This window comes from Zea mays, chromosome 9 (assembly GCF_902167145.1).
Source record: "Zea mays cultivar B73 chromosome 9, Zm-B73-REFERENCE-NAM-5.0, whole genome shotgun sequence".
Classification (NCBI taxonomy): domain Eukaryota; kingdom Viridiplantae; phylum Streptophyta; class Magnoliopsida; order Poales; family Poaceae; genus Zea; species Zea mays.
In genome coordinates this window covers 153,500,896-153,571,375 of record NC_050104.1, presented here as the reverse complement: position 1 = coordinate 153,571,375, position 70,480 = coordinate 153,500,896, and the positions used below count along the sequence as shown (strand labels likewise).

Below are 70,480 nucleotides of genomic sequence, written 5' to 3'. Positions count from 1 at the left end.
AACATTTTGTATTTTGCAAAGCGCATCCTCTCCAAAAGGAGCAGGAAGTTTTTCAGTATTATAACAAAATCCCCTGGACTAAACCATCCAGGTATCTCAGCAGTTTCCCACTGGTTTTCCTTTTCGAAAACAGCCACTGGACTTCCCGTCCACCATAGCTCACGGCTCAACCGCCGAACCTTTTAAAAACCATTTTTCTCAAAAGCACCCTTTTTGAAAACAAAACATTAATTGTCATACCATACCAGACTCGTCCATTCCTGTGGACACGGACTATTCGAATAGGTTTTCAAACTCTGCGCAGAGGTGTACACTTTACCCACTAGTCCGGTTTCTGTGATCTCACCGTCATGAGACCCGAATGCCGAATCTCTTTCTTTCCTCGCACGTCCTAACCTTAACGGTTATACCGGAAGGAGTCAGGCCACCACCATGTCCAAACCGGACAAAACATTCTCCCTCCTTATCCTCCCGGTGCTCCCCAGCCTTCATAACCCTCGGGTTGGACCGTACGAGTTCAGATTGAGTGATTGTCCACACAGTCTCGAGTGGTTGTACTTATCATGAGTACAGGTAGTGAAAGATGACAAACCGGTCCTTATACGAGGGGACAATCCTTCTGCTCACGCCTAAACCAGCTGAGCCAACACCTTAGGCCCTCCCCTGAACCAGGGAGTCCTTGATTATCCCACTCACAAGGTGATAAGGGTGAAAACCCTTCATCATACACATTTGAAAAGCATTTTCTTTTGAAAACTCACACCTTTTCTCAAATCATTTGTAACAAGTATATCAAGTATTGATTGCGGCAAGCGGCTTGGGTGGCCATAATAACTTATCTCAAAATCATATCATGCATAAAATAACAGGCTGAGGGTTGTGGTTGAAAAACATAGGTAATTTATGCATCAAAGGGATCCAGTGAGCTTGCCGTGCTTATCCGGCGAAGGGGGAAGAAGAGCTCGCGGAACTGGCTTCTGGCTCCTGGCGTAGACTTGTAGATCTGGCCTACACGAGACAGTACGAACGCTCCGATAACTATGCAACATGAACAAGCAAACATACAAACAAGCAAGTATACCAACAAATATTTACTATAGTGGTCAGAATAGAGATATATGGATGGGTAGAGTCTTGAGTAGAATCTGTGTCTTGTGGTGTTGAGATACTACTAGTGGTGGAGCGGAGGTGCTTACCAGGAGGGTGGACTGGAGGCGAAGCGACACTATGCGTGTAGCCGGTAGAGCGGAGTAACCGAGTGGGTGGGCGTTTGCCTTGGCTGAGGGTGTTGAATGTGTGTGGAGAGGGAGAGGGTAGCTGGGTGTATTTATAGCTGGGTGTATGTGGTGTAGCAAAGTGAAGTTCACTGTTGGTGAGAATAGTGACGAATGAATCGTCTGACTTAGTCTGAACAGAGAGATTATAGGCAGAATATGGGATAAGTGTATTTTAGGAGTTTTCTGGATTATGAACCATGCTTATGGGATGACATGGTTGGATAGGGAATAATTCGATAAGAATTTAGAAACGAGAATTATTGGAATCTGAGTTTGGAAGCCTGGTTCGAAGGAATCTCAAGTTAAGCGTGCTCAACTTGGAGAAACCTAGGATGGGTGACCAGATGGGAAGTTCCCACTGGAAGGAAAATCACAGTCACCGGAGTTTGTATAACTGGGATATGGGTCTGGCTGGTCTTAGGTGGACTGGACAGCATGATGGATGAGTAGTTGAAATTTGGGGTGATCGGATGATCGATGAATAGTAACGGTGAATAGTAACGGTAAATAGTAACGGTAAAAAGTAACGGTAAAAAGTAACGGTAAATAGTAACGGTAAAAAGTAACGGTAAAAAGTAACGGTAAAAAGTAACGGTAAATAGTAACGGTAAAAAGTAACGGTAAAAAGTAACGGTAAATAATAACGGTAAAAAGTAACGGTAAATAGTAACGGTAAATAGTAACGGTAAAAAGTAACGGTAAAAAGTAACGGTAAATAGTAACGGTAAATAGTAACGGTAAATAGTAACGGTAAAAAGTAACGGTAAATAGTAACGGTAAAAAGTAACGGTAAATAGTAACGGTAAATAGTAACGGTAAAAGTAACGGTAAATAGTAACAGTAAATAGTGATGGTGAATAGTTCGTATGAACGAACGATGAACGATGGATATGAACTATGAACGAACGATGAACGATCGAATGATCGAACGAACGAACGATCGGAATTTCGGCAGCATAACGGCAGGAAAAAGATTATTTGGACGAACGAACGGACGAACGATCGAACGATCGGACGAACGGACGAACGAACCATGAAAGATCGGACGAACGATCAAACGATCGGAATTTCGGCAGCATAACGGCAGGAAAAAGATTATTTGGACGAACGAACGGACGAACGATCGAACGATCGGACGAACGGACGAACGAACCATGAACGATCGGACGAACGAACGAACAAACTAAGAACAGGGGGACGAACGATCGAAGAACGACCGAACGATCCTTGTGCTAGTGTGTGCTTGTGTGGAACATGGAGTGGGTGTGTGTGGGGGGGAGAGAGTTGCCATGAAATGGCTTGGGGTGGGATGAGAGGAGACCCTTGCCCCTCTATTTATAGCCATGGTGGGGGGATTAGGGGGAGGGATGAGGGGATTAGTGGGAGGATGAGAGGATTAGTGGGAGATTAGCATGGATTTGTCTTATATGAGTGTAATTAGCTTGTAGAGCTCACCGTATGACACCGGAGGCATACGTATACGTATGAGCATGAGAAAAGTTATGGAGAAAATATTTGTAGGGACTTGAAAAATGATTCTAAAGGTATTTCTCAGGAAGAAAAATACTTGGACATATATCGGTGGAATATTTGGGCAGTATTTCTGAAAGAGTTTGAGGGTGATCACTGGGGAAATATTTTGAGGAGGATTTTAGAGAGAATATAGACCACTATATTTTATTTGTTGATATCAACTCGCAAACAAACATTTTGAAATGAAATTTGAAATTCATTTTGAATTTAGAGCAAGTTTGAGAAAATTTCAGGATTTGAATTTTTGGGATGCTACAGTGGTCGAGGTCGAGTCCGAGCCCCGGGTCGGGCGAGGCGGAGACCGTCGGCTGAGGCCAAGGCTGAGTCCGAGCCCTGGGGTCGGGCGAGGCGGAGTTCGTCGTCTTCCGGGGCCGAGGCCGAGTCCGAGCCCTGGGGTCGGGCGAGGCGGAGCTTCCTATGGCGCCCGAGGCCGGACTTGGCTGATGTCAGCCTCACTCTGTCGAGTGGCACAGCAGTCGAAGCGGCGCAGGCGACGCTGTCCTCTCGTCAGGCCGGTCAGTGGAGCGGCGAAGTGACTGCGGTCACTTCGGCTCTGTCGACTGGAGGGCGCGCGTCAGGATAAGGTGTTAGGCCATCCTTCCATTAAATGCTTCTGCGGTGCGGTCGGTCGGTGTGGTGATCTGGCCAATGTTGCTTTTTGGCGAAGACTGGGCCTCGGGCGAGCCGAAGGTGTGTCCGTTGCTTGAGGGGGCCCTCGGGCGAGACGTGAATCCTCCGGGGTCGGCTGCCCTTGCCCGAGGCTGGGCTCGGGCGAGGCGAGATCGTGTCCCTTGAGTGGACCGAGCCTTGACTTAATCGCACCCATCAGGCCTTTGCAGCTTTGTGCTGATGGGGGTTACCAGCTGAGATTAGGAGTCTTGGGGGTACCCCTAATTATGGTCCCCGACAGTAGCCCCCGAGCCTCAAAGGGAGTGTTAATACTCGCTTGGAGGCTTTTGTCGCACTTTTTTGCAAGGGGACCGACCTTTCTCGGTTGCGTTTCGTTTCGGTGAGTGCGCGCGAGCGCACCCGCCGGGTGTAGCCCCCGAGGCCTCGGAGGAGTGGTTTGACTCCTTCGAGGTCTTAATGTGTTTCGTGATGCTTCGGTCGGTCTGGTTGTTCCCTCATGCGAACTGGCCGTAGCCCGGGTGCTCAGTCGAGTTCCAAGTTCTCGGGCTGGTATGTTGACGCTGTCAACGGTTTGGCCGGAGCCGGGTTTGCGAGAGCAGCCCCCGAGCCTCCGCACAGAGCGAGAGGACGGTCAAGGACAGACTCAACTTTTTTACATACGCCCCTGCGTCGCCTTTCCGCAAGGAGGGGGGAAGCGCCATGTTGCCCTCGGAGGGCGCCGAACATGGTGTCTCCAGTGAGTTGCTAACGGGTAATCCGAGTGGACGCCCGTGCCCCATTTGTTAGGGGTCGGCTAGTGGTCCGGAGGCGCGCTCCAAAAGTACCTGCGGGTGATTTGCCGGACCCGATCCCCTTTTGACGGGGTCCGAGGGCTCGATGCCTCCCTCTGGTGGGATTCCGTTACAAAATCGTTCCCGTTGGTCTCGGAAATGTCCTAGGGTACCTCGGGAGCGTAGCCCGAGCCTTGGTTATGTATCGAACGTACCCAGGGTCATCCCTCGCTCTGCGTCTGAGGCGGCTGTCGAACCCTTCGGGGGCCAGCCTACGAACCCCTGACTAGTAATGGGCGCGGAGCCCGAGTTGCCTGAGGCGGCCGTTGAACCCTTTCGAGGGGCCGACCTTCGAACCTCTGACCAGTAGTGGGCGCGGAGCCCGAGTGCTCTGAGGCGGCCGTTGAACCCTTCCGAGGGGCCAGCCTTCGAACCTCTGATCAGTACGGGCGCTCGGGGCCCATTCCCTTCGCGGAGAAGGATCCCTTTCGTGTCCCTGTTGTAAGAGAGAGAGAAAGAGGAAGAGGAAAAGGATACGAAATCGAACGACGTGGCACACCTTTTTTGACGCGGTCATTATGGCGGAAGCGAAGCGTCGCCTGCTTCGCTTGCCAAAGGTGCCGCATGTCCTGCCGCAGAGTTAATGCGATGGGACGAGTGGTTCGCGGGGCGGCCGTTGCGCGTGCGCGAGCCGTTCGAGGAACGGAACACGGGCGCGCCGTCTTCACGCCGTGGGAGAGGGTTCTCTCGCTGTCCCAGGAGGGGACGTGAGCTTGGCTGACGACTTGACCGCTGCTTCCGCCCGCCTGCCATCGCCATTACTGCCGGCCCATTTCTGGCCATATCGACCGTCACGCCTTCTCCCGCGGCTGACTGACTCGTGACCGATGTGCCTGGTTGACACTGTTGGGTCATGCGCAGGGTTGCCTCGAGTCGCGGTACTGGTTCCGCAGCCGAGGAGGCACGGTAGTGGCGCGAGTGGCGGTGCAGTTTCTTGCACGTAGCAACCGGCGCGCCGGTTACATGACGTGTGGGCCTGGGACCCCATGATGGACACATCGAAGTCGAAAGGGTGCGCCCCTTGGTGCGGTTGCATGCCACCTGCATGGCGGTCCGCCCTTTCACCCGCTGGTGTGGGCGAAAGTGGAGGAATGCTCGTAACCGCTGGGCAGTTGCGCGCACCGCGCGCGGCGGTTTGGCTTCTTCTGCCCTGGGCCAGCTTGCATGACGCGTGGGACCTAGCCCCCGTGTCATAGGGGGAGGACCTTGGAGCGTGTTGGAGAAGACTCAGTCCGCGATGGCTGAGGACGCAAGTGGGGAGAGTTGCCTTTAAAAGGAGGGTGACCCCCTTGAAAGGCAACCATGTCTTCGCGCTCCCTTATGCATCGCGTCCTTCCACCTTCTGAGCCCCCGTATGGGGAACACTCGCAGTTCTTCCGCCTTGTCATTGGAGGAACGCAACTTCGCGGAAGTTGGTACCTTTCAGCCATCGTTTGGCTTCAAGGATTTTCATCAGGCAGCCCGGCCGCATCCCCTCACTGGTGGTCACCCAAGACGATGACCACCAGTTCGATGGTGGGGAGAAGCGAGCCGGGCTGCGATCTTGGTCCCGCCCTCAGCTTCAAGGATCTTCATCATCCTGGCTGGGGCGGAGAGCGAGGTGAGCCGGGGCTCTACCTCCCGCACGGGTCGGCGGGCCACCTCTTCTTCCAGCTTCTGGTGGTGGAAACCATCCTCCAGCTTTGCGGAGGAGGCGTCCTCCAGCCATGCCGGGGAAGGCGAACTGTTGCTGCCCAGCTAGGATGCAACATTCGTCCTCTGTCCTCGCTTTTATGGCGAGGACGGGAGCGGGGACCTGCCGGTGCGCTTTGGAGCGGCCTGCGCTTGCTGGCGCGGCGTTGGTGGACAGGCGGACGCCGCCGTCGGTGCTGATGTGGTGGCAGCTGGAGAGAGATTCTCCGCCGTCAAGGCCGTCAGCGCCGCCTACGGACCGACCTCCGACTCTTTGGCTTTAATGTCTGGTTCGCGTCCCTTGAGTGGGGACGCGAACGAGAGCCTTCCGGTGTCTGCGTCTGTCCTAGGACCATGGCTGCTGCTGCAGAGGTTGCTGGCGAGTCGCCCGGAGCTTGTCGCCCCGCAGGCTCCCCGGTGTGGAGGTTGTTCATACCCGCGGAGGCGGAACCGGAGTTCCGTTTGTAATGGCACCTTGAGTGCTGGTGTCTGTTCATTGTGGCTGTCGGGGCTTGAACATGTATGTATTTTTGGCACGGAGTCGTGTTTTTTCCTCATTTCGAGCACTAGGACTCGCCTGTCGGCTAACTGAACCACTCAACCAAGTGCGAGATGCCTCGTGCGAAGGTGACGAGTGAGGTATCCGTATCCCGGAGGCGTAGGAGTGCCTCGGCTCGGTCGGCCTTGCCGCCCGAGGCTTCTCTTGCTTAGTTAAAGGAACCCTCGGCCGCTCTTCGATGAGCCGAAGCCGGAGGCAGCAGTGTCAGCACGGACAGAGGCAGAGTTGGCTCGAAAAGAAGACTTCGTCGGCCGAAGCCTGGCCGGGCCGTCCACTTGTGAGACCAGCGCCGGAGTAGAGTTGCCGAGGCAATGAGCCGGGCTGGTGTCCTCGGAGGACGGCTGGCTGAGGCTTCGGGGCGGCCGGTCGAGCCGTCTGCTCGGGCCGGATTCCTGGAGGAGACCCTGGCGACGATGGCCCGGGCACAGTGCTGACGTCGTCCTTCGGAGTGGAGATCCTCCGACCGCGTTGCCGTCCGAGGCTCGGTCGGACTTCGCCGAAGGTGGGGTTGACACCGAGGGTGCTGCTGCTCCCCTTCCGTCGACGTCTAAGCCTGCAGGATTGGTTCATCTTGTAGTGTGCGTATGTTTTCTGCGATCGCCGAGGCCCAAACATATTGTCGTCGTGTTGTAAAGTTGCATTTCTTTTCCTCTTGCTTCGAGTATCTAGACTTATTTGTCAGTAACAGAATTGTTTGTCCGAGCGAGAGTTACTTTTCACGGAAGGTGATGAGTGAGGTATCCGTATCCCGGAGGCGTAGGAGTCCCTCGGCTCGGTCGGCCTTGCTGCTTACGTGTACTCTTACTCGTCCGTATGATTCTGCTATCGATATAGTCGAGAAGGCCCGAAAAAACGTTTCGGCAGAAAAGTTTTCGAGCGTGAAGACTTGTTCGATCCGTGGAATCGCTTATCCGAGCGTGAGTTACTTATCGCAGAAGGTGATGAGTGAGGTATCCGTATCCCGGAGACGTAGGAGTCCCTCGGCTCGGTCAGCCTTGGCTGCTTACGTGTACTCCGTCGTTTTCAGGATCCCACTTTCGAAGTAGTCGAAAAGCACGAAAGACGTTCTGGCAGAAAAGATCTTTTCCGAGGAAAATTTTGATGAAGAGGGGGTTCCCCCCTTCTAGCCCTCGAGGGAGGGTCGGGCTTTGCCGAGGCAAGGCTGACCCTTCCTTGATGGTTAGACTTCATACGTGAACGAGGTGTATGAACAACTTGAAAGCATCTTAAGGGTAGAAGCGACGTAGCTGTCGGATGTTCCAAGCGTTGCTGTAGACCTCGCCTTGACTGTTTGCCAGCTTGTATGTCCTGGACTTCAGAACCTTGGCGATGACGAACGGCCCTTCCCAGGGAGGCGTGAGCTTGTGCCGCCCTCGGGCGTCTTGTTGCAGCCGAAGCACCAAGTCGCCCACCGCGGTCGGCGAGTAGAAACCTTATCGGAAGGCGTTTCCAACAAGGGCTCGGGGCGCTGCGTGATGACCGCAAGCCCCCGAGTGTATTTCTTGTAAGATCTCCTGGCCTTCGGCGATGGATATGCATCGCTGGAGGATGCCTGAGGGGCTGCGGTGGTAGAGCTCCTTCCCGTCCCCCAGCAAGACAAACGACTTGGCGCCACGCCAATCGCCGAGCTTCGACTCGGTCGAGGGGCAACTCTCCTCGGTGGAGATATTGCAGGTACGGGGTCTGCCAGTTTCGGTAAGGCGTGACCCCGCTCTGCTCTTCCTTGACGCGCAGTGCCTCACCCTCGGGGGCCGAGGGTGCCTCGGGCCGAGCCGAGGGTGCCTCGGGCTTGGGCGTGTCGTCGGTCTTGATTGAGGGCTGATGTAGGTCTCGGGAGAAGACGTCCGGGGGAACCGTTGTCCGCCCTGAGGCTATCTTAGCCAGCTCGTCCGCAGTCTCGTTGTACCGTCGGGCGATGTGGTTGAGCTCGAGCCCGTAGAACTTGTCTTCCAGGCGCCGAACCTCATCGCAGTAGGCTTCCATCTTCGCGTCACGGCAGTGGGAGTTCTTCATGACTTGGTCAATGACGAGCTGTGAGTCACCGCGAGCGTCGAGGCGTCGGACCCCTAGCTCGATGGCGATGCGCAACCCGTTGACCAGAGCCTCATACTAGGCCACATTGTTGGACGTCGGGAAGTGGAGGCGTAGCACGTAGCGTAGGTGCTTCCCGAGGGGCGAGATGAAGAGCAGGCCTACGCCTGCCCCTGTCTTCATCAGCAACCCGTCAAAAAACATGGTCCAGAGTTCCAGTTGGATCGGAGCTGTTGGGAGCTGGGTGTCGACCCATTCAGCCACAAAGTCCGCCAAGACTTGGGACTTGATGGCCTTCCGAGGGGCGAACGAGATTGTCTCGCCCATGATTTCCACCGCCCACTTTGCAATTCTACCCGAGGCCTCTCGGCACTGGATGATCTCCCCCAGGGAGAAGGATGACACCATAGTCACCGGATGAGACTCGAAGTAGTGTCACAACTTCCGCCTCGTCAGGATCACCGCGTACAGCAGCTTCTGAATTTGTGGGTAGCGGATCTTGGTCTCGGACAGTACCTCACTGATGAAGTAGACCGGCCTCTGGACGGGCAATGCATGCCCCTCTTCTCGTCTCTCAACCATGATCGCGGCGCTGACCACCTGAGTGGTAGCGGCGACGTAGATGATAGTCGCCTAGAGGGGGGGTGAATAGGGCGAAACTGAAATTTACAAATATAAACACAACTTCAAGCCGGGTTAGCGTTAGAAATAAAAACGAGTCCGCGAGAGAGGGTGCAAAACAAATCTCAAGCAAATAAGGAGTGTGACACAAGGATTTGTTTTACCGAGGTTCGGTTCTCGCAAACCTACTCCCCGTTGAGGTGGTCACAAAGACCGGGTCTCTTTCAACCCTTTCCCTCTCTCAAACGGTCCCTCCGACCGAGTGAGCTTCTCTTCTCAAATAAAAACCGGGAACAAAACATCCCCACAAGGGCCACCACACAATTGGTGCCTCTTGCCTTGATTACAATGGAGTTTTGATCACAAGAACAAGTGAGAAAGAAAAGAAGCAATCCAAGCGCAAGAGCTCAAAAGAACACGACAAATCTCTCTCGCTAATCACTAAAGCCTTGTGTGGAATTGGAGAGGATTTGATCTCTTTGGTGTGTCTAGAATTGAATGCCTAGCTCTTGTAAGTGGTTGAGAAGTGGAAAACTTGGATGCAATGAATGGTGGGTGGTTGGGGGTATTTATAGCCCCAACCACCAAACTAGCCGTTTGGTGGGGCTGACTGTCGTATGGTGCACCGGACAGTCCGGTGCACACCGGACATGTCCGGTGCGCCAGCCACGTCACCAAAGCCGTTGGGTTCTAACCGTTGGAGCTCTGTCTTCTGGGTCCGCCTGGATGTCCGGTGGCGCACCGGACATGTACTGTAGAGTGTCCGGTGTGCCAGTATGGGCGCGCCTGCCTTCTGCGCGCGCTGGCGCGCATTTAATGCGCTGCAGATAGCCGTTGGCACCGAAGTATCCGTTGCTTCGATGGCACACCGGACAGTCCGGTGCACATCGGACATGTCCGGTGAATTATAGCGGACTAGCCGTTGCGAATTCCCGAAGCTGGCGAGTTCCTGAGGCCGCTCTTCCTTGGAGCACCGGACACTGTCCGGTGTACACCGGACAGTCCGGTGAATTATAGCGGAGCGCCTCTGAATTTTCCCGAAGGTGACGAGTTTGACTTGGAGTCCTCTGGTGCACCGGACACTGTCCGGTGGCACACCGGACAGTCCGGTGCGCCAGACCAGAGATGCCTTCGGTTGCCCTTTGCTCTTTGGTTGAACCCAATACTTGGTCTTTTATTGGCTAAGTGTGAACCTTTGGCACCTGTATAACTTATACACTAGAGCAAACTAGTTAGTTCAATTATTTGTGTTGGGCAATTCAACCACCAAAATTATTTAGGAACTAGGTGTAAGCCTAATTCCCTTTCAATCTCCCCCTTTTTGGTGATTGATGCCAACACAAACCAAAGCAAATATGGAAGTACATAATTGAACTAGCTTGCGTAATATAAGTGCAAAGGTTGCTTGGAATTGAGCCAATATAAATACTTACAAGATATGCATGGATTGTTTCTTTGTTTTTAACATTTTGGACCACGTTTGCACCACATGTTTTGTTTTTGCAAATTCTTTTGTAAATCCTTTTCAAGGTTCTTTTGCAAATAGTCAAAGGTAAATGAATAAGATTTTGCAAAGCATTTTCAAGATTTGAAATTTTCTCCCCCTGTTTCAAATGCTTTTCCTTTGGCTAAACAAAACTCTCCCTTAATGAAATCCTCCTCTTAGTGTTCAAGAGGGTTTTAAGATATCAATTTTGAAAATACTATTTTCTCCCCCTTTTGAACATAATGAGATACCAATTTGAAAATCATTAGTTTTAAAATTAGGTGGTGGTGCGGTCCTTTTGCTTTGGGCTCTTACTTTCTCCCCCTTTGGCATGAATCGCCAAAAACAGAATCATTAGAGCCCTTTTGTAATGCTCTCTCCCCCTTTGGTCATAAGTAAATGAGTGAAGATTATACCAAAGACGAAGTCCTTTTGCTTTTGAACTCTCCCCCAAAAGATGGAGAGATGCGCAGAGTAACGGCGAAGGATGAGTTGCGGAGTGGAAGCCTTTGTCTTCGCCGAAGACTCCAATTCCCTTTCAATATACCTATGACTTGGTTTGAAATAGACTTGAAAACACATTAGTCATAGCATAGGAAAGAGACATGATTAAAGGTATATGAATGAGCTATGTGTGCAAATCAACAAAAGAAGTTCCTAGAATCAAGAATATTTAGCTCATGCCTAAGTTTGTTAAAAGTTTGTTCATCTAGTGGCTTGGTAAAGATATCGACTAATTGATCTTTAGTATTAATGTAAGAAATCTCGATATCTCCCTTTTGTTGGTGATCCCTTAAAAAGTGATACCGAATGGCTATGTGTTTAGTGCGGCTATGTTCGACGGGATTATCCGCCATTTTGATTGCACTCTCATTATCACATAGCAAAGGAACTTTGGTTAATTTGTAACTGTAGTCCCGCAGGGTTTGCCTCATCCAAAGCAATTGCGCGCAACAATGGCCTGCAGCAATATACTCGGCTTCGGCGGTAGAAAGAGCCACCAAATTTTGCTTCTTTGAAGCCCAAGACACCAAGGATCTTCCCTAGAACTGGCAAGTCCCCGATGTGCTCTTTCTATTGATTTTACAACCTGCCCAATCGGCATCCGAATAACCAATCAAATCAAAAGTGGATCCCCTAGGATACCAAACCCCAAACTTAGGAGTATAAACTAAACATCTCAAGATTCGTTTTACGGCCGTAAGGTGAGCTTCCTTAGGGTCGGCTTGGAATCTTGCACACATGCATACGGAAAGCATAATATCCGGTCGAGATGCACATAAATATAGCAACGAACCTATCATCAACCGGTATACCTTTTGATCGACGGATTTACCTCCCTCATCTAGGTCGAGATGCCCATTGGTTCCCATGGGTGTCTTGATGGGTTTGGCATCCTTCATTCCAAACTTGCTTAGAATGTCTTGAGTGTACTTTGTTTGGCTTAGGAAGGTGCCTTCTTGGAGTTGCTTCACTTGAAATCCTAAGAAATACTTCAACTCCCCCATCATAGACATCTCGAACTTTTGTGTCATGATCCTACTAAATTCTTCACAAGTAGACTCGTTAGTAGACCCAAATATAATATCATCAACATAAATTTGGCATACAAACAAGTCATTTTCAAGAGTTTTAGTGAATAGAGTAGGATCGGGCTTTCCAACTTTGAAGCCATTAGTGATAAGGAAATCCCTAAGGCATTCATACCATGCTCTTGGGGCTTGCTTGAGCCCATAAAGAGCCTTAGAGAGCTTATAGACATGGTTAGTATACTCACTGTCTTCAAAGCCGGGAGGTTGCTCAACATAGACCTCTTCCTTGATTGGTCCATTGAGGAAGGCACTTTTCACGTCCATTTGATAAAGTTTAAAGCCATGGTAAGTAGCATAGGCTAATAATATGCGAATTGACTCAAGCCTAGCTACGGGTGCATAGGTTTCACCGAAATCCAAACCTTCGACTTGGGAGTATCCCTTGGCCACAAGTCGAGCTTTGTTCCTTGTCACCACACCATGCTCGTCTTGCTTGTTGCGGAAGACCCATTTGGTTCCTACAACATTTTGATTAGGACGTGGAACTAAATGCCATACCTCATTCCTAGTGAAGTTGTTGAGCTCCTCTTGCATCGCCACCACCCAATCCGAATCTTGTAGTGCTTCCTCTACCCTGTGTGGCTCAATAGAGGAAACAAAAGAGTAATGCTCACAAAAATGTGCAACACGAGATCTAGTGGTTACCCCCTTATGAATGTCGCCGAGGATGGTGTCGACGGGGTGATCTCGTTGGATTGCTTGGTGGACTCTTGGGTGTGGCGGTCTTTGTTCTTCATCCTCCTTATCTTGATCGTTTGCATCTCCCCCTTGATCATTGCCGTCATCTTGAGGTGGCTCATCTCTTTGATCTTCTCCTTTATCAACTTGAGCCTCGTCCTCATTTTGGGTTGGTGGAGATGCCTGCGTGGAGGAGGATGGTTGATCTTGTGCATTTGAAGGCTCTTCGGATTCCTTAGGACACACATCCCCAATGGACATGTTCCTTAACGCGATGCACGGAGCCTCTTCAATACCTATCTCATCAAGATCAACTTGCTTTACTTGAGAGCCGTTAGTCTCATCAAACACAACGTCACAAGAAACTTCAACTTGTCCAGTGGACTTGTTAAAGACTCTATATGCCCTTGTGTTTGAATCATATCCTAGTAAAAAGCCTTCTACAGTCTTAGGAGCAAATTTAGATTTTCTACCTCTTTTAACGAGAATAAAACATTTGCTACCAAAGACTCTAAAATATGAAATATTGGGATTTTTACCGGTTAGGAGTTCATAAGATGTCTTCTTGAGGATTCGGTGTAGATATAACCGATTGATAGCGTAGCAGGCGGTGTTGACCGCCTCGGCCCAAAACCGATCCGAAGTCTTGTACTCATCAAGCATGGTCCTTGCCATGTCCAATAGAGTTCAATTCTTTCTCTCTACTATACCATTTTGTTGTGGCGTGTAGGGAGAAGAGAACTCATGCTTGATACCCTCCTCCTCAAGGAAGCCTTCGATTTGAGAGTTCTTGAACTCCGTCCCGTTGTCGCTTCTAATTTTCTTGATCCTTAAGCCGAACTCATTTTGAGCTCGTCTCAAGAATCCCTTTAAGGTCTCTTGGGTTTGAGATTTTTCCTGCAAAAAGAATACCCAAGTGAAGCGAGAATAATCATCCACAATTACTAGACAGTACTTACTTCCGCCGATGCTTATGTAAGCAATCGGACCGAATAGATCCATGTGTAGGAGCTCCAGTGGCCTGTTAGTCGTCATGATGTTCTTGTGTGGATGATGGGCACCAACTTGCTTTCCTGCTTGGCATGCGCTACAAATCCTGTCTTTCTCAAAATGAACATTGGTTAGTCCTAAAATGTGCTCTCCCTTTAGAAGCTTATGAAGATTCTTCATCCCAACATGTGCTAGTCGGCGATGCCAGAGCCAGCCCATGTTAGTCTTAGCAATTAAGCATGTGTCGAGTTCAGCTCTATCAAAATCTACTAAGTATAGCTGACCCTCTAGCACACCCTTAAATGCTATTGAATCATCACTTCTTCTAAAGACAGTGACACCTACATCAGTAAAGAGACAGTTGTAGCCCATTTTGCATAATTGAGATATAGAAAGCAAATTGTAGTCTAATGAATCTACAAGAAAAACATTGGAAATAGAATGGTCAGGAGATATAGCAATTTTACCCAATCCTTTGACCAAACCTTGGTTTCCATCCCCGAATGTGATCGCTCGTTGGGGATCTTGGTTTTTCTCGTAGGAGGAGAACATTTTCTTCTCCCCAGTCATGTGGTTTGTGCACCCGCTATCGATGATCCAACTTGAGCCCCCGGATGCATAAACCTACAAAACAAGTTTAGTTCTTGACTTTAGGTACCCAAACGGTTTTGGGTCCTTTGGCATTAGAAACAAGAACTTTGGGAACCCAAACACAAGTTTTGGAGCTCTTGTGTTTGCCCCCAACATACTTGGCAACGACCTTGCCGGATTTGTTAGTCAAAACATATGATGCATCAAAAGTTTTAAATGAAAAGCTATGTTCATTTGATGCACTAGAGGGGGGGTGAGTAGGGCGAAACTGAAATTTACAAATATAAACACAACTTCAAGCCGGGTTAGCGTTAGAAATAAAAACGAGTCCGCGAGAGAGGGTGCAAAACAAATCTCAAGCAAATAAGGAGTGTGACACAAGGATTTGTTTTATCGAGGTTCGGTTCTCGCAAACCTACTCCCCGTTGAGGTGGTCACAAAGACCGGGTCTCTTTCAACCCTTTCCCTCTCTCAAACGGTCCCTCCGACCGAGTGAGCTTCTCTTCTCAAATCAAAACCGGGAACAAAACTTCCCCGCAAGGGCCACCACACAATTGGTGCCTCTTGCCTTGATTACAATGGAGATTTGATCACAAGAACAAGTGAGAAAGAAAAGAAGCAATCCAAGCGCAAGATCTCAAAAGAACACGACAAATCTCTCTCGCTAATCACTAAAGCCTTGTGTGGAATTGGAGAGGATTTGATCTCTTTGGTGTGTCTAGAATTGAATGCCTAGCTCTTGTAAGTGGTTGAGAATTTGAAAACTTGGATGCAATGAATGGTGGGTGGTTGGGGGTATTTATAGCCCCAACCACCAAACTAGCCGTTTGGTAGGGTTGACTGTCGTATGGTGCACCGGACAGTCCGGTGCACACCGGACATGTCCGGTGCGCCAGCCACGTCACCAAACCCGTTGGGTTCTAACCGTTGGAGCTCTGTCTTCTGGGTCCGCCTGGATGTCCGGTGGCGCACCGGACATGTACTGTAGAGTGTCTGGTGCGCCAGTATGGGCGCGCCTGCCTTCTGCACGCGCTGGCGCGTATTTAATGCGCTGCAGGTAGCCGTTGGCGCCGAAGTATCCGTTGCTTCGATGGCACACCAGACATGTCCGGTGAATTATAGCGGACTAGCCGTTGCGAATTCCCGAAGCTGGCGAGTTCCTGAGGCCGCTCTTCCTTGGAGCACCGGACACTGTCCGGTGTACACTGGACAGTCCGGTGAATTATAGCGGAGCGCCTCTGAATTTTCCCGAAGGTGACGAGTTTGACTTGGAGTCCTCTGGTGCACTGGACACTGTCCGGTGGAGCACCGGACAGTCCGGTGCGCCAGACCAGAGATGCCTTCGGTTGCCCCTTTGCTCTTTGGTTGAACCCAATACTTGGTCTTTTTATTGGCTAAGTGTGAACCTTTGGCACCTGTATAACTTATACACTAGAGCAAACTAGTTAGTTCAATTATTTGTGTTGGGCAATTCAACCACCAAAATTATTTAGGAACTAGGTGTAAGCCTAATTCCCTTTCAATCTCCCCCTTTTTGGTGATTGATGCCAACACAAACCAAAGCAAATATGGAAGTACATAATTGAACTAGCTTGCATAATGTAAGTGCAAAGGTTGTTTGGAATTGAGCCAATATAAATACTTACAAGATATGCATGGATTGTTTCTTTGTTTTTAACATTTTGGACCACGCTTGCACCACATGTTTTATTTTTGCAAATTCTTTTGTAAATCCTTTTCAAGGTCGGAAAGGAGGTCGGAGGTTTTCCTCGTCTTGACTACAATGTCATCGATGTAAGCCTCGACCGTTCGACCAATGTGTTCGCCGAACACGTGGTTCATGCATCTTTGGTATGTCGCACCCGCATTCCTCAAACCAAACGACATGGTAACATAGCAGTACATGCCGAAAGGTGTGATGAAAGAAGTCGCGAGCTGGTCGGACTCTTTCATCCTATTTTGGTGATACCCTGAGTAGGCATCGAGGAAAGACAGGGTTTCGCACCGAGTAGTGGAATCCGCAATTTGATCGATGCGAGGCAGAGGGTAGGGAACTTTTGGACATGCTTTGTTTAGACCTGTATAGTCTACACACATCCGCCATTTCCCTCCTTTCTTTCTCACAAGCACAGGGTTGGCAAGCCATTCGGGATGGAATACCTCTTTGATGAACCCTGCCGCCATTAGCTTGTGGATCTCCTCGCCTATGGCTCTGCGCTTTTCTTCGTCGAATCGGCGCAGAGGCTGCTTCACGGGTCGGGCTCCAGCTCGAATATCCAGCGAGTGCTCGGCGACATCCCTCGGTATGCCGGGCATGTCCGAGGGACTCCACGCGAAAACGTCGGCGTTTGCGCGGAGAAAGTCGACGAGCACTGCTTCCTATTTGGGGTCGAGCTCGGAGCCGATCCGGATCTGCTTGGAGGCGTCGTTGCTGGGGTCGAGAGGGACGGACTTAACCGTCTCCGCTGGCTCGAAGTTGCCGGCATGGCGCTTCATGTCTGGCGCCTCCTTGGAGAGGCTCTCCAGGTCGGTGATGAGGGCCTCGGATTCGGCGAGGGCCTCAACGTACTCCACGCACTACACGTCGCATTCGTACACGTGTCGATACGTGTGGCCGACTGTGATGACCCCGTTGGGGCCCGGCATCTTGAGTTTGAGGTAGGTGTAGTTGGGGATGACCATGAACTTGGCGTAGCATGGCCTCCCCAGCACTGCGTGGTAGGTTCCTCGGAACCCGACCACCTCAAACGTGAGGGTTTCCCTTCGGAAGTTGGAGGGAGTCCCGAAGCAGACGGGTAGATCAAGTTGTCCGAGGGGCTGGACGCGTTTCCCGGGGATGATCCCATGAAAAGGCGCCGCGCCCGCCCGGACCGAGGATAGATCAATCTACAGGAGCCCGAGGGTCTCGGCGTAAATGATGTTGAGGCTGCTGCCTCCGTCCATGAGGACCTTGGTGAGCCTGACGTTGCCGATGACGGGGTCGACAACGAGCGGGTATTTCCCCGGGCTCGGCACGCGGTCGGGATGGTCGCCCTGGTCGAAGGTGATGGGCTTGTCGGACCAGTCTAGGTAGACTGGCGCCGCCACCTTTACCGAGCAGACCTCCCGACGCTCTTGCTTGTGGTGCTGAGCCGAGGCGTTCGCCACTTGCCCACCGTAGATCATGAAGCAGTCGTGGACCTCGGGGAACTCCCCTGCCTTGTGATCCTCCCTTTTATCGTTGTTGTGGGCCCTGCCACCCTCCGCAGGTGGCCCGGCCTTGTGAAAGTGGCGCCGAAGCATGGCGCACTCCTCAAGGGTGTGCTTGACGGGCCCCTGATGAGAGGGGCACGGCTCCTTGAGCATCTTGTCGAAGAGATTGGCGCCTCCGGGAGGTTTCCGAGGGTTCTTGTACTCAGCGGCGGCGACAAGGTCCGCGTCGGCGGCGTCGCATTTCGCTTGCGACTTCTTCTTGCCCTTCTTCTTGGTGCCGCGCTGAGTGGACGCCTCGGGGACATCTTCCGGCTGGTGGCCCTGGGCTGCTTGTCCTTCCGGAAGATGGCCTCAACCGCCTCCTGGCCAGAGGCGAACTTGGTGGCGATGTCCATCAGCTCGCTCGCCCTGGTGGGGGTCTTGCGACCCAGCTTGCTCACCAGGTCGCGACAGGTGGTGCCGGCGAGGAACGCGCCGATGACATCCGAGTCGGTGACGTTGGGCAGCTCGGTGCGCTGCTTCGAGAATCGCCGGATGTAGTCCCGGAGAGACTCTCCTGGCTGCTGGCGGCAGCTTCGGAGATCCCAGGAGTTCCCAGGGCGCACGTACGTGCCCTAAAAGTTGCCGGCGAAGGCTTGGACCAGGTCGTCCCAGTTAGAGATCTGCCCCGGGGGCAAATGCTCCAGCCAGGCTCGAGCGGTGTCAGAGAGGAACAGGGGGAGGTTGCGGATGATGAGGTTGTCATCGTCCGTTCCACCCAGGTGGCAGGCCAGCCGGTAGTCCGCGAGCCACAGTTCCAGCCTCGTCTCCCCCGAGTACTTTGTGATAGTAGTCGGGGTTCGGAACCGGGTCGGGAACGACGCCCGTCGTATGGCCCGGCTGAAAGCCTGCAGACCGGGTGGTTCGGGCGAGGGACTCCGATCCTCCCCGCTGTCGTAGCGTCCCCCACGCCTGGGGTGGTAGCCTCGGCGCACCCTCTCGTCGAGGTGGGCTCGACGGTTGCAGTGATGGTGCTCGTTGCCGAGGCGGTCCGGGGCCGCATGCGCTATGTCGCGCGTGCGCCCGGTGTGGACCGAGGCTTCCCGCATGAATCGGGAAGTCGCGGCGCGATGCTCCGAGGGGTAGCCCTGCCTTCGGGAGGCAGAGCTTTCGGCCCGTCGGACCGCGACATCTTCCAAGAGATTCTTGAGCTCTCCCTGGATACGCCACCCTTCGGTGGTTGATGGTTCCGGCATCGCGCAAAGTAGTATCGTTGCCGCAGCCAGGTTCTGGCCGACCCACTGGAAGCCGGTGGCGGCCTTGCCCTGACGTCGTCGGCGATGCGGTGCTGGATGCCCTGGGGTAGATGACGCGCTTCTCCGGCCGGAGGTTGGCCTGCCCATTCCTGCCCGATGTCCCGGCGGAACGGCTCAAGTGTTCCTGCTCCCTTGTCGAGCCTAGCCTGCATCTCGTGGATTTGCTCGAGCTGTGAGTCCTGACCCCCCGCAGGGACTGGGACCACAGCTAGCTCCCGAAAGATGTCAACGCGAGGCGCAGGCCTAGGGGGATCACCGTTTTCCGGTATACCAAGATGGTTGCCTTCGCAGGGACCCCCTAGATCGACGTGGAAACATTCACGACTTGGGCCGCAGTCCTCGTCGCCGAAGCTGCGGCTACCGTCGGAACAATCGGAAAGGCAGTAGTCGCATGCGGTCATGAAGTCTCGCATGGCGCTGGGGTTACCGAGTCCGGAGAAATCCCAACAAAAGTCGGGCTCGTCATCTTCCTCGGAACCAGAGGGTCCGTAGGTCGAGACGGTCGTCAGCCGGTCCCAGGGTGACCGCATACGATACCCCGAAGGGTTTGGACTCGCCTCTATGAAAGCGTCGACCGAAGCGAAGTCGCTTGGTGGGTCGAGGCTGAATCCAAAAGGCACGAGATGGGAATCGGTCGGTACCTCTTGGTCGACGGGCGGTGACGAAGTCACGTCAGGGACAGACTGCACCGTCGTCTCAGGTACGAGGGTGACGCCCAGCAAGTCCCTTGCGAGCGTGATGGTGTCGTTCGTTTGCTTGGAGTTGGCGTGTTGTGGGGAAACAACGCTCGTCTTCGTCTCAGACGCGAGGTCGATGCCCGACGTGTCCCCCATTGGGGCGCCAGCGCCGTCGACTCGCTCGACAGCCGATGAGGTGCCGCCTCCTGCTTGGCCTTGGTTGCCCCACCTCCTCCTCCATCGGCGGGGGAGGCGACGGGACAAACCCAAATGTTGTTCTTCCGCCACGTGGGGAAGACGTCGTCGATTCCGCCGCCGGCGGGCGGGTTGTCGGCCGCCATTGTCGCTGTCGCGCGACGGAGGAAGGAGTATCATGTCGTAGCTGTCGTCGAGGGACATGAACTCAAGACTCCTGAAACGGAGCACCGTCCCGGGCTGGAAAGGTTGCTGGAGACTACCCATCTGGAGCTTGACGAGAAGCTATTCGTCAACACGCAGCAGGCCCCTACCTGGCGCGCCAACTGTCGGTGTTTCGACCCCGGGGGGTCCCTGGACCGACGAGTAAATTGTCGCCGCGTGCCCCAGCCTAGATGGGTCAGCGCGAGACGGAGCGCAAAGGGGGGGGGAAACCAGAGGGAGACAGGCATAAAAGGGGAAACCCGCGGCCTTCGTGTTTGTCCCGCGCCCAGGTCGGGTGCGCTTGCAGTAGGGGGTTACAAGCGTCCGCGTGGGAGGGAGAGAGAGGCCTGCACGTGCCGTCTCGTCCTCCCCGCGCGGCCAACCCTTCGTACGAGTGCCCTGGCCTTTCCTTTTATAGGCGTAAGGAGAGAGCCCAGGTGTATAATGGGAGGTGTAGCAATGTGCTAACGTGTCTAGCAGAGAGGAGCTAGCGCCCTAAGTACATGCCGTCGTGGCAGCCGGAGAGGTTTTGGCACCCTGTTCATGAGATGTCGTGGCCGTCGGAGGAGCGTTGGAGCCTGGCGGAAGGACAGCTGTCGGGGCTGTCGAGTCCTTGCTGACGTCTCCTTGCTTCCGTAAGGGGCTGAGAGCCGCCGTCGTCATGGAGCACGCGGGCGCCATCATTACTTGTTTACCGGGGCGAGCCATATGGGACGTCGGTCTTGTTCCCCGTAGCCTGAGCTAGCTAGGGGTAGGGTAATGATGGCCCCCTGTGACGTGGTCGGTCCGAGCCCTGGGTCGGGGCGAGGTCGAGTCTGTCTTCCGTGGTCGAGGTCGAGTCCGAGCCCCGGGTCGGGCGAGGCGGAGACCGTCGGCTGAGGCCAGGGATGAGTCCGAGCCCTGGGGTCGGGCGAGGCGGAGTTCGTCGTCTTCCGGGGCCGAGGCCGAGTCCGAGCCCTGGGGTCGGGCGAGGCGGAGTTCGTCGTCTTCCAGGGCCGAGGCCGAGTCCGAGCCCTGGGGTCGGGCGAGGCGGAATTCGTCGTCTTCCGGGGCCGAGGCCGAGTCCGAGCCCTGGGGTCGGGCGAGGCGGAGTTCGTCGTCTTCCGGGGCCGAGGCCGAGTCCGAGCCCTGGGGTCGGGTGAGGCGGAGCTTCCTATGGCGCCCGAGGCCGGACTTGGCTGCTATCAGCCTCACTCTGTCGAGTGGCACAGCAGTCGGAGCGGCGCAGGCGGCGATGTCCTCTCGTCAGGCCGGTCAGTGGAGCGGCGAAGTGACTGCGGTCACTTCGGCTCTGTCGACTGGAGGGCGCGCGTCAGGATAAGGTGCCAGGCCATCCTCGCATTAAATGCTTCTGCGGTGCGGTCGGTCGGTGTGGCGATCTGGCCAATGTTGCTTCTTGGTGAAGACTGGGCCTCAGGCGAGCCGAAGGTGTGTCCGTTGCTTGAGGGGGCCCTCGGGCGAGACGTGAATCCTCCGGGGTCGGCTGCCCTTGCCCGAGGCTGGGCTCGGGCGAGGCGAGATCGTGTCCCTTGAGTGGACCGAGCCTTGACTTAATCGCACCCATCAGGCCTTTGCAGCTTTGTGCTGATGGAGGTTACCAGGTGAGATTAGGAGTCTTGGGGTACCCCTAATTATGGTACCCGACAATTTCCCACTCTCTAGTTAAAAAGGTCACCAAGAGATAATTTTAAAGCTAGCATGAAAATAGACACAAAGACAAAATCTACTTGTCCTCCACTCTAGGTATCCAATGGTACACTCTCTTAAACCTGATAGGTAAACACCAACATCAAATGAGTACCTCTTTAATTGAAATTAAATATACAGTTCTATAATAAACAAGTAAAATGTTGAATACCTACTAGCTACTTGCCACCACACATTGTTTCAACGATGATTTGTTAGGGATCGGGACTCAAGAGCCACAAGGTCGAAGACTCGCAGCGCGGTTGTTGCCGCCGACCGTAGAATCACGGTCCGCGAACTCACCATTTTGTGGGGGCGAAAATGATTTGTCCATTTAGATGTCTTAGGGTTTCTTCTTGGGCTTTTTAAATTATGTGGACTATTGAGTTGTTGACTTAGCTCGTCTAGCTCGCGAGCTGCTCACGAGCTAGCTCGAGCCAGCTCGTTAACGAACCAAGCTAAAACACTGACTCAACTCATTACAAAATACAAACGAGTTGAGTTGAGTCGAGCCGAGCCACTAACGAGCCGAGTCGAGCGAGTTATCGAGCTTCGAGTTTTTTTTTGTCTAGCCCTAATTATGTCTGAACCGGCTGGATCGACAACGTCATCTCCAGCTAGAGATGACAATGAGAACCCGATCCTTGATTTTCAGCGGGGAATTTCTCAATTAGGCATTGTTCGATTATTCCTATTACACATGAATTAAATGAGATTGGGAAAAAATAAGAAGAAATTTGACTTGACTGAGATTTAAATTCATTCAATCCACATAAATTGAGAGCAGACTGAACAAGCCCTTAGAGGATGGGGATGTGGTCTTCCTCACTGGGATGTAAACAAGGAAAAATTCTCTCCCGACGAGTAAACAAGGACGTGGATGAGAAAGCATTTTTCATCTCCGTTCCCATGGGGACCTGTTAAACTTATATGTGATGATGTTTTTATATAATAGTTAACGATAAAAATAAATAATTACCGGATCATCCGTTGTATAAATGTGTATTCTAATGTACACATAATATTATAAGTGATAATGGTTTATATTAATAATAAATAAATATAATTTAATTATAATTTAAATAGGTAACGAGGATGGAGAAAAAATATACCTTATAAGCGTTCGCTCCATCGAAAAATTTTCATCGCGAGAATTAAAATCCGGGGAATTCCCCGCCAAGCAGTGTCTTGGCTAGGCACGTGAGGCCGATCCGTGTGTCCGACGCGAACACAACCTTTCCGTCCCCCCTGCACGTCACGGGAGTCCATGGAGGCCGCCCGTTCTAGATCGCACGGCTCGCGCCCCGCGACGCCATCCAACCCCGCGCGGCCCCACCTACAGCGAGCGGCTCGCGCCGTGCCCCAGTTGCCAGCTCCGCCTCCCTTAAAACCCACCGCTGTTCGCGTCCTCGTTTCTCTCAATCTCTCTCTTCTCCTCGCCTCGCCTTGGTGTTCACGCCGTCGCTAGCGCCTGCCGCGGCGAAGCTTCTGCCCTCCCCGGCGCCGGGCTCGGGTCGTCGTCGGCCAGGTAAATCTGCCCGCTCTTTCCCCTTACCACTTCCTCCCGGTGTGGATCTGGGCTGTCTACGGGTTTCAGATTTACGGGGGCGTAAGCAAGATTGCTGAGATCCATGGCGGTTTCTGGTGGGTACGAGGATGACGTCGACGTTTAGGGGCTGTATTTGCGCTTTATTTTTAGGGACGGATGGTTTCACGCGGTGGATCGAACAAGACCGATGCAACAGAGGTGGCAGATGGTTTGGTCACGCTAAGGATCAGATAAATTGTTTGGATCCGAGCTAATTGGATCTGACTCATCTGAGATAATTGCTTAGTAATGGACTAATGGTCGCGTATTTGCCACGACATAATGATCCATTCGTGCAGTTTGTTAGGTAGGCACGGAAATTATTAGGTATTTGCAGATCGTATGCATCCTTCGTCTGCATCCTTTTTTTTTCTAAGCTTCTGTGGCTTGTTTTGCTATCTGATCATTCTGTTCGACTGCAAAATGAACACAAGTCGCCTTCTCGAGAAGGAAGTGTATGTAGAAAGAAGGTTGTTATATAGACTCACTGGACAGGCTCATTTGTATTATTAAAACTGGTGCATCTTAGTAACCTTCCATAGACGGGATAGGCTCATTTATATTACGGTAATACTAGTGCATCTTAGTAAGCTTCCATAATAGACGGTATGGTCCTACTGATCAGCATGGAAACTTTGTCATTGCACCACGCAAAACTCCAACGAACTTCTCATTTGCTGATTACAGGAAGATGGCTGGCGGCTTCAGGGTACTGCATCTGGTCAGGCCTTTTCTTGCTTTCTTGCCAGAGGTGCAGAGCGCGGATAGGAAGATACCGTTCAGAGAAAAAGTTATCTACACTGTTATTTCCCTCTTCATTTTCCTGGTCTGCAGCCAGCTCCCACTCTATGGCATTCATTCAACAACTGGAGCTGATCCTTTCTACTGGATGCGTGTTATCCTCGCATCAAACCGTGGCACTGTGATGGAGTTGGGTATTACTCCAATTGTGACATCTGGGATGGTAATGCAACTTCTTGTTGGATCGAAGATCATTGAAGTTGACAACAGTGTGAGAGAGGATCGTGCTCTGCTGTAAGTGTTGTCTTATTAAAAATAATGTAACCTTCAATTTATCACAATTCTAACTGTTGGTGGTTGTTTCATCTGCAGTCTTTCTGTAGCATTTCTCTATCATAGTCTGTCAAAGTAGATTATAAACCTTCTGATTTGTATTGTGATGCACATTGCACTTCTTTACTCAGGAATGGTGCACAAAAGTTGCTTGGTATCCTGATTGCTATTGGGGAAGCTGTGGCATATGTCCTGTCTGGAATGTATGGCAGTGTAAGCCAACTTGGAACAGGGAATGCTATCCTCATTATACTTCAGCTTTTCTTTGCTGGCATCATTGTCATCTGTCTGGATGAACTTCTCCAGAAAGGTTATGGCTTGGGATCTGGCATTTCTCTGTTCATTGCTACCAATATCTGGTAAGCATCTTGGACTTAATCCTTTTATTGATGTGCTGTTCTGTTGCACTTAAAGCTTATAATAAGAATTCTTTCATGTAGCGAGAATATCATCTGGAAGGCATTTAGCCCCACAACCATCAACAGTGGTCGTGGTGCTGAATTTGAAGGGGCTGTCATTGCACTGTTTCATCTGTTGATTACGAGAACCGATAAAGTCCGTGCTCTTCGTGAGGCTTTCTACCGCCAGAACCTTCCAAATGTGACCAATTTGCTTGCCACAGTCTTGGTCTTCCTCATAGTTATCTATTTCCAAGGCTTCCGTGTTGTCCTTCCAGTGAGATCAAAGAATGCTCGTGGCCAGCAAGGCTCATATCCAATTAAGCTATTCTACACTTCAAACATGCCCATCATTCTGCACTCTGCACTGATTACCAACCTCTATTTCATATCCCAGGTACGCACCTCATTTCCAATGCTGTAGTAAGTCATGTCTTCTGTGTGTATGTGTAAATGCTGATGTATTTTATTGCTATCACAGCTTCTCTACAGGAAGTACAGTGGAAACTTCCTTGTTAACCTTCTTGGGATGTGGAAGGAGTCTGAATACTCTGGCCATTCTGTTCCTGTTGGTGGTCTTGCTTACTATGTAACTGCCCCATCAAGGTGAAAAGCCAGTTCCTTCAGTGGGGAGACCTTTTCGTTATGATCATTTTTATTGTTTTTGTTATTTAACAATTGATCATTCTTTTGACTAACAATAGCACATTGGAAATAATGCAGTTTGGCTGATGTCCTTGCAAATCCATTCCATGCACTGTTTTATGTGGTCTTCATGCTGTCAGCTTGCGCTCTGTTCTCAAAAACGTGGATTGAAGTTTCTGGTTCATCAGCAAAGGATGTTGCTAAGCAGCTCAAGGTACAAACAGCTTTGCACATCTTTTTATGTAAAATTCTGGGCCTGTTCGGTTTCAGCGTAAAGTGCTGCGAAGCTGCTGTTACAGCCAGCAGCTACAGTACTCTGTGAGGACGCCAAACAGGCCCAAATTCATCTTCCATGCTAAGGTAGTTTATCATATATTTTTTTTGTCTATATTAAAAATATATGATCGATACATTTAGATGCTAGTATGAGTACACTAATCATTAACAACAACAAAGCCTTTTAGTCCTAAGCAAGTTGGGATAGACTGAGTTAAAAACCCAACAGAACCCACAAGTCAAGGTTTGGACACATGGATAGCTGTTTTCATGCACTCCTATTAAAGGCTGAATCTTTGGGTATATCCTATCCTTTCAAGTATTGAGTATACTATTCATCACACTTTAAAATACATTTGATTGTTTGTTGTCAGAACTTTGCGTATTTAGTATATGATACTGTACTACATTTTCTGGTTTTTGAATCCATGTGGAAACCTAAGATGGATGGACATGTTCTGTGTTGAGAGAAACACAATCTTTCTAATGGGATATGATGTATCTTAATGAATTTTCACATGCCTGTGTACCGGCAGTTTGCTTAACGTGTTGAGCTACTGTTTTATATTTGGCTCACTAATTATGCAAACTCACTATGCAACAATTACCTGTGATCATCCTCTGACACTGGATATTCTGCAGGAACAACAAATGGTGATGCCAGGACATCGTGAGTCAAACTTGCAGAAGGAACTGAACCGATACATCCCCACTGCTGCTGCATTTGGTGGAGTATGCATCGGCGCATTGACTGTCCTGGCTGATTTCATGGGTGCAATTGGTTCAGGAACTGGAATACTGCTGGCTGTGACAATCATATACCAATACTTTGAAACCTTCGAGAAGGAAAGGGCAACGGAGCTTGGTTTCTTTGGTTTTTGATTAGTAGCTGTGGAACCTTGAACCGATAGCTGAATTTTCTTGTAAGGCCCTGTTTGGAAGCAACCCGGTTTTTAAGAAACCAGTTTTTATATTTTAGCTAGGAGAGGCCAGCTTCTCAGTTTTTAAGAAACTGAGAATCTAATTTCTATAAACTTAGTCATAAACTGGTATGTTTGGAACCACCTCAATTTCTATAAACCAGTTTCTTAAAAACTGGGTGTTTCCAAACAGGGCCTAAGTCACTGTAGTGCTTAGCCAGTTGTAACTTAAGAGAGTTCTGTTAGGTTGCCTTGTGGCCACAATCATGTAGCAGAATCTGTCCAAAGAGCGTGTTCATCCCATCCACAATCAGTAATCCGCACTCTACAGTTTGCTCATAGGTTACCCTGGCAACTGGATGTTCTGTGTTCAATTTCAGTTACTTTTGAACTGTAAGGTCTGTTATTACTAGTTTCCCAGAACTTAGATGCTCACGTGCGCTTTATTTCAATATCTATTTTGTGATGTTGCATGATTATCTCTGAATCTGATTGCTTGTTTGCTAACAGACCTTACAATGGACTTTTTTGTTACATTGCATGCTGCATTACTGAAGCAATATATTTTGCTACTGTTACAATATGTGTGTTCAATCCCCTCCATGGGGTGCGACAGTTTCTCCCCAAGGGACGCACCCCTTGGGAAGACACTAGTTCGCCTGTATATATAAGCATTGTCTTCCTTGCAATAAAGATAACTGTCATTTCCTTTCTACTCTCTGTGTCTCGTTTACACCTATTTTCAACACGTTATCAGCACTTTGCTCTCAACCGAGCGGTCACCGTCGACAGCAATGTCCATGCACCCGGCGTCTGTCGGACGGAAAGCGATTCGAGGACAAGTTCATGGGGACGCTGCTCAACAGTCCAGCGAATAGAAATACGAAGCGGTCGCAAGATCACAGATGCAAAGATAGAGGAAGAATCTGTGGCTTGCGAGAGAAAAGGATGGACTACGATGTCTAGAAATTGTACGTATGATGCACACAATTCCTTTTTGACTTCTGAAGAACGACGTTGCCTGTGCCAATGTGCCGTCAGGCTACCTGGCCGCGTCCGCGTCGAGGCTGCGCTTCGCTGGGGTCTGCGCGTACGGACTGCCGTTGTCATCGCCATCGGGGGCCACACGCCACTGGGCTGCATGCCTTCGCGTCGGAGGTGCCGCATGCCCGCTCTGCCGGGGGCCGCGCCCTCGTGCTAGAGATGGCCGCTGGGTCGACGACCGGGCCGTCCGCGCCATTGGCGAGGCAGATGCCTGCATTGGCCGCACGCGCCCATCGGGACCGAGCCCAACCCAGCCGCGGGCCGCACTGTGCGCCGGCTGCGCGCGCCGATCTGGACGGAGGCCGCTGCGCCCTGGGTGCCGCGCACGGGCCGCCGATGCCCCGCCACCGTAGGCAATCGCGCTACCGGGGAGGACACGCCCGCCGGCCGCCGCGGGATCGCGCTCGGGCACCGCCGCGGCGAAACCGCCGAGGGCCGCCGGGGCTGAGGGCGCCGCGCCAGGCCACCGGGGCCAGGGCCGCCGAGTGCCCGAGCCGCTGGGATCGGGGGAGGCCACGCCCGCCGCCGCGGGGTCGCGCTTGGGCCGAAACCGTCGCGCCCGCGCTGGGGTTGGGGTCGCCGCGCTCGCGTCGGGCCGTGGCGGTGCCACAAGTCGCGACGGCGACGCGCACCTGCGGCTGCGCCCACGCCGTGACACGTGCCCAGCGCCGCCGGGCAGCAAGGGCCGCCGCAGCCGAGCCGCCGGGGGCCTGCCCGCGCTCGCCGCCAGGGCCGCTACGCAGGCGCCTCCTGGGGCCGCGCCCATGCGCGCCAGGAACCGCGCGCCCGCGCCGGTGCCGGGGGGGGGGGGCGGGGCCGGCCGCGCCCGAGCCGCCGTGCCGGGCGGCCGTACCGCCGCCGGGGGTGCCGCGCGCCCGCCCTGGTAAGCCGTGCGCTGGTGCAGCCCGCACGCGCACGCCGGGGAGCTGCTCCCACGCCGACAAGGCCGGGGGCTGCCGCACCTATGCCCAAGGGCCGCCACCGCCTGGGATGAGGACGCCTGATGGAGATCTAGGTTTTGGCTGCAATAAATTCTTGGAATTTATTTGCCCTGAGACCAAGCTTTTAGACAGCAAAATGTTATTTGCCCATCAGTAAGAGGTCTACATCATATGGTTATGATGATTACCTATGTGTTCTTCCAAGTAGATATGTTGGAGATCTGATGTTGGTTATTCACCTTTATGGTGATTTCCATTTTATTTTTGAAATTTTGGTCAAGCACAGGGTAGTGGAGTCCTAAGCATTGGCTGCGGTATGTTCTTTGAATATATCAGCCCAGAGACCATGCTTTCAGGCAGCAAAAGTTTTGCCCACTACTGGGAGATCTACTCCATTGTTTCATTACATGGAGATTATCTACGTTGTGTCCACCAAATTTTTCAAAAATCTGTTGGTACACTGTATGTGATACCTATAATTCTCCAACATATGAAGATATGATATATTTTGCAGCATATTACAACATCAGAAAATGGTTAAACCATTTGGAGGATAATTATTTAATAGAGTTTGAAGAACTCGCCTAATAGGCTTAATTATCCTTAATGTTCATTGGATATGTTCATTTCATCTTTGCATAATATGGGGATTCACTTCTTTATTTTGGAGGAAGTGAGATGCTCCCTTTCACTTGTGGTTCTTATGAAAAGAACTAATGTGTTTTTTTGGCTTGATGTGCAAGCCCAAAATGAATAGCAAAGAAAATCATAAGACTTGTGGACTTATGAGTATGTGTCTACATTATGTTGTAGACTAACACTTTGTATTCATATATTTTTGCTTGAAAGCAAATATATAAGCACATTAAAAAGAGAAGGGCAATGAGTATGACAAACTCTTTTGTCATTACACTATACGTGGTATAGTGTTGTATGCCTAAGCATCTAATCATGTATATGAAATCCCAATAGATGCATACTACTCATGAAAGCTAAGATATGAAGTGCACTTCAATCTTCCATCTGACATGATAACAGTGGTTAGTTGTGTAATTCATGATTTGGACTAATCATGTAACAACACTTCTTTTTCTAAGAGAAGACCACTTTGTTAGATGATTTGCTTTTGAGTAATATTTAAATGATGCATGAGATTTGGTATAATCTCATAATTGATGTTATGATAGGTTCAACTCATGTGGTGTGAGTTGAACACACTCATGTGATTTGAGTGTAAAAACTCATATGAATTTGAGTTAAACAAACTCATCGATTGGAGTTGATCACTCATGTGATTTGAGTTGAACAAACTCATCGATTAGAGTTGAACCAACTCATCAAGGGAGTTGATGACTCATTGATTTGAGTTGTGCAAACTTGTACAGGGATTCTTCCAATTGAGGAAGAAACATGCAATGTGGAGAATTGAGCCACAAACTCTATAAGTGGGGATACAAAATATTCTCATATTCCTTTGGAAAGAGGAAAGAATATTTTAACAATCGCTTCGCGCGATATCATGATATGTTATTATCATATCCCCTTTGGTATTGGAAGTATCAAGGATGTGTTGATATATCCTAATTGTTATCTTACCATGTTATAGAGATATCCATATAATTTCTATCACGTGGAAACACAAGGTGATAGTGATGGATATTGCATATGTTTCTCTGAAACATTTCTTATGGACTGTATTCTACATACATCCTCCCATACAAAGTGTTGCATATGTTATAACTTTTCAAGTGATTATACTTACCATGCTGGGTAAGATTGAATTGGTCATCCCATTGTTGGGATGAAATGAAAAGTTATGGACAATTCTGTTGATCATGTTTTTCCCATAAAATGGATACTTGATGAGTATCATTGGGAATGAGATTTTAAGTCCCTCTTATCTTAAAATCTGATCTGAATTGGTTAAGTTCTTTGAATTGTTTTCAAAGGAACGAGTGTGGTCCATTACAGAGATTGTATGGACATCGAAGGCTTTATATGGTTCTTTGGTGCATCTATATGATGACCTCAAGTGTGTCCTTCGGATAACACATGACCATTAAGCAATAATGTCTCAAGCTTGAGCACATTAGCCTCCACACTACTGAATTTACCAAATGTACTTACAACGGTGATTGTTTGTCTTGGTATTCAGAATGATATCCATAAAGGATATGATGAATCTGTGATAGATTCAAAGATTTCAGATCATTAATGAACATCAGTAATGAATTGTCATTTCCAACTGGTTATGGTTGGAGTCAGGAAGTTTTGCATGCTCCTGACTTGTGATTAACTGCATGTACTGGATGTACAAGTTCCCCTATGGTTTTAATACGTGAAAATTCGTGAAAGATTTCCCATGCGTACATTGGGTATGTTCCCAATCTCACCACCGCAGCGTACATATATGGGCACACAGAAAACTGGGGATCTATGTGAGAATTCATTCTCCGTCGATCATTAAGTTTTAGAATCTCTTCATAAGATTCTATTTATGGCCCGTACGCTTGCTTGAATCATGAGCTTTTCCAGGCATTAGGGGGAGATTTCAAGTACCAAAAATGAATGCCAGGAAATTATAATGAATGCAGTAAGCATTCAGGCTCAGGATCACGTACTAAAACTGAACCTTTGGGTTCGAATGATTTGCAAGAAGTTGCAAATTAACTGCCATATGCATTTACTATGAGGTGTCACTAAAATTAATCCTATGTGGAAGTGCCAGAAAGAGTGGTTAAATAGAACACCACTAAACTCCCTATTGCAACGTTGTTGTAAATAAGAGGGGGAGAAGTATGGTCACAAATTGGGATTAAGATGCTTGCAAGCAGCTGAAGGCTAGGCCTTCTGAGATAGTAAATGCAGACCAACTATTCGTTGGTAACCAACCTAGTGTTGGTAGTCACCTAGAGGATATGGATTATCCTGTGAATGGAAGACATTCACAACCTAGCTCAGTGCGCACTGATGAGGCTAGGTTATCGGAAGCCCTTGATTCTCGTTTTGGGATTTCACGAGGAATCATAAGGGTACATAAAAAATGACTTTATGTCAACTGGAGAATTGTGTTATTTAAAAGCTACAAGTGTCGACACATACATCTCAGCAATTGTATATGCACTCCAAGTGATCCAAAAGACTATGGCCATAGCAGAGCACGAGTATGCTCAAATTGGATCTTGTTTGAGTGATACAATGTTGCAGAGATAGCCTTGCTCACCGAAAAGAAGTGTTAACTTATTTTCACTTCAAGGTATCTTACTGTGGATACAAGTTTGTTTTCATGGACTTGGAAACAATGAGGTGGTGAGAAAGCATGGCTAGTAGCAACTGGGTTTATACGCAAACCCAAGCATTATTTTAATGCTATAAATTCTCCTCTACTGTGAGTAGTTAAATTCCGATACAATAATATGGGCAGTAAATCATCTATCTGTGCAGTTGATAGATGTAGTGACAACATATGCATATGTGGTCACTAGATTATGGTATTTGTGGAGTCTTGAAGGATTCAAAATACATAATCACCAATCACAAATTTGTAATGCTTGGAAAGTCTTTGTGACTTAGAGCATCCTGGTCAAATATGGTACATTTAACCTAGTGAATCCTTCCTTCTGAAAGGATACACAAAGAATGATATGTTCAGTGTAAATATGTGCAGCATATTTATAAACATACATTACTTATCGACGGAGTTCAAGATAGATGATATGAATTGTAAGAGATTTTCAATTCAAAGTAAAACTATCTTGAGTATCTTGGATACAAAGTTGTCTATATCCAACATATATTGAAGAAATTCAATATGAGAGAATCATTGTTATTTGATTCTTTCAGATTATGAGATGTGCTATTGTATCTTGCAAGAGCATCCGGCCGGATATTGCTTTGCAATGATTTGCTAGCTAACAGCACATGAGATCGAGTTATGTTCTCTATGAGTACTCATGATCTGGTTACAGTTGGATATACTGATCTTGGATATCTATAAAGATCCCCAGGTACAAGATCAATGACATACTTCTGGTAAGTTGGACCTACTGTTTGATAAATGTTGATCAACAGAGATTAATGGTCACTTACAATAATCATTCTATAGTACACTTCGTGGGATTGTACAGAATGATATACTACATACTGAAGGTATGTGGTGGTCATGATTTTATATCATTGACCTTATTATCTATGAAGATAATATACTTTGTGTTGTTTAGATGAAAAACAAGTTACGAACTAAGTCTCTACCTTACTTCACATTTTAAATGTGTTTGAGAGCAGGTATGAGATGACTTAGTAATTTGCAAAGATCAGGGGGAGTTTCCTCTTGATCGGAAAAACTTGTTTTTACATCATGTTGTACTCTTTTCTTTGCATGAGTTTTTCCCCTGTTTGGGTTTCTCATTCAAAGTTTTTAACGAGGCAACATCAACACAAGGCCTATGTCGTATCATCTATTTTTCCCATAGAGGTTTTTCGAGGATGATACATTATGACATAGCTATTGTTGTATTTGAACTAGGTTATGAGTTTATCTCATAAAAGTTTAAATGATCAACAATAGATCGTGATTACTCTCCTTATTTCTCCCACTGGGTTTTTTAAGGAGACTCAGCTGATATGTTGATTTCTCAGATTTTCTGGCAAGGTTATCTTGGAGAAATATTAGCCTGAGTTATATGTCTCATCATTTATTTTCCCCACTGGGGTTTTTGAGATGATGGCTACAGACATATTATTGTTCTTTGGGCTAGAGGTCCATTGGAGAACAACGTACCATGATTCGATTGAATCACTGACCATTATCCATAAGGATAATTGAGCTTGTGTTGTTCAGATGGAAACAGGAAAATGAAAATATTAACATCTTGCAAACAAAGTCTTGCGATAATCTTGCTGATCTATTCACAAAATCTCTACCATACTCAACGTTTCAGAAATGTGTTGAGGTGATTGGTATGAGAAGACTTAAGTGCTTGCAAGAATCAGGGGGAGTAATTCTCCATGATATTTGACCTGTTTTGATCCATCATATTACACTCTTTTCTTTGTATGAGTTTTGCCTTGTTAAGGTTTTCTCATCCAAAGTTTTTAACGAGGTAATATCAACTAAGCTATATGCTTCATCATTAACTTTTCCCCACTGGGGTTTTTATGAATGATGATTATAAGCATATTTTGCTTTTGGAGATCAATATGAGTTTTACTCATGATCCAAAAGCATTATGTACTCCTTATTTTTCCCACAGGGTTTTTGAGGAGATAATATATTGGAAGACAGCTTGCAGATGATCAAATGGACTTGGATTGATCAAGGGGGAGTGTTACAATATGTGTGTTCAATCCCCTCCATGGGGTGCGACAGTTTCTCCCCAAGGGACGCACCCCTTGGGAAGGCACTAGTTCGCCTGTATATATAAGCATTGTCTTCCCTGCAATAAAGATAACTGTCATTTCCTTTCTACTCTCTGTGTCTCGTTTACACCTATTTTCAACAGCTACAGTTGCAGGGGTAACGCCCCGGAACCTGCATGGCATCATCAGGATATAAAAGGTGCATCGGTAGCACTAGATTACAAGATGCAAGTTCACCCATTTCTTATTATTCCACGTCATCTGTTTAATTTGCAGCGATACGATCCGCATCCTGTGACCACTAGGCATCCTCCTCGTGAAACCTTCTCACGCATAAAAATAATGCAGTAGAATAAATCTCTGCTTATTCTATGAACTCTTTCTTCTGGTACTGCACATATCCTTGAAAGGCCCGCTGCGGGCCAGGCTGGACTAGGCGCCCCGTTTGACAATCTCTAGATTAGGCCCTGTTTGGGAAAAAGTTTTTGAAAACCACAGTTTTTAAAATATTACAGTATATTTTAGTTATGACAATACCATAGTTTACAATACCACAATTTTGGAAACTGAGGTCCAGACCTAAGTTTAGAATATCTTAAAACAAATATAGTATTTGCAATACTTTAGTTTTGAAAACAGAGATTTTAGCCAGCTTATCAAACACCATTCTGTATATAATACTGCAGTATTTGAGAATACTGCAGTATTCTTCCAAAACTGTGAAAAAACTTCACTCCCAAACACCTCCTTAGTCTAGTAGTCCAGGTCGGACAAGTCATGCATGCATCGTCATTATCCTCTCCGTACGCCAGATCGAGCATCTCGATTTTTTTTGAAAAATAACGTTACGATCCTTGTACATTTATATATGCCGGTTGATAATGATAAATGTACGTAGCAGCAGGTCATCACAGCATCACTTGGCAGGCATGCACGTGGAACAGCTGTCATTATGCATTAGAATAAATCATATTCCTTCATTGCTAACAATAATCTAGTACCCCCATGCATCTCGCGTTTGTTCAATCAGACAAATTGAAGGTTCCTACGTTCGGCGGCATGCAGGCAGCTGGTTGCCTTCACACCTTTTATTTGTCCCTGATCTCCCGTCGCCGCCGCGCCCAACAAATTTCAATCAATAACTCGTTGAGCAGCAAAGTTTCATTCCTTAGGATTAATTTGGCAACTCTATTTTATCAAGAGATTCTCGTTTTTCTAAAGTAAATGTACTAATTTTCTATGAAAAAATGAAATTTTTTGAAAAAATAGGGTTGACAAACTAGCTCTTAAAGCAAGAGATCACTGTGCTAACTACCATATTACCACACGTAGTATGTGGAAAGGAGCGCACTGATCCATAATCTATTACTGTACTGTTGTTGGTCCTTTGTTCTCGAATGCTATACACTAAAAACAAAGCAACATAATTGTTAATGATTAGAGACCTTCGTTCTTCGAAACATTATCTCCTTTGGGATATAATGATCTTCGACTTGACAGAAAGTGAAAAAGCGGGAGTGACGCAAGTGTGATTACAAGTCGGCGTGAACAATACTGTGTTACTGTTCATATATTTATAGGCACAAGACGCATGGACAAAATTACATTCATGTTCCTAATATTTACTGTTGACCATAAGGCAAGCTGTCGAGAACTAAGCAGTTTTTTCTCCTTTAGGCCGGTTTCTCCTTCCACCATTGTCATTGTGCTAAGCCGAAGCTCCTTCAGCCACAACTTCAGAGCTAGTTTGTCCCTCCTTCAGACCATACCTTCATATTATGCAGACCTTTATCTTAAAGCCGAAGCTTTCTGTAACAATATGGTATATAAAAAACATATTAGTTAAGTTTTTTAGGACCTTCGGAAGAGTAAGGCCCCCAACAACTACATTAGATATAAATACAGTTGGTAGCTTGGCGTGGGACGCCGCAGAGGCACAGCGCCACAGACCTCCCTCCCAGTGGTCGATTCTTTGCTTGTAGCTAGCTGTACCAGCCTCTCTCTCTCCGTCTCTTGTGTTGAAGGGGAGACAGAGAAGGGTAGGCGACACGCCATGGAACCGACAAGGCTGCTGCTTCTTCTCCTCGTTCTCGGCGTGTCGCTGCAAGGATGCATTGCGCAGGGCGGCGGCGGCGCCGGAGGGCTCACGCGGGGGAGCTTCCCCAAGGGATTCGTCTTCGGCACCGCCTCCTCCGCTTACCAGGTCTGCGACTTTCACTTGCAATTTCCCTCTTGAACCTTGAGGTTTGTATTAAGCGGGCCAGCATTTCAAAGATACCCGCCGGACCCGGACCCGGCCCCTACAGTCAACGCATGCATGCATAAAAAAGTTTCTGAGTAGGGCTTGATGAAGCGGGCATGCACGCAGCAGCACCACCAGATCAGCCAGCCCAATATTAACGGGGCTGGTACGTACTGTACTGGATCCTCAGTCGTAGGGGTGAAAACGGGTAGGGTACCCGAAACGGGTATCGGATACGGATACTGATTCGGGACCATTTTTCGGATACGGATACGGGTATTTTTTAGATTCGGGACGGATACGGGTAATACCCGGATAGTATGGCTTCGGATTCGGGTCGGATACGGAGCGAGTACTACCCGGTAAATACCCGGATATTCGGGCCGGATACGGGTACCCGGAATTCGGGTACCCGTTTTTTCTTTTTCTGCAAAATAATATAGTTATAAAATCATAACTTTTACATATGAAATCGGATGAAGATAAAGTTTATATGAAAATTGTAGAGCTCGAAGAGATCTATAACTTTGTAGTACATCACATTTTTGTTTAAACATATCTTTAGGCCAAAATCATTAAAATAATGTCTAAATTTATATCAAAATAATAGACTTTATCATTTTCATGTGGGGACTTAAGATTATATCCATGTGGGAACTTAGGATTATCTTTTTATAAACTATTTATTAATATTGGTAACTTATTTGCAATTTTCGGTCGACGCTACAATATTTTTATGAATTTAATTGTATTTTGATGATTTTCTACAACAAGAAATTAATAATACACCAAATAGCCTAAAAAATTCATGAATTTTTACGGGGACACAACATATATCCACATATAGTTCTCAAAAACATTTGGACTATAAAATCCACAAGATGTTGGTGTTTCTTCCATTCTACTCCCACTTATTGCGTGAGTTACATGTGAAATCATTTTATGTATCGAAGTTTCAACATAATTAATATTTCACTTATCATTTTCATGTGCCGACTTGAGGTTTTATTTGAATAGAATGTTTAGTTGTTTTGGTAAGCTTTTTGCAATTTTGGATCAAAACTAGTGTATTTATGAATTTTAATTATACTTTGATGATTTTATGTAGAAAGAAATTAATAATGTATAAATAGCCTCAGAAATCTATGAAATTATACGAAGGTACAACATATGGCCACATATAGTCATAAAAAATAATGGGACCATAAAATCCACAGGATGTCAACGTTTCTTCTATTTTATTTCCACTTATTGCGTGAGTTACACGTGAAATCACTCTAAGTATCCAAGTTTCAACATAATCAATACTTCACTTTACCATTTTTACGTGGGAACTTGAGATTATCTTCTATTAAATGCTTATTAGTATTAATTTACTTGCAATTTCGTGGTCGAACAAGAATATTTTTTGATAACCAATTAATGCATTATCCGACAAGTATCCGATATCCGATCAAATAATATCCGTATCCGTCACTTATCCGCCCGGATAAATATCCGGTCCCTATATCCGTATCCGTCCCGTTTCTAACTATCCGTATCCGATCCCGAATCCGTTTTAAATACATTAGGGTAGGATACAGGATGAGCTAATATCCGTCCGTATCCGCCCGTTTTCACCCCTACTCAGTCGATCCTCCTTTTCTCCTGTCTGTTCGTGCTTCATCGCGGAAAGGAAAATTCGGCGGACACGGCCGAAGACGGCGCCAGCCTCCGCGCGTCCGCTTGCGCAGGTCGCCAGACGCCAGCCTCGCATCACGAGCGCATGTCCGTCGCCCTGCCGCTGCCCCCACAGCCCACGAGGCAGCAACAGGCCACATCACTGGAGCGTGGGGATCGCAGCCCCCTATGCAGCCCCCTCCCCTTGCATGCCGTCTGTAAGGGACACTCTACGACCGCAGCGGTGCTCCTACAACGTTCCCTACGCGTCGGCTCCTTTCTCTCTCCACACAGATTTAGCGTGTCACTGTTCATCACCCTAAACACTGTGCTGTGGGTCCACGAGTAATTGTTACTAGATAAAAAATTAATAGTTAATATAGAAAATGATATTTTATAGTTATAGTGGGGTATAAGAGAAGTATTTAGAGGGAACTACTGTGAGAGATGAAAAAATAGGGAGGGAAAAGTGATATAGGGGAAAAATTTAGAGGTAACAATTGCGGATAGCCTAAGCCAGCGAGCAGCTGCATACAGAAACCGGCCGTCGTCTGTTCTCCCATAGCTAGAGCCTGGTTGGGAGGGCAAAATGGTGGCAAGACGATTAATTCGACACTTGAGTTGTGCTATTATATTATTGCTGGTTGCTCATGACGACGGCTTGGATTCTGTTTTGTATATATATGCAGTACGAGGGAGCGGTGAAGGAGGACGGCAGAGGGAAAACCATCTGGGACAAGTTCGCGCACACGTTTGGTATGTATGACGATATGAGCCCTGCTTTATTTCATTCTCTCTCTCTATCTCTCTCTCATGCACGCATCTCTACCTGCTGCTCAAACACGATATGCCCCCCCCCCCCCCCCCCCCCCCCCCCCCCCCCCCCCCCCACTGCTATCGTGTGCAGGGAAGGTTGCAGACCTGAGTAACGCCGATGTCGCGGTCGATCAGTACCACCGGTTCGAGGTAGACCTGAGCAGCGCGCGCTCTATTATATTATATTGCTCTCCATTAATTAATTAATTAATTAATTACATATACAGCATCGATCGATTTTAATTACTTGGACTTGTTCAAATGCAGGAGGATATACAGCTCATGGCGGACATGGGGATGGACGCGTACCGCTTTTCGATTGCCTGGTCGAGGATTCTGCCCAGTAATAATAAAAAGTTTATTTTTCTTATTAGCTAGGCACACACACCGAACGAACGATGGTCTTTTTCTTGGCTGGTGATCATGAGCTGGTATTTCTTTTCCTCTGTTCATCAGATGGTACCGGCCAAGTCAACCAGGCCGGCGTCGACCACTACAACAGGTTTATCGATGCACTGCTATCGAAAGGTATGTAGCTGACATGCATATACATATATAGCTTATTATATATATAGTGACATATATTGTGAGAGATCGTCTTTCTTTGCATTGGATCAGGGATTGAGCCATACGTGACCCTGTACCACTGGGACCTCCCCCAGGCCCTGGAAGACAGGTACAACGGATGGCTGGACAGGCAGATAGTGTACGACTTCGCCGAGTACGCCGAGACATGCTTCGAGGCCTTCGGAGACCGCGTGAGGCACTGGGTCACGCTCAACGAGCCGCACACGGTCGCCGTCCAGGGCTACGACGCCGGGCTCCAGGCGCCGGGCCGCTGCTCCCTGCTGCTCCACCTCTACTGCAGGTCGGGGGACTCGGCCACCGAGCCCTACGTCGTCGCCCACAACTTCATCCTGGCACACGCCAAGGTCTCCGACGTGTACAGGAAAAAGTACAAGGTGAGCGCTCTGAGAGCCGAGAGGGATTTCATTCATTCCTTCAACCAACGTATAAAACGTCACAGTTTGGTCTCTGCTTCCTGCCTAGCTAGGCGGCTCAGAACGGAGAGCTTGGGATAGCGTTCGACGTCATGTGGTTCGAGCCGATGACCAACACTACCGCCGACATCGAGGCTGCCAAGAGAGGGCAGGAGTTCCAGCTCGGATGGTGAGGGAGTTTCATTCATTGGCACAATAATGAGTTTTTGTTGTTGTTGTTGTTGTTGTTCTGAAACTGTAAACAAACGGCCGGGCCCCCACCAATATAATTAGGTTCGCGGACCCCTTCTTCTTCGGCGACTACCCGGCGTCGATGAGGTCGCGGGTCGGCGACAGGCTGCCCAGGTTCACGGCGGCCGAGGCCGCGCTCGTCAAGGGGGCGCTCGACTTCGTCGGCATAAACCACTACACCACCTACTACACCAAGCACAACAGCACCGACCTCGTGGGCCGACTGCTGCACAACACCCTGGCGGACACCGGAACCATCAGCCTCCGTACGTGAGCCTGAGCCTTCTTCGTTCCTCCACACCGCCTTCGTCCTTCTCTCAATGGACTAACGACGGTTGTTGGTTCTGCATCACAGCGTTCAGGAACGGGAAAGCCATCGGTGACAGGGTGAGTTGGATCAATTCCACACGTACATACCACATGCATCGGCATCCTCCTCCTCTCCGATAGCATTGGGATCCATTCGTTCGTTCACGTGTTGCGCATCTGCAGGCCAACTCGATCTGGCTGTACATCGTGCCCAGCGGGATGAGGAGCCTGATGAACTACGTCAAGGAAAGGTACAACAGCCCGCCGATTTACGTCACCGAAAACGGTAAGAGAAGGCCGCCATGGCGTGGTGGGTGGGTGCTCGATCTGAAATGTGGCGCGCGCTCTCTCTAGCTACTCATCGATGTGACCTTCTGGTGCAGGGATGGACGACGGCAACAGCCCCTTCACCTCCATCAAGGACGCCCTCAAGGACAGCAAGAGGGTCAAGTACCACAACGACTACCTCACCAACCTGGCTGCCTCTATAAAGCAAGTACATACTGCTCGATCAGGATCAGACTAACAACAACTGGCTGTTCGTTCGTTCGTAACAAGCTAGGGATCGATGTCGCTTGCAGGGATGACGCCTGCGACGTGCGTGGCTACTTCGCCTGGTCGCTGCTGGACAACTGGGAGTGGACGGCCGGCTACTCCTCCAGGTTCGGGCTCTACTTCGTCGACTACAAGGACAACCTTAAGAGATACCCCAAGAGCTCGGTGCAGTGGTTCAAGAACCTGCTGGCCTCTAGCTGAAGCCTCGATGGATATATATATACTGCATTGTCATTTCCTTCTTTAATCTTCATGGCCTGCCCAAGTGGCCATCTGAAACCATGCATGCATGTACGCTGTGGCGTCCCCTTCTGGATGCCTTCTCCTTTCATCTATATAGCCACGATACAATACAAGTTGCCTGGAAGAAAACTATCGAGGCGAAATAAAGTCAAGGCAATACTTAAAATCGATGCACAATAACAAAGTAAATAAGACGACACTCTAAAAACAGAGCCGACGTTAAATCTGAAATAGATCAATATATCATCCCAATGCTTTGTCAGTCGCTGTAGAAAGACATGTACAACCTCTCGATCTATATAAATACATGCCATAATAACACATCAAGCCATCAACTATAAGCACATCTTATAAATAGCGTCGCGGCAGCACCGTCACCATTCACGCCACAACAACCCACCACTAACTAAGCTTGCAGACATAACACGTCATGACCATATCGTGAAAGCTCGACTCCCACTCCAACTCTAGTGATAATTCCGGTGAGGAATTTCTTATTATCCGTTCATCTTCTAGGGTAATCTAGAATATCGTCGTGACCGGATCGACGAGAGCTTCGTCACCACGCTTTCGGTTCGTGGATCTCTGATTCATCGTCAACCTGCGAGAAAATCGATGTGTCCATAGCTCGGTGCCTTGGTTTCTGACAGAAAAAATGTGTATACGATTTTTTTCATCAGGAGATGTTTAAAGACAGTAGTGGTACCAATCTGTGTAAAAGAAGGCCCAGGGCCCAAGCTACCATCACAACACAAAGCCCACAGGGCGACTCCAATCCGTCCCCATCGGCCGCCAGCCTCTCCCTCACCACCCCCAAGTTCACCTTTCTCTTCTAATGGCTTCAAGCCGGCGACAGCAGCAACAATGCGACGTTCATTTCACCGTTTGCTTCCCGAGGTCCGACAGTAGGAGACTGTTTGGTTGCTGGTTGCACGTTTTGTCCGTGATCCGTTAACGGTGTTATCTATTTCCTTTAATTTTTTGTTTGGTTGGACCGGCCCGTAGCGACCAGATACGGTCATACGGAGCCACAGTTTGTCGTTACTGCTCCCAGCCAGCGTGAACCGATCCCACGGAGCTCATCCCACAGGCCACAGCACTCCTCCGGTACTCCCCTCGCACGACTTCACGAGCGCGGTCGACTGCCGCCGCCACCACCGCCGATCTGCAAGGTCCCGTCGACCACCGCCACTCTGCAAGGTCCTCTTCATCTCCCTCCTCAATCCCTCTCTAGCGAATCTCCCTTCAAACCCTAACCTGCACTTTGTTCTTGGTTTGGTTTTTAGTGAGGGGAAAGAGGCAAGATTGAGGAGGGAAGCATCGCTGGTGTATCCGCCGCCACATTCGTCGCCGGTGAGGATCACCCCCTTCCTCTATCCTCTCCCATCTCCCTCTCCTGTTGTTCAATACCTCTCGTCGTCCGTCCGTCAGGCGTCGTACCATCCTCCACCCCAACAGGCCAACCGGGCGCCGACGGTCTGTCTCGGTCCCGTAATAATATCTCACCAATCACCCACGGCCCACAGATTGACAGACCTCGGTACTAGTACTCCTAGATAGCATCGAAAGCATGCTGTGTTGTGTGACACCCCTGGGCCGCCGGCGCGTGCTCGCCGGGGCGTGAGGTCGTCGGAATCGCCCGCGAGGGACAGGGTTGGCACGGTAAGTGGTTGGTTCTGTTTCAATTCTGTTGTGAGATGATTCCCTGCCAACTGGCGATTACAGACTTTAATAGACACTTAACCCTGTCTAGCCCAATACTAGAGATCCACGAGATTACATACTCTTAATCCGGCCCACGGCCCACTTAGCTAGGGATTAACTAGACTTACTGCTTCCGCTGTGACATTTCCCCCCGCTTCAGAATCCGCTTGACCCCAAGCGATTGCATCCGGGAACCGGGTCTTGACGACGTAGTAATCCTCCCATGTAGCAGCTTCTGTTGGAACATCTGACCACTGAATCAGCACCTGAGGGACGGCGTGACTTCCCTTGCGGACCAAACGCCGATCCAGGATAGCCACCGGGACGATGTCTGTCTTGGTCAGATCAGCCACTCGAGGCAACACTTTGAACACTGGGGTGTAGTTGGGATGAAATGGTTTCAGCTGAGAAACATGAAACACTGGGTGCACCTGAGCCTCTTCAGGTAACTCAAGCTTGTACGCAACTGGCCCAATCCGAGCAAGCACTTTGTAGGGTCCAAAGAATTTGAAGGCTAGCTTAGGACAAGGCCTATTCACCACAGTCTTCTGAGCATAAGGTTGAAGTTTAAGCAGTACCAATTCCCCAACCTGAAATTCCCGTGGAATACGCCCCTTGTCTGCCAATTGTTTCATTCTGTTCTGTGCTCGAGCTAGGTGTTCCTTGAGAAAACCTGAGAATTCAGCCCTGGTTTCCAGGAACTCTTGCACAGAAATGTCCCCACCCGTGCTGGAAGACGGAATAGCCAACATAGGAGCATCATAACCATAAAGGGCCTTGAAAGGAGTGCAACCCAAAGCTGAATGGACAGAAGTATTATACCACAGTTCTGCCAGAGCTAGCCATGATTTCCACTTGGATGGTTGAGAGTGGACAGCACATCTGAGATACATCTCAACACATTGGTTCAATCTCTCACTTTGTCCATCCGTTTGGGGGTGGTATGCCGTGGACATGAGCAGCTTAACATCTAACAGCTGAAACAAGCATTTCCAAAAGGAACTAGTAAAGATTTTGTCCCTATCCGACACTATAGTCTTGGGGAGACCATGAAGTTTAACCACTTGGTCCAAGAAAACCTGAGCCACCCCTGCAGCAGAGAATGGATGTTTTAAAGCAATGAAATGTCCATACTTGGTGAACCTGTCGACCACCACAAGAATAGTGTCGAACCCATCAGATTTTGGTAACCCTTCAACAAAATCCATGGCAATATCCTCCCAGGCTCCATTGGGAATTGGAAGGGGCTGTAACAGACCTGCTGGATGGGTGCGTTCAGATTTGGCTCGTTGACATGTAGCACACTGCTGCACAAACTGAGTAACGTCCGTTTTCAGGCCCCGCCACCAAAAAACTCTTTTGACCCTGAGATAGGTTGCTTGGACCCCTGAGTGACCCCCCTCAGCACTGTCATGGAGAGCAGAAATGAGTTTGGTGCGAAGAGCTGAATTGGCACCAATCCATATTTTTCCCTCCCTCCTTATAATGCCTTGTTTCAGACTGAACCCATTCTCATCGGGATTCTGAATCAACAGATGTGTGATTAACTCTTGTGCTTCAGAATCAGTTGCATAAGAGTTGATGACCTCCTGCACCCAAGCTGGTTGTACCTCTGAAAAAGCGGCCAACTGCATTACAGTGCTTCGCCTAGAGAGAGCATCAGCCACCAAATTCTCTGTTCCCTTTTTGTAAACTATCTGAAATTGCAAACCCATCAGTCTGGCCATAGCCTTCCTTTGCAACTCAGATTGCAATTGTTGATCATCCAGAAAAGTTAAAGATTTGTGGTCAGTTTTTATGACAAAAGGGCTCCTCTGCAGATACTGCCTCCGCTTCTCGACTGCCATGATCAGTGCGAGAAATTCCTTCTCATATATCGATAGATGTTGATTCTTTTCGCCCAAAGCCTTGCTAAGGTATGCTATTGGCCTGCCTTGCTGCATAAGCACTGCCCCCAGCCCATGGTTACTGGCATCTGTTTCCACCACAAAAGGAAGATCAAATTTAGGAAGTGCCAGAACCGGTGTAGTGGACATAGCTGTCTTTAAAGCCTCAAAGGCTGCCTGAGCTTCTGCATTCCATTGAAACCCATGCTGCTTTTGCAGCAACCTTGTGAGGGGTCTTGCTATACCCCCATAGCCACTCACAAACCTTCTATAATACCCTGTGAGTCCTAGGAAGCCCCTTAATTCCGTGATATTCCTGGGTTGGGGCCAGTGTAGCATAGCCGCTGTCTTGGAAGGGTCTGTGGCCACGCCCTCTCTGGATATGACATGCCCCAGATACTGAAGCTCCTGTTTCACAAAGGCACATTTCTTATACTTCAGAAAGAACTGATTATCCCTGAGTTTGGTAAACACCAGTCTCAAATGCTTATAATGCTCTTCCAAACTTGGACTGTAAACGAGGATGTCATCCAAAAAAACCATCACAAACTTCCTGAGAAAAGGTTCCAACACTGTGTTCATGGCACACTGAAATGTTGCTGGGGCGTTGGTCAAGCCAAAAGGCATCACCCTAAACTGGTAGTGTCCCATATGTGTCTTGAACGCGGTCTTATACTCATCCTCCACTCCCATCCTGATTTGGTGGTATCCTGCGGTCATATCCAGACTAGTAAAGAATTGAGTCCCTGCCAGTTCATCCAATATCTCCTCAACAAGAGGCATAGGGAACCGATTCTTAATTGTCATGGCATTTAATTTTCTGTAGTCCACACAGAATCTCCAACTACCATCCTTCTTTTGTACTAACAACACAGGAGATGCGAAAGGGCTGACACTAGGGACCACCAAACCTGCAGCCAAGAGCTCAGCCACCTGCCTCTCAATCTCGGTTTTGTGGAAAGGTGAATATCTGTAAGGTCGAGAGTTAACTGGAATAGACCCAGGCAGAAGTGGAATAAAATGGTCATACAACCTGGAAGGTGGTAATCCAGATGGTACCGCGAACACATCTTTGAACTCCTCCAACAACAATTGCAAGGGCTCCTGAAATTTTTTGTTCTCTGTCTCCTGAACTTGTTCCAGTATCACCATTACCCAAACCTCATTTCCTTTCATCCACTTAGTCAGCTGCAGTGCTGTTACCTGATTTACCTCTTTATTCTCATTCCCATCTCCTCTCAGTTGCACCTGCACTCCTTTATCCCAAAAAGTCAATACCTTATTTTCCCAGTCACACTCCATTGGACTGTGAATTTTCAACCAATCATAGCCAAGTATAGCATCATAAGCTTCCAACTCCAGCACTCGCATATCCGTGTTGTAAGTATGTCCACCTGACCACCATGATAGGTTTGATACCTTGCTGGAACTCGACATCACCTCTCCATTGGCCACTTTTACTTTTATATCTCGGCATTTCTCAGTTTTCAGCCCCAATTTCTCCACCATAGTCTGACTGACAAAAGTAGTGGAACTACCAGAATCTACCAGTATGAGCATCACCTGATTCTGAATCAGAGCTCTTACTCTCATGCAACACTCATGGTCTGTTCCACTGATGGCATTTAACGACAGATTGTGGGACTCCTCTCGGTTCTGGTCCTCCTGGTCCAGATCATACAACACCTCATCCGACAACATCTGCCCCATATCTTCCACAGTTAAACTATGTAACTGAGGACCTGTTCTCTTGGAACATTTGGCCTGATGTCCAGGTTCATACTTCTCTCCACACCCAAAACATAACCCATTCATCCTCCTAAAATCCCTCAACTGCCTCTCCTTCATCAGCTCAGATGATCCTGCTATTGCCTTGCCATCACCCCTTCCAGCACCTCCCTGAAACTTGTTGGACTGGGCTCCCCTGACAAATCTATTTCCCCCCTTCTCCTGAATTTCCTGATGGATCTGGGCTAACATAATAGCTTTATCCACAGTCTTGGGTAACTGAGACATCACATATCCTTGGGTATCCCCTTTCAACCCTTTAATGAACTGGGACACATAGAATGTCTCACCTAACTTTGGATTGTGCACAGCAGTCAGGTACCTGCTATCTTCAAACGCCTGCACATAATCATCCAAACTGGTCCTCTGCGACAGATGTACTAGACTTCTCATCGCGTGGGAGTATTCCTCGGAACCGAACTTCTCCTGCACAGCCTGCACAAACTGAGGCCAAGTTCCCAACCCTTGCTCAATTTTGTACACCTGCATCCACCTTGCAGCTCTTCCTTCCATGTGCATAGAAGCCGAGGACGCCCACATGAACTCTGGAACCTGATAAATCATGAAATACTCCAAGCATTTGTTGATCCAAATCCCTGGCTCCACCCCTTGAAACTTGGGGAAAGACATCTTGGGCAAATCAATAGGACGAAAATTCCTGTCCCAACCAGCCTGATACTGCTCCCTCTCAGCATAATCCCGATCATCCCTTCTGAAGAACTCCCTCTCCCCGTGATCTCGACCTCCTCTTCTGAAGTTTTCTCTCTCGCCACGCTCCCTATCATCCCTTCTGTTACTTCCCCTCTCACCACGCTCTCGATCATCTCTCCTGTAACTCTCCCTCTCACCCTGCTCCTGCTCACCCCTTCTGTAAAAATCCCTCTCGCCTTTCTTCTGAAAATGGTTCTCTCTATCTACCTCAGTCTCTACACCCTCCATCTCTTTTGCCATCCACTCCAGACGAAGACGGGAAACGGCCTTACCAGTCTCATCCACCTGACGCGCCAGGATCTCACGCTCCTCCTCCGCCCTCTTTGAAGTATCAGCCGCCGTTTGTTGTCCCGACTCCAGCGACTCCAACCGCATCTCCACCCTCTCTAGCACTTGCATCATCCTTTCCCAGCGCTCTTCTCCCTTCTGTGCTGTTCCCGCCATGGCTTCAAGCAGCAGACGAGTCTGCAACGATGGCTTCGCTGACGGCGCCGTAGTGAAAATCTCCGAAGATCGACGGCTCTGATACCAGATGTGACACCCCTGGGCCGCCGGCGCGTGCTCGCCGGGGCGTGAGGTCGTCGGAATCGCCCGCGAGGGACAGGGTTGGCACGGTAAGTGGTTGGTTCTGTTTCAATTCTGTTGTGAGATGATTCCCTGCCAACTGGCGATTACAGACTTTAATAGACACTTAACCCTGTCTAGCCCAATACTAGAGATCCACGAGATTACATACTCTTAATCCGGCCCACGGCCCACTTAGCTAGGGATTAACTAGACTTACTGCTTCCGCTGTGACATGTTGCTGCATCACTGCTTCTTGAACGACATCTGCTGCCACTCTTCCTATTTTAGTATTTATCTTGAACAACATCATTGCTTCTACATACCAGATTATTTATACGACACTCCATTGTTTTGCTGCATGCGAATGTAAACTATACAACATGTCATTTCAGAACTATTCCATCTATAAGCTATCCTCGTCAGTAGCAGCTAGCAGGAGAAAAGGATAGTTTTTAGGGGCAACCTAGCAAGTTGTACTAATATGGCCTTTCAACTTTATGACATACTTCTGCCTTTTTTTCTAAAAAAAATGGTGTGGTATAGTTATTTTATTTTTATTGGTAGGAGAGGTGTCTGCGTTTTTAGTCTGTACTCTGTCTTCCATATGTTCATGACTTCATGTGATTAACAGAAGCATGCTTAGAGCTAATACCTCTGTCTCCAAAAAAGACAGATTATCTAGTTAAAGTCAAACTACCTTTAATTTATAAAAAATAGAATTGTCTGTCAAAGCTATCTAGTTAAAGACAGATTATCTATTTTTAAGCAAACGGGTTGACCTTGGTTGTCTGACAAAGCACCCCAGAAAAGTCCTAGTTCAGGACCTTCTACTTGCTAGCAATTTTCTGCTATATATTCAGAAGAGAGCCCATCTGTACATATATCATGTTCGGTTGGGTGCTTGGATGCTAGTAGTCAGTAGTGCACTACTAAATTGTCTGAATCAGATGTCTGGATTGCTATCAAGCTTATTCCTAGAACATGGTAGAAATTTATACCTGCTACAATTAGAACCATATGTTATATACTCTAATAATATATGTTGGTACTTAATGTTGAATTTTCAACGTACTTTGGAACAGGATATTTACAACTAGGCTGAGGTCATGATGCTATCAATCTCATAAGGAACTTGCTGCCATTTTAGTGCTACTGTTTTTCTCATCTCAATTATTTACTTGATTATGATGTCTAGAAAGAAACCACTTTAACTGCATGTGCCACTTTTACATGTGTGATTGCAGCAAATGGAGATTCTGATGTGTGATTGCATAAGTTGTTGACTTACCATCAGTGTGATATTGTTTGTTTGTATGGCCATATGTATATTGACCTTATTTTTGTTCTGCACATCCTTACACTCATGTTGTATTCTTATTCTTCCTTAGATGAGGATCAAAGGAAGAAATGAGGAGTCATCAGCAAATTTCACCTAAGAATCTTGCAAATATTTGGTCGAGAATCATTGTTACAACAACATGTGCTATATTGTTCATTTGAGCTTATGAATTTAATTTACTGGATTAATGAGTCATTTGAAGCTCTAATTTCATTCATTCGTATACTGAATTTATGTGGCATTTAAAGCCCTAAGACTTGTTATAATGTTATCATTTCAAATTTTATATATATCAAAATTGTGGTGTGTTCTGTTTTATAAATTATTATATATATAACTGGACAAGCAGCAATAGTTATTAGAACAATATTCAGCAGTGCTATTGCTATTGCTGGGCGCCAGGTGTTAGCAGTGAAGGCTGCAGAAGATCAGTGAGGCTTTCGAGAAATGTTACCAAACAGCCCAATGGGAATTGGATACATTAACGTTAGCTAACCAAACATATATTGCTTTCTGTTGCACTGTATCCGATAGCATTGGGATTCGTTCACATCACGTTAACCACTCCCTCCAATGAACCAAACACCACCTAATTTCTAGCCTAATTGTTCCTTCATTTTGTTTGCAGGGAGCCAGCCCATATTCGAGACGAGGTCGAGCTTTGCTGCCTTGGCGAGCTTCAGTCGAATCAAGGTTGAGCCTGGCGGCAGGCCAGTAAACAGAGCAACGCAAAACCCTTCGAATCAATGGAGACCTCCGCAGCAACCCCGACCCGGCCGCCCCACCCGGCGGCCGCTTCCCCATCGCCGTCGCCCTCGTCGTCGCTGAGGCTGTGGAGGTCAGCGGCGCAGCGCAACGTGCGCAATCAGTGGTCCCGTCTGAGCGCCGCCAAGGAGCAGTGGCTGGCCGCCGTTGCTGATGGCCGCGCCCACGCCTCCGCGCTCGTCAACGCCCACCTCTGCCGCAGGCAGGCCTCCTTTCTCTCTGCGTGGGGTACTTCCGAGTTTGAGATTTGGGACATGGATCACGGAGTTGCGTGGGGTTGGCTGTCAGGAACATGCCAGCGACGGATTTGGGGGTGCTCAAGGATATGCCGGGGATCCGCGATAAGGCTAACTCCAAGTTGGTGCTTAGAGAGGTAGTAACACCTTGGCCACCAATTCAGTGTAAGATTTACTTCACAGCGTGATTTAGTTGGCCATTATGCTGCTAATCTTTGATTTTGTTGCTTGCTTGGTTTAGGAGCAATACAGTGGGATGCTTCTGTCGGCCTACAAGGAGATGGTAATTTACCACTACAAAGTTATGCTGATTCAGTTACTAAAAATTTAGATCCCATAGTGCATGGCATTAAGGTAGTTTGGTGTCAACTCCAATAATATTTTTCTCCATTACTCTGTTGATAGGTCCGTCAGCTGTCCTACTTGGTTGAAGCTTCCCATTCTATGCGCTGTTTTTCTAAAGCAGCTCCAAATTGCTCCATCACACAGTTTTCTGACCGCCAAGATAATTTGAATGATTCAGGGGATGGTGGAGGAGCCCCAGTATTCAAATGGTTCTCCATATTAGAATTTGGTGGGTAAATCATCTCTTCTATGGATTAAGTCACTACTATGATCTTTCGTCTGTTGGGTGTGACAATGATCTCCAAACCCATCTGATTGCCTTTTAAAAGTTCAAAAGGTCAAATGAGTTTGATTTAGGAAGACTACTCAGAGCACTATATATTCTCATATTTGAGGATGCCGGTCAATATCTGAGACACTGCACATATTAATGTTTACATGTTTTAAATCCACATGATAAAAAGATATTATGTTTCCTTTAATCACCTCAGAGACTCTTGCCCAGGAGCTTGTTCAGATGTTTGTTTCAGAGCAAAAGTTGAAGGTACATCATCCCTCTTTATACGGTGATTTTGCCAATAACAGAAAAATTCTTTTATTCAGTATCTGTGTTTAGGTTCTTTTGTAAATCGGATTTGTTTTACTTGCCTGCATTATTCTCTTTTGGAGAAGTTTCCTGACAATGTAGATCGTTTATATTTGTAGAGGCTGCTACTCTTGGAATTTCTCTCGATTGCTTTAAAGGAAGGTGTAGAACTCCAGACATCATTAAATTGGGGTGATGAACTATATGATGGTGAATCAAATGAACTTCAGAGTATTGGCCTTCAGTCAGGAGATGCCTACTCACCGCCTGAAAATTGGTGTGCAGAACGTTTAGGGAGTCAGCGACCTGGCAATCTCCCTCTGCATGAAGTTTTACAGGTTCTTGTTTATTGTTTGCAAAGTTCAATTAAATTTGTTCATTACAAATTGTTGCAGTTTATCTAGACACATGCATGTTATATACAAAACTGTTTCTTTCCTGTTATCTTATATCCTGTTTTTGGTAGGCATACTAAGTTGTCAATGTGTAAACAAATTATTTATAGAAGGATTGTCTTTGTATTAGATCAAATTTAGCTAGTTAAAGCTGTCATGCTTCGCAAACAATGTTATATAATTCTTGTTAACTTCCTGTTTTACAGGTTTATTTAACCACTTGGCATGCTAATATGAACATCAACCGGAGTAGGTAAACCATATTTTGCTATATTTTGACCTTTTGGACTTCATATGTTGACAAACAGAACTCGCACCTTGAATTTGGTTGTGATAACAGTGACGATTTCTTACATCATCTCAGAATTGGTGAAATATTTGAGCTTGTTGAGGAGGAGATGAAGATTAAACTGTCTTGAAGATTCCGATTCATTTTGTTTGGCTATTCATCAAGGAAGAAGAAATGGAAAAGAAAGATCAATCAGTTTACTATTCACCAGGTTTCTCTATCCAGTGTCTTTATCTGCCTTAGTAGAAGTCTTCAGAGCTTACCTATCATCTTAGAATATAGTACTGGTCTCCTTGTAACCCATAATATATTTTTTTAATCCAATGTTCGGTTACCCTGGAATCATATTGGGAGGAGAGCGTTGGACCAACATATGTTATTGAAATGAGATTTCCAAGTTATCAGGATCATTCGCCTAGCTTCAGGTTTGTTCTGTGCTGTTGTAGATGTGTAATATTTACTTCATTCGCCTGCTGTACAGATCTTGGTGACATGCTCGTGGAAAATGCATATTGCTTTTAGTGGTTTTTCATTACGCTTATGGATTGTAGATCTTCTGATTATTATTATGAACACGGAGAAAATAAAGCTGTGGATTAGTCCATGCATGTATGTTGTTGTCCTTTGGTGCTGGAAGGATTAGTGGGCGCTGAGTACTTGGGAGTTGGGACTGGTAGCCTGTGTGGGAAAAGGTGAGCGCGTTACTGTTAGGGTGTACTTTGTTCACTTGCCTTGGCCCACTATGTCCTATCCCCAGGCTGGGCCTGTCAGCCCATCAATATCTCTAGATCCAAAATAAAATAATTTAGGCACTGTTTGCAGCACCCAGTTCTGATTTATAGAAATTTGAGGTGGTTTTAAACATAACAGTTTATGACCCGGTTTATAGAAATTAGATTCTCTCTGTTTGGAAGCATCTAGTTTTTAATAAACTAGTTTATAAAAATTGAGGTGGTTCTAAACATACCAGTTTATAGGAATTAGATTCTTAGTTTCTTAAAAACCAAGAAGCTGGCCTCTCCTAGCTAAAAAAATAAAAACTGGGTTGCTTCCAAATATGGCTTAAGGAGCTGGCCCTCAGCTAACATAAAAGCTGGTTTGCTTCCAAAATAGGGTGTAATTTTGCTCGGGGCGAAAAAGAAAGTCTTTGGGCTCTCTTTCTGTTACGCCGTGGGAGGGTGGTTCCTTTTTCCATAGGCAACGAACAGCCAAGTCTTGGGCCAAAAATGTGTCTTTCTTCTTTTTAGGGATATTTGCGTTGTCTTCTAGTCATTCTATTGTTGGCATGGTAGGCATAATCCATCTCGTCCATACTCCTAGTGTACCTCTACCTCGTTCGAGCATTGGGTGGGGAAGATTTGGCAGGAGGAGGGAGAGTCATTGGCCAATGCCTCTTCTGCCGCCGCAACAAATTCCAAGACAACACTTGATGCAGAAGGGGAGTGAAGAAGAGAGCCACGTTCCACTAGCACTAGTGGGACCCAAGCTGAGAAGCATGCCACATCCCATATCCATTTCCAATGATTGGGAACTTACCATAAAGGGACTGGGTTGATGCGAGGGAGAAAAAAAGATGGACCAGTCCCAAAGGGGGTGCATGTTCCCGAAATAGTACTGTTCCTTTTAGATTTTTTTTTTTTCAAAATGGCCTCTAGGATTATTATACCAGTACACTATTCCCGTGCCCAGGACACCAGTTAAACTAACGAACATGTGCTCACTAGCAAGTAGCACCAGTGGCCACTGGACCTTGTTTCGGACGACTTGTCCGTCGGCCCAGCAAGCATTAGTAATAATTAATTAGTTAATTAATTAATGAATCGGCAATCTTGGCCAGGTGAGCTGGTCAGTCCAGCACTGACCTTCCAATTCAGCATCTCTCTCTATCTACCCGCATCTGGTGCGTGCCTGCCCGTGATGACCAGACGGAGAGTGACGCTGCTGGCCTGCAGCTCAGCTACAAACAAATACTCCAACCACAAGGCATAGCAGGCTCACATGTCATGAGTGTGACCAAGAGCAGCGTGGTGACCACACGCACGCATGACGCGAGCGACGCGGCGACCAGCGCGGCATGCAGGTGGAGCGACGCGGCGACCGAGCGAGCCCCATCACGAGCGGTCAATCGCGCCCGTGCCCTGCAATAATCAATGTCGGAATGTTCCTGCCTGCCCTCCACTTGTGGGAATGTTGTTTTCGAAGAAAAAAAAAACAGCCTGCAGGTGCGTGCCGATGACACGGGCACCACACCACCTGCCTGTCTGTGTCGCGGTCAGGTTCGTCAGGGTTCCCGGATCCCCAGCAAACTGGTGCCCCACGTCGTGGTCGTCGGAAAGCGCGAAGCAATCAACAACTGCCAACTGGTCGCGCGCACGCACGGGTGCTCTCACTCTGCATGCTGCTGTTGGTTGCTGCTGCGAGAATCCCTTTGTTAATTATGACGGATAGGTGGGGGCTTTAAAACTGGAAAGGTCGGTCGGCCCCGTGCTGGCCTTTTGCGCACTGGCACAAATAGTACTACTAGTACAATGCCAGAGGATCTCTCTGTCTCTGCTGGTGTCCAAATCAGCTGGCTTTTCAGTTTCTGGCGAAAAGGGCAGCTCCATCGGCTCAAGTCAACCTCAGACGGGAATTCTTTTTTATCTTGGAGAGGCAAGGCAATGGCAACTTGTGACTAGTGAACTTGAGAAGGATGGTGGCTGCCCTTGCCTTCCAATCACAAAAAAAAAAAAAACATGCGCGTGCGTGTGTTTTCACATGAAATGACAAGGCTATCAATCCGTCCATTTTGCAGATTTACCTTCACTCTCGGTTCAGCGTTTTTAATGCTCTCGCACGAGCAACTGAAAAAAGGCAACAAGGAGAAAGAAAGCTCGGTCCGCCAAATAGGTCTCATTTATTCGATCGTTTAGCCACTTTTAAGGGTGTGTTTGGTATGACTCTGCTACACTTTAGAGCAGCCCAACTTCAAAACTCTGGATGGAGCAGCTATGCTCAAGAGTATATATTGTCTTCTTATAACCAGCGACAGTGACAGGTAAATAACTCAAAACTTCATGTCTACGTTGCTTTATTAGAGTAGTTTTCGTAGCAGTAAAAGGGAGGTACTCTAAAAATTTATACCGCATCTCCGAAAACTCCATGAAATTTACAACTCTGGAGTAAGAGTGTTTGTCAGACTCTTGCTAGCTTCTTATTGGAGTTTTGCTCTAGAGGCATACCAAACACGCTCTAAACCACTGGTTTTTAGATTTTACAAAAGCCAGATGCTTATGAAAGCCTAAAACCTTACCACAATGGGCTTCTTTCTTTTAGTTTCCGTAGCTTTTTTGGAGGGGATTTTAGGGCCTATTTGTTTCGGCTTATGACCACCAAAATGTTTCGCTTCTCAGTCCGCAACTGTGAAAATCGTCTAAATCAACTTGGATACATAAACCGTTGAGTCATCGTGATGGAATGGATCTGCCGCTTTCTAAACTCTAAACCATACATACCCCTTAAGTCATGCAAACCCCCCATGGTATATAGATACATGTGACAGCTAGATTATCCAAGAATTCAGATTCTCAAAAACCCTCTATAGAAAAAAAAATCTATCCTAAACACGCCCTTATTAGAAGGTTCAAAAACTTCTCGAAGATCCAAGCAAATAGACCCAACCACACGTCCACGCGCACATTCCTATTTCACCTCTATTTCACTCTCTGTTTTAAACTGGCCTGAGGTCGGCACGATAGGTGTCGCTTTGTCCAGGAATATTGGAGCGAGTGGCGTGTGACGCGGGCGCACAAGGGTCGGCGGCAGGGCGTCGCGGCCGGCCACTGGGTCGGTGGTCCGGCGCGTGGAAATGGGACGCGGCGCTGGCTGCTGAGCGCTGCTTCGTGCAGACCGGCCGGTATGCTGCGGCACTGCAGCGTGTGCGTGCGTGCGTGCGCACAGGTTTGTCCCGTGCCGCCGCTTTTACCGGACCTTCGCAGTTGCTGGGATGCAAGCATGCAACAGAACAGGTCTGCAGTCTGTCTTGTGCCTGCGCGTCCGCGGCATGCATGCATGTCTCGTAGCAGTGCCCTAGTACTGCTTCCGGACGGCTGCCGCCACTAGCCGTCTAGCCCACTACTCAAGTCGGTAGTAACTGACACACAGGTGCAGAGGCTTTGGCATGGCATGGCCCTGCCCCTGGCGTCCAGGGAATGTTCCAAGTCGGTAGTACAAGCTCCCCAAGTCCCGAGGTCATGTGACCATGTGAGATTTGATGACGAGATGGAAAGGCATTGTACTTGGCAGTGGGGACAACATGCAACCGCCGTCAACAGAACAACCGACAAGGATGTGGTATGGTATAGTATGATAATAACTGTCATCTCCCCTCTCCCATTGGCTGCTTCCTTGTTGGATAGATTTCATATGATAGTACTCCCTCCGTTCCAAATATTAGTCATTTTAGCTGTTGATTTATATATATATTCAAATAGATAATGATGATAAATCTAGACACGTATATAAAACAAATACATTGATTATTATATGAATCCATTAAAAAGTAAAACAATTTTATTTTGGGACCGAGGTAGTGTTTGCTTTCTCAATTTTGACCTGTAATTTAACTAGATTTGTATCTTAAAATAGATTTAACTAGATTTGTATCTTAAAATAGATTTAACTAGATTTGTATCTTAAAATGGATTTATTATAAAAATACTTTAAAGATATACCTAATAATATTAATTATATATTGTAAATATTATTTTAGACAAGGTTAAAATGATTAACTCTAAGAAAACGAGAACAACGATTATTTTAGGATAAAGGACATATCTATTATAAGGGCGAGGTCGGAGCCTACTTATGTCTTCGCATTTTCACTTTGGATAAGATAGTGTGCTCCGAGATGTGAGTAACCAACTGAGTAAAACGATTTACCGACCAACTTATTTTTAGTGGTTGGGAGACACTTTAACCGAACTGAGCTTGCTCACCTATTGCTTTCATGTGTTATTATGGAAGGGAGTTTACTTAATCCATTTTGCTAGCTACATTCTAATCTACACAAGTGAAAAAAAACTTACTAAACCATACATTATCTCATATACTACAATACTATAGAGAAACAATTGCATTGGATGTACTTTCTTAGTATTCGAGAGCAAAGATACTTTATGTGCCATATTTTACAAGAAGGCATCTACTCCGTATCTCAATTGTGGAATTTTATGTCCATTTATGTGCATGTGTATGTGTATATGTGCACGCTTACAACTATATGATCGAAGTCGTAATGTTGTTATGCTTCGCTACTTCGTATAGTTATTGCACATACAAATATATATTGATGCAGGTTTTTGTAGTTTCTAAACTATTCTAAATTATTCTACATCACTTCGTTCAGCTTTCTTTTATAATACAATCCAATTCAAGGACATTAATTGTTTCCCCTAGGTGTACTTGCATGTTTTTGCTCGTTGAAAGAAGATTGGTCCTGGCCATTGAGTGTAAGACTATATTCAGCAGCTTATCCATCCTCATATTCAAACTTCACTCTGTGAACAGTGCAGTCTACAGTGCGAAATAGTGTTTTAGGTGACCATATGACTGAACTGTTGGACACGGTCTAATCAGGGTTTAAATGATGTGATTCAACAACTTTTCTTCTTTCAAATAACTTATTGGATGCACAAACTATAAAAACTACAATAGACACATTCATGACGTTCTCCAATGAACCAACATGGTGAGACGCGTTCTCCAGAGACCATAGACAAGTTGAAGGACATGTGAGGCGACCAGAGGGGATGAATGGGAGCCAATCAAATTTTGCTTCCAAACACTAAAAATGAACACTTCACTTTAACTGAGATTAAGCAAGCGCTCAAACCAAGAACACATCAGCGAACCAGTGATCTCATGATTACAAAATGTTCCTAATATTCACATGAGACCAGCAAAACAAATGGATCGCAAATTGCACACCTAAAAGTCTGAATCGGTCCAAACCCGTGTCGCGGACGAGTGCTGATTTCAGCAGCACGAAATTATGTTTTAGGATGTAAAACTTAAGCAAATGAACTCTAATTGAGATGAAATTTTACACAGACCTGGAGAAATATGTTTCCAAGGTCTCCACAAATTTTGAGCTCGATCGGACTTGTGAATCAAACGCGTATTTAAAAATACAGCTAGAAATTGGGGGTTTTGTTGGGGTTTTCTATTTTGAGTTTAAACTGAGTTCTTCTCAAATCCCGACCATAATTTGCTACAACCAAGTGTAAGCGGTGATCCAAGAGAGGCAACTCACCACCAACCAATCCCCAAACCAAATCGTCTCAAAGGAATCAAAGGTTTTCCACAAAATCACAAGAGAGGGGAAGGGAAGAGCACAAACCAGAAATGATTCTAAATTTCAGCAAGGATGCAAAACTGAGATTGAAGCCAAAGAACATTGTGGGCCAGACCGATGACCCTTCCTTGGATTAAACTTGAAGATCAAGAAAACAGTCGACAGTTTACAAAATCGTTGCGGATCCCTCGGCTCAATTGTTGTCTACCTAGAGAGAAAACTAGGAGCTCTAGAATGAGTGCTCTAAACAAATGGCAGCCAAGAGATGATGAACTAACCAGCCCTCCCTCTATTTATAGAGGGTTATTCCTACTTCCTAAAATACCCCTATTTACATAGAGTCTATCCACTACGCTGGGGGCGAAATAGACCAACTCCTAGGTTTTCGATCCGACGGCCACGTACTTCACACATAGTTGCTTCGCCTTGACTCACCCTTCATGATCACGCCACGTGCTGCCACCAACCGTCGTTACCGAGTTTTGAGACCTAAACTCAGCAAAACCCGCCATCTGTAGTGTAGGGTGGTTTTGAGGCCCAAACCATAAAACCTGTCGTGAGCACCGCACCTCGTGCACGTCCTCCATGACATCACGCCAGTCCTCGACCACGCCGTCAACATGGTCCACTCCACCACGTCCTCGCGCGAGTGCGTGTCCTAGGTGTCAGCCACCGCGACTGGTCACTCGGTTGCTCTAGTCCGTCAGTCATTACCCATCACTCGCCCTTCACCGCTCCCGGTCCATCAGCATGAGCCTGCATGACCTTCACCTCAGTCGTCGACCATCTTTCTTGTGCTCCACATCTGCACACCATAAGCCGACCGACATGGTTGCACAAGCATAATCTCACACTCTGGTCAGTCCATTGACTACCCAGAGTGCTACCCATTGACAATCACTCATCATCAACCAAAACCACAAGGAATAAGTCAACCTTGTGTTCGCACAAGTGTATTGGAATGTGTGAATATTGGATGTATGCACTATAAGAGCAACTCCAAGAAGCTCTTCATATCCTTCATAATCTATATAAATAGAGATTTTTGTACAAAAATACCTTCCAACAGATTATATAAATGGCTATCCAAATATAGCCATCTTCTATTCCGAGTTTCTCGCTAGCTAAATATAGAAAACATAAATGACTCTCTAGAGTACAAACAACATATAGAAAAGTTGTTGGAGTTTGAAAAGATATAGAAAATGGTTTTAATACAAATGACTCTGCAAATGATAATTTAGAGAGTGAAATTCAGAAAGACTTTGCAGATGCTCTAAGGCAACTATTGTTCAGTCTTTAAAGGTGACATGTTCAATTGCAACTAGAACAAAGTTAGTGCATAAAATGAAGTGTGTCTCGTTAATTTATCCATGCACCTCATTACTCAAATAAAGATTGTGCTCTCTTGGAGAAACAAGGATATCTCAGTTGATTAAATCCCTTGTGGAGGTACCGACTAGTGTTGGGGACTTATTCTCAAATGCTATGAATTAAGAACAAGGCAACATAAAATGTTAAACGTTAATGCCCTTCGTCCGCTGAAGCATTATCTCCCTTAGGATATAATGAACTTCGGACGAAGACCGTAAGCAAAATATCACGAATGTCTTACCTTCGTGATTAGCTCTATAGAACAATGTAAACAATGCTAGAATATGAAAAATTAAAGAAATATATACCAAAGACAAATATTATTAAACATATATTTTATTGTACAAACTTAAATATTAAAACATAATATTCAAGCACATTTATACCTTTGCCTTGACAAAGAACAATAATTCCAGTGTGATGCGTCAGTGATTACATGATTGCGTGAACAGTAAAGGAGTATTGTTCATCTATTTATAGGCACAGGACGCAGCCTGTGAGAAATTACAATCATGCCCCTTACAAAAGATTACAATTATGACTCAGACCCTTATGGACTAAGAAGTCATTTCATCTTTAAGTCGGTTCGAACCCTCGTCTTCAGATACGTTATAATACCAAAGCTTCATGAGTGGTAGCTTCGGCACTACGTTTAAACGAATTTGCCGAAGGTGTGTCTTCCTGCAGGACCTTCGGCGACGAAGCATGGCCCCAACAGTAACCCCTTCGCGGTGCTAGATCGTTTTTCGTAACGAGCTTGATCCGTGAAAAAGTCTCTTAGGCTTCGGGAAGCTGAAGGTCCGAAAAACACCTTCCCTGAGCTCGTTGCCGGGAAACGATAAAATTTCCGAGCACGGAGTGGTCCCACCATGCAGATTCACCTTCTCGGGTTTTGTGGCCCACCGTTCAGTGGGTGCGAGCGACTGTTCGTCCGGTGTAGGAGACTTGACGATTCACCTTCTTACCTGCAGCACTATATAAACAGACGAGTAGGTGTGAAGTTACCACAACATTCATTGTTATTGCACTGTTTTGCTGCCAGGAATTTAACCATAGCCGAAGCTTGACCCTTGTGCTCAAACGAAGCACCACCTCTGATTCTGCTTCGTCACAAGAAGAGCTTCGGAAAAAAGGTCATTAATTTCAAAAAACTTCTAGAAGTTCATAATCAAATGGCTAGAGTGCGTTCCACTGCCAGGGTTGAACGTGAGGGAGATGAGGCCGAAGCCACTGAAACCGTTCCAATTTCTGAAGCAATGAGGCGGTCTGGGCTGGCAACATCAGGGGATACATCTGCCGCCGAAGCAAAACAAGCTGACGTTGAAGAAGATGAATTTGAAGATGAGTACGGTGCAACGCCATCTAAACCCAGCCACTTAGAGTTTGGGAAGTCTACTATTACCGAAGGTGATATGGCCAAGTTACTGAAGCTAGGCTATTTTAGCGAAGACAAAAGGGAGCTGATTCGCTTCGGGGGAGAGGAAATTACCCCGAAGCCAGAAAAAGATGAGGTGGTGGTTTTTAAGAGCTTCTTCAAAGCAGGGTTAAGGTTTCCCCTGCATGGGATGATTGCAGATGTTTTAGAGAGATTTGGGATTCACCTTCATCAGTTAACCCCTAACGCCATTGTTAGGCTTAGTGTTTACATCTGGGCGCTCCGAAGCCAGGAGGCAGAGCCACTTGCCGAAGGTTTTTGCCGGGCACACGAGCTTCATTACCAGACAAAAGCTAGAGAAGATGGGCTGCATGATAATTTCGGCTGCTACAATTTTGCATATCGGAAAGATGCCAAGTATCCAGTTATCAGCTATCGTACGAAATGGCCAGCTGGCTGGAAGAGTGAATGGTTTTATGTCAAAGTAGATGAGAAGAAGGAGAAACTAGTTTAGAGCCCTTTGAGTTTAACCTTCGGAGAAACTAGACCCTAATGTGTCATGTCTCTAGATAGTCCATGTCAGATTGCGCTGGGCGAATTTCGGGTTATTGCAGAGCACATCGGCACCAGGGATCTGGTCCAAGAATTCTTAGCCTTCAGAGTATTCCCAACTTTGAGGGAATGGGACATGCCGGAGCTGAAACGGGAGAAGAAGAAGAAAGAGCTTGTTCGGCTACCTTATTATTACAAGTTTAAAAAACATTTTAAAGCACCTTGCCAAGAGTGGTTGGACACAATTGAGGTTATGTGCAACGAGATCCTTGGCAACTATTCTAAGAAAGAAGATCAGTTAATGACTGCGGCTTTCGGTACTCGTCCGAAGCGAAGAATGAATCGGGTGATGGATGCCTTGAATTTTGATTATCCTGACTATGAGCAATTAGGCAGAGGTGCCGAAGGCCAGAAAAGAAAAAGAGTTGCCAGCGTCCTCGACAAAGAAGCTACCAAATTAGCTAAAAAGGACAAAGAAATTTTTGAGAAAAGAAAACCGAGCCCTGAGCCGAAGATAGCTACTTCAAAGAAAAGGAAAGCTACGGCCCCGAAACCAAAAACGTCGGGCCAAGAGGGAGAAGCTCCTGCGACGCCTTCTGCTGCCGATGTGGAAGAAATTCTAAAGGCAATGACCGAACCTTTGCCTATCAAGCTAAGTCCGCTGGCGCCACAACTGACGAAACTTTTTCAGAAGGAAAAGGAGCCTTCGGCAACGGAAAGTCCTGCTAAGCTGAAAAAACGGAGAATTATCCAAGTGGTCGATGTTATTCATCAGACACCGCCGCCGGCATCAGCGCCAAAAATACCAATTACTGAAAGCACTGGCGCCGCTGAAGGCGCCGGCGGTGCCGAAGCTGCAGCCACCGGGGCCGAAGGTGCCAGAGCTGAGACCGCCGAAGATTCTGATCTAGAAACCACACTTGGTGATATTGATAACATACTTCTAAAAATGGCCGAGGAAGAAGCTGCTGCGACCGCGATGGACACAACAATTGAGAAAGGAAAAGAGAAAATTGAAGATACTTTGGAAGAGGAAAACTTCAATTTTCAAGATATACTAGGGCAAGAGTTATCAGAAACTGAAAAAGAAGAACTGAGGAAATATGATGTATCCTGTCGGTACAAACCAGGGGCTTTGCTGTTTGGCGAAGTCAATGAAGGGTAATTGAGGTGCCTTCGGAATCGAACCGAGGCAAAGGTCGTTAGGACTTTCTCGAAGAATGTTGGCCTGCCGAAGATTGAGGCGGGCCTCTGCAGGTACCGGCGACAGCATATCGTCGGTAGCCTGTTCTATGCTAATTTTAAGGTAAAACTCTTAACTTTTTATTATTTTTTGAATTAAGATGTTTTCTGACGAAGGTTGTTTTGGCAGAGTGTATTACTAAGTAAAGTGCTGAGGATGCAACAAGATCTCGAAGACGAGAAAAACGAAGCTACAATTAAAGATCTAGAAAATAAGGTCAAAGATCACGAAGCTGCTTTGGTGAAAAAGGACTTCGTCATTCAAGATCTAGAAAATAAAGTCAAAGATCACGAAGCTGCTTTGGAGAAAAAGGACTTCGTCATCCACTCTATGGAGGGTTCGCTAGCAGAAGCTCAAGCCGAAATTGATAGATTAAACAGCGAATTACTCATAAAACCAGAAAAAATCTGAGCAAGAAAAGAAAAATCTTGAAACGAATCTCAAAACCGAAATTGAGAAGAGTTCAAGTTTGCAGAAATCATTGAAGGAGCTTCAGGATAAATGTTTAGACTTCGGCAACCGATGCGTGCAGCGGCTGAAGAATGTCTTTCACTCAATTGGAGCCAGCTCTGATAAGTTTACACCTTCAGTTGAAAACCTGCCAAACACCTTTGAATATATTGAGGGCGAAGTTGATGCACTTGACGAAGTTATCGCTGGGCATGCTGATTTCTGCACCCTGTTAGCTTCTCGAGGCACAACTACTGCTTTCCTGAAGATTGGCTGCACGCACGGGAAAATTGTTAATAGGCCAAACTTCAGTTTGTCACCAGCAGATTTGATTGACATCCCCAGCCTAGCTCGAAGCATAGGAAACAGGTTTATGACTCAAATTTGGATAAACGGCGGGCGAAAAATGGCTGGTGACGAAGCTCGAAGCCACCTTAAGCCAGTGAGAAACTTATACTTGTTACTTTTACCTTCTCCTTGAACTCTGCACTTTTCTCATTTTGTTTTAATATGTACAGGATGATGAAGCTAAAGAATGATGAGCTGAAGCCTTAACAGGGAAAGACTTTGCTGCAGAAGATTCTAGAGAAAATTTTGTAATATGATTGTAAAGAATTTTATGTAAATTTGTGTGTACCTCGTAATATATCTTTACCCCTTTGTCCGTGTATGATGTGCTTTGCTGTGGACGAAATTTCCTTTTTGAGCCGAAGGCGAAAAACACCTTCCCTTCTTTTCGTACACAACGAAGCATGAAAATTTCTTCTTTCTGTTTTTCCCGAAGGTTTATCCTTATAGCCGAAGCATCTGCCTTCTCTGTATGATATGATGATAATGATCCTATATATGTCTAAATGAATGTTTATGAATGCAAATGTCATGATGTAATGTATCGTGCAAATGAATGTCCAAATACATATTCGAAGCCATAATCAAAACCTTCATTCCCTTAGGAATGACTCAAATCTTCTTTGCCGCTTATTTTTCGGCTTCACCGTTTATTTTTCGGTGTATCAGCGTTGACTTTTCGCTGTAAGCCTCCCTTAGGAGCTTCTTCGCCTTCTATTTTGGCGGAATCAGCGTTTATTTTTCGCTGTAAGCCTCCCTTAGGAGCTTCTTCGCCTTTTACTTCGGCGGAATCAGCATTTATTTTGCGCTGTAAGCTCTGCATTCCCTTAGGAACGACTTTTGAGCTTCTCCCTGTTTTCTTTTCTTTTTTGTTTGCACTCGATGGTGCGTTCTTGGCTTTTACATTTACATCTTTGGGGGATATTGCTCTTATAGAGCTGAAATAAGAAAAATAGAAATTACATGCTATGGCCCCATTAAAAACCTTTCTCCCCCTTTGGAAAGGAAAAGGGTGCCATAAGAAAGAATAGAAAAAATTACATCAAGCTAGACATAATATCGCCGAAGCTCATCCGCATTCCATGATCTACCTGTAGATCAACGGCTGAAAATGCAACGGTCAGCAGTAACGGCTATATCAACGGCTATATTGCATTTAATGCGTCGTCAGATGTCAGATAAAGCCTGGCGCGGACGGTCCGGTCGTGTACCCCGGACGGTCCGCGCGGACGCTAAAATTCATTTTACCGAACCCGTCACCTTCGGGTTTTTTTGGTTCCTCACCTACCGGACGGTCCGCGCCTGAGGCCGGACGGTCCGCGCGAGGTCACAGACGGTCCGCTCTTCTCCTCCGGACGGTCCATAGTGCAGACTCAGATTTTTGCATTGGTTCTGTCCGAGGGTCATCCTGGTGGTGCGGACGGTCCGCCGCAAGGGCCCGGACGGTCCGCGCTTGGCCTGTTTTTCCAAAAAGCTTCTCCTGTCCGGAATAATCTACGGTATTCTGGACAGTCGATTTAGTATGTTTGTAGATGAACCTTTGGCACCTGTAGAACGTATATTCTAGAGCAAACTAGTTAGTTCAATTATTTGTGTTGGGCAATTCAACCACCAAAATCAATTAGGAAGTAGGTGTAAGCCTAATTCCCTTTCAATCTCCCCCTTTTTGGTGATTGATGCCAACACAAACCAAAGCAAATATAAAAGTGCATAATCGAACTAGTTTGCATAATGTAAGTGCAAAGGTTGCTTGGAATTGAGCCAATAAGAATTCTTGCATGGATTGTTTTTTTAACATTTTGGACCACGCTTGCACCACAAGTTTTGTTTTTGCAAATTCTTTTGTAAATTCTTTTCAAAGTCATTTTGCAAGATAGTCAAAGATAAATGAATAAGATTTGAAAAGCATTTTCAAGATTTGAAGTTTTCTCCCTTTGTTTCAAATGCTTTTTCCTTTGAAAAACAAAACTCCCCCTCAAATAAATTCTCCTCTTAGTGTTCAAGAGGGTTTGAAGATATCAATTTTGAAAGTACTACTTTCTCCCCCTTTAGAACACAAAGAGATACCAATTTGAAATTTACCAATTGAAAATCATTAATTTTAAAATTAGGGTGGTGGTGCGGTCCTTTTGCTTTGGGCCAATACTTTCTCCCCCTTTGGCATGAATCGCCAAAAACGGATACTTTGAAATGAAATATAGGCCCTTACAAGCTACTTTCTTCCCTTTGGCAAGGAAAACATATAAGTGAAGATTATACCAAAGATGGAGAGTGATGTGGAGCGACGGCGAAGGATGAGTAGTAGAGTGGAGTGGAAGCCTTTGTCTTTGCCGAAGACTCCAATTCCCTTTCAATATACCTATGACTTGGTTTGAAATATACTTGAAAAACACATTAGTCATAACATATAAAAGAGACATGATCAAAGGTATATTTATAAGCTATGTGTGCAAATTAGCAAAAGAAATTCCTAGAATCAAGAATATTGAGCTCATGCCTAAGTTTGGTAAAAGTTTGTTCATCAAGTGGCTTGGTAAAGATATCGGCTAATTGATCTTTAGTATTAATGTATGAAATCTCGATATCCTCCTTTTGTTGGTGATCCCTAAGAAAATGATACCGAATGGCTATGTGTTTAGTGCGGCTATGCTCAACGGGATTATCCGCCATGCGGATTGCACTCTCATTATCACATAGAAGAGGAACTTTGGTTAATTTGTAACCGTAGTCCCGCAGGGTTTGCCTCATCCAAAGCAATTGCGCGCAACAATGGCCTGCGGCAATGTACTCGGCTTCGGCGGTAGAAAGAGCGACTGAATTTTGCTTCTTTGAAGCCCAAGACACCAAGGATCTTCCCAAGAACTGGCAAGTCCCCGATGTGCTCTTTCTATTAATTTTACAACCCGCCCAATCGGCATCGGAATAACCAAGTAAATCAAATGTGGATCCCCGAGGATACCAAAGCCCAAACTTAGGAGTATAAGCCAAATATCTCAAGATTCGTTTTACGGCCGTAAGGTGGGATTCCTTAGGGTCGGATTGGAATCTTGCACACATGCATACAGAAAGCATAATGTCCGGTCGAGATGCACATAAATAAAGCAATGAACCAATCATCGACCGATATACCTTTTGATCCACAGACTTACCTCCCGTGTCGAGGTCGAGATGTCCATTGGTTCCCATGGGTGTCCTGATGGGCTTGGCATCCTTCATTCCAAACTTGGTTAAAATGTCTTGTGTATACTTTGTTTGGCAAATGAAGGTGCCCTCTTGGAGTTGCTTGACTTGGAATCCTAGAAAATACTTCAACCCCCCCATCATAGACATCTCGAATTTTTGTGTCATGATCCTACTAAATTCTTAACATGTAGATTCGTTAGTAGACCCAAATATGATATCATCAACATAAATTTGGCATACAAACAAATCATTGTCAAGAGTTTTAGTGAATAAAGTAGGATCGGCCTTGCCGACTTTGAAGCCATTTGCAATAAGGAAATCTCTAAGGCATTCATACCATGCTCTTGGGGCTTGCTTGAGCCCACAAAGCGCCTTAGAGAGCCTATAGACATGATTAGGATACTCACTGTCTTCAAAGCCGGGAGGTTGCTCAACATAGACCTCTTCCTTGATTGGTCCATTGAGGAAGGCACTCTTAACGTCCATTTGGTAAAGCTTGAAGCCATGGTAAGTAGCATAGGCTAATAATATGCGAATTGACTCAAGCCTAGCTACGGGTGCATAGGTTTCACCGAAATCCAAACCTTCGACTTGGGAGTATCCCTTGGCCACGAGTCGAGCTTTGTTCCTAGTCACCACACCATGCTCGTCTTGTTTGTTGCGGAAGACCCACTTGGTTCCTACAACATTTTGGTTAGGACGTGGAACTAAATGACATACCTCGTTCCTCGTGAAGTTGTTGAGCTCTTCTTGCATCGCCATCACCCAATCCGAATCTTGAAGTGCTTCCTCTATCCTGTGTGGCTCAATAGAGGAAACAAAAGAGTAATGCTCACAGAAATGTGCAACCCGAGATCGAGTGGTTACCCCCTTATGAATGTCGCCGAGGATGGTGTCGACGGGGTGATCTCGTTGGATTGCTTGGTGGACTCTTGGGTGTGGCGGCCTCTGCTCTTCATCCTCCTTGTCTTGATCATTTGCATCTCCCCCTTGATCATTGCCGTCATCTTGAGGTGGCTCATATGCTTGATCTTCTACTTCATCAACTTGAGCTTCATCCTCATTTTGAGTTGGTGGAGATGCTTGCGTGGAGGAGGACGGTTGATCTTGTGCCTTTGGAGGTTCTTCAGATTCCTTAGGACACACATCCCCGATGGACATGTTCCTTAGCGCGATGCACGGAGCCTCTTCATCACCTATCTCATCAAGATCAACTTGCTCTACTTGAGAGCCGTTAGTCTCATCAAACACAACGTCACATGAGACTTCAACTAGTCCAGTGGACTTGTTAAAGACTCTATATGCCCTTGTGTTTGAGTCATAACCAAGTAAAAAGCCTTCTACAGTTTTGGGAGCAAATTTAGATTTTCTACCTCTTTTAACAAGAATAAAGCATTTGCTACCAAAGACTCTAAAATATGAAATGTTGGGCTTTTTACCGGTTAGGAGTTCATAGGATGTCTTCTTGAGGATTCAGTGAAGATATAACCGGTTGATGGCGTAGCAAGCGGTGTTGACTGCCTCTGCCCAAAACCGATCCGAAGTCTTGTACTCATCAAGCATGGTCCTTGCCATGTCCAATAGAGTTCGATTCTTCCTCTCCACTACACCATTTTGTTGAGGGGTGTAGGGAGAAGAGAACTCATGCTTGATGCCCTCCTCCTCAAGAAAGCCTTCAATTTGAGAGTTCTTGAACTCCGTCCCATTGTCGCTTCTTATTTTCTTGATCCTTAAGCCGAACTCATTTTGAGCCCGTCTCAAGAATCCCTTTAAGGTCTCTTGGGTTTGAGATTTTTCCTTTAAAAAGAATACCCAAGTGAAGCGAGAATAATCATCCACAATAACTAGACAGTACTTACTCTCGCCGATGCTTATGTAAGCAATCGGGCCGAATAGATCCATGTGTAGGAGCTCCAGTGGCCTGTCGGTCGTCATGATGTTCTTGTGTGGATGATGAGCTCCAACTTGCTTCCCTGCCTGGCATGCGCTACAAATCCTGTCTTTCTCAAAATGAACATTTGTTAATCCTAAAATGTGTTCTCCCTTTAGAAGCTTATGAAGATTCTTCATTCCAACATGGGCTAGTCGGCGGTGCCAGAGCCACCCCATGTTAGTCTTAGCAATTAAGCAAGTGTCGAGTTCAGCTCTATCAAAATCTACCAAGTATAGCTGACCCTCTAACACTCCCTTAAATGCTATTGAATCATCACTTCTTCTAAAGACAGTGACACCTACATCAGTGAATAGACAGTTGTAGCCCATTTGACATAATTGTGAAACGGAAAGCAAATTGTAATCTAAAGAATCTACAAGAAAAACATTGGAAATAGAATGGTCAGGAGATATAGCTATTTTACCAAGACCTTTGACCAAACCTTGATTTCCGTCCCCGAATGTGATCGCTCGTTGGGGATCTTGGTTTTTCTCATATGAGGAGAACATCTTCTTCTCCCCTGTCATGTGGTTTGTGCACCCGCTGTCGAGTATCCAGCTTGAGCCCCCGGATGCATAAACCTGCAAAACAATCTTAGTTCTTGATTTTAGGTACCCAAACGGTTTTGGGTCCTTTGGCATTAGAAACAAGAACTTTGGGTACCCAAACACAAGTCTTGGAACCCTTGTGTTTGCCCCCAACAAACTTGGCAACTACCTTGCCGGATTTGTTAGTAAGCACATAAGAAGCATCAAAAGTTTTAAATGAAATGGTATGATCATTTGATGCATTAGGAGTTTTCTTTCTAGGCAACTTGGCACGGGTTGGTTGCCTAGAGCTAGATGTCTCACCCTTATACATAAAAGCATGATTAGGGCCAGAGTGAGACTTCCTAGAATGAATTTTCCTAATTTTGCTCTCAGGATAGCCGGTAGGGTACAAAATGTAGCCCTCGTTATCCTGAGGCATGGGAGCCTTGCCCTTAACAAAGTTAGACAAGTTCTTAGGAGGGGCATTAAGTTTGTCATTGTTTCCCCTTTGGAAGCCAATGCCATCCTTAACGCCAGGGCGTCTCCCATTATAAAGCATGCTACGAGCAAATTTAAATTTCTCATTTTCTAAGTTGTGCTCGGCAATTTTAGCATCTAGTTTTGCTATATGATCATTTTGTTGTTTAATTAAAGCCATATGATCATGAATAGCATTAACATCAACATCTCTACATCTAGTACAAATAGATACATGCTCAACAATAGATGTAGAGGGTTTGCAAGAATTAAGTTCAACAATCTTAGCATGAAGAATATCATTTTTATCTCTAAGATCGGAAACTGTAACTTTGCAAACATCATAATCTTTAGCCTTAGCAATTAAATTTTTATTTTCTACTCTAAGGCTAGCAAGAGAAATATTCAATTCTTCAATCCTAGCAAGCAAATCATTATTATCTTTAGGATTGGAAGTTGAAACAATGCAAACATGAGAATCAAACTTAGCATTTAAACTAGCATTTTCATTCCTAAGGTTGTCAATCATCTCACGGCAAGTGCTTAGCTCACTAGATAATTTTTCACATTTTTCTACTTCTAGAGCATAAGCCTTCTTAACCTTAACATGTTTCTTGTTTTCTTTAATTAGACAATCCTGTTGGGAGTCCAAAAGGTCATCCTTTTCATGAATAGCACTAATCAATTCATTTAATTTTTCTTTTTGCTCCATGTTAAGATTGGCAAAGAGAACACGCAAATTATCCTCCTCGTCACTATTATTATCATCACTAGAAGACTCATATTTAGTGGAGGAGTTAGATTTAACCTTCTTCCGTTTGCCGTCCTTTGCCATGAGGCACTTGTGGCCGACGTTGGGGAAGAGAAGTCCCTTGGTGACGGCGATGTTGGCGGCGTCCTCGTCGTCGGAGGAGTCGCTTGAGCTTTCGTCGGAATCCCACTCCCGACAAACATGGGCATCGCCGTCCTTCTTCTTGTAGTACTTCTTTTTCTCCTTTCTTCTCCCCTTCTTGTCGTCGCCTCGGTCACTGT

At 46.8% G+C, this 70,480-nt stretch overlaps 3 protein-coding genes across 9 annotated transcripts; all 3 read left to right on the top strand.

The window, feature by feature from the left end:
• Positions 1-23,170: 23,170 nt before the first annotated feature.
• Positions 23,171-26,926, top strand: LOC100217058 (SecY protein transport family protein). Its single transcript, NM_001359553.1, has 7 exons — positions 23,171-23,266; positions 24,014-24,361; positions 24,532-24,759; positions 24,841-25,195; positions 25,280-25,404; positions 25,522-25,657; positions 26,362-26,926. Exons 2-7 carry the CDS (start codon positions 24,018-24,020, stop codon positions 26,599-26,601), a joined length of 1,428 nt encoding a protein of 475 aa, NP_001346482.1. The 5' UTR covers positions 23,171-23,266; positions 24,014-24,017; the 3' UTR covers positions 26,602-26,926.
• An 8,987-nt stretch (positions 26,927-35,913) lies between these two features.
• LOC100502286 (Beta-glucosidase 11) lies at positions 35,914-41,200 on the top strand. 3 transcript variants are annotated; one of them, XM_008660758.4, is made up of 12 exons: positions 35,914-36,185; positions 38,573-38,639; positions 38,791-38,849; positions 38,967-39,042; positions 39,156-39,227; positions 39,318-39,661; positions 39,754-39,869; positions 39,974-40,197; positions 40,287-40,318; positions 40,424-40,526; positions 40,624-40,736; positions 40,822-41,167. In XM_008660758.4, exons 1-12 carry the CDS (start codon positions 36,036-36,038, stop codon positions 40,825-40,827), a joined length of 1,362 nt encoding a protein of 453 aa, XP_008658980.1. In that variant the 5' UTR covers positions 35,914-36,035; the 3' UTR covers positions 40,828-41,167. The 3 variants fall into 3 exon arrangements, with proteins under 3 accessions (XP_008658980.1, XP_008658979.1, NP_001183692.1); XM_008660757.3 differs by having other exon boundaries at positions 40,624-40,732; positions 40,822-41,151; NM_001196763.1 differs by having other exon boundaries at positions 35,938-36,185; positions 39,362-39,661; positions 39,974-40,318; positions 40,624-40,732; positions 40,822-41,200.
• Positions 41,201-41,854: 654 nt separating this feature from the next.
• LOC100276923 (uncharacterized) lies at positions 41,855-52,181 on the top strand. Of its 5 annotated transcripts, none has more exons than NM_001407140.1 (11): positions 41,855-41,935; positions 42,051-42,238; positions 42,325-42,391; positions 49,662-50,000; positions 50,087-50,171; positions 50,276-50,317; positions 50,440-50,608; positions 50,871-50,923; positions 51,085-51,303; positions 51,567-51,609; positions 51,725-52,181. In NM_001407140.1, the coding sequence occupies exons 4-11, from the start codon at positions 49,780-49,782 to the stop codon at positions 51,760-51,762; spliced, it is 870 nt and encodes a 289-aa protein (NP_001394069.1). In that variant the 5' UTR covers positions 41,855-41,935; positions 42,051-42,238; positions 42,325-42,391; positions 49,662-49,779; the 3' UTR covers positions 51,763-52,181. The 5 variants fall into 5 exon arrangements, with proteins under 5 accessions (NP_001394069.1, NP_001144089.1, XP_008658400.1 ...); NM_001150617.2 differs by having other exon boundaries at positions 51,567-51,613; XM_008660178.4 differs by having other exon boundaries at positions 41,891-42,238; positions 50,524-50,608; positions 51,701-52,181.
• Positions 52,182-70,480: the final 18,299 nt, after the last annotated feature.

Excerpts from the sequence above, each read along its gene's own strand:
- LOC100217058 (NM_001359553.1), top strand. The coding sequence starts at position 24,018 with ATGGCTGGCGGCTTCAGGGTACTGCATCTGGTCAGGCCTTTTCTTGCT. Across the intron at positions 25,196-25,279 it reads ACCTCTATTTCATATCCCAG|CTTCTCTACAGGAAGTACAG; the intron begins GTACGCACCTCA and ends TTGCTATCACAG. Across the intron at positions 25,405-25,521 it reads TATGTAACTGCCCCATCAAG|TTTGGCTGATGTCCTTGCAA; the intron begins GTGAAAAGCCAG and ends GAAATAATGCAG.
- LOC100502286 (NM_001196763.1), top strand. The coding sequence starts at position 36,036 with ATGGAACCGACAAGGCTGCTGCTTCTTCTCCTCGTTCTCGGCGTGTCG. Across the intron at positions 38,850-38,966 it reads ATCAGTACCACCGGTTCGAG|GAGGATATACAGCTCATGGC; the intron begins GTAGACCTGAGC and ends GTTCAAATGCAG. Across the intron at positions 39,870-39,973 it reads CAGGAGTTCCAGCTCGGATG|GTTCGCGGACCCCTTCTTCT; the intron begins GTGAGGGAGTTT and ends CAATATAATTAG.
- LOC100276923 (XM_008660176.4), top strand. The coding sequence starts at position 49,780 with ATGGAGACCTCCGCAGCAACCCCGACCCGGCCGCCCCACCCGGCGGCC. Across the intron at positions 50,609-50,870 it reads GTTCTCCATATTAGAATTTG|AGACTCTTGCCCAGGAGCTT; the intron begins GTGGGTAAATCA and ends TAATCACCTCAG. Across the intron at positions 50,924-51,084 it reads TTTCAGAGCAAAAGTTGAAG|AGGCTGCTACTCTTGGAATT; the intron begins GTACATCATCCC and ends TTATATTTGTAG.